The 72089-nt window shown below is 42.4% G+C and overlaps 1 protein-coding gene across 1 annotated transcript; it reads left to right on the forward strand.

Moving 5' to 3' along the window:
- The first annotated feature begins 14184 nt into the window (after positions 1-14184).
- On the forward strand, positions 14185-51000 carry LOC146964700 (interferon alpha/beta receptor 1b-like). Its single transcript, XM_085765386.1, has 8 exons — positions 14185-14341; positions 20063-20228; positions 20964-21154; positions 37591-37754; positions 47125-47269; positions 48248-48405; positions 49221-49393; positions 49522-51000. Exons 1-8 carry the CDS (start codon positions 14287-14289, stop codon positions 49748-49750), a joined length of 1281 nt encoding a protein of 426 aa, XP_085621512.1. The 5' UTR covers positions 14185-14286; the 3' UTR covers positions 49751-51000.
- The last annotated feature ends 21089 nt before the right edge of the window (positions 51001-72089 follow it).

Below are 72089 nucleotides of genomic sequence, written 5' to 3' on the forward strand. Positions count from 1 at the left end.
ATCGGCCGGGCAACAGCTGTCCTCCTCCCAGGGAAGAAAACGAGCCGAGTAACTTCCCCACAGGTTTTTAGAGGTTTTCTGCCGGCTGGTTGAATTGTTTTTAGGAGCTGGTCTCATTGATGAAATCTAACAGTGGCACTGTGGCAGTCGCATTAGTTAATTTGAATGAAAAGTGAAGCTTCAGGTGTGTGTGAGCAGCGCAGCCTTGGGGCTCTGTACGTACAAAAATCACCATATTTAGGCTACTTCAATAAATAAATAGTTTTACAATGAGCCGCTTGATTCATCCGCGGTCAGTTTATCCAAACAACGCCTGTAAGGAAATTCTCCGACGTGTTCGGAGGAGTGCAGAGCCACTAGAGCAGCCGAGCGGCAGCAGCGGACAGGCGGCGGCGGCGGCGGGTGTGCTGACCTGATGCCCGGGCGGTCAACCTCCCGGTGTCGCGGTAAATTGAGCACTGTACAATGAGCGCGGCACGGCGCATTTACTGTTTATTAACAGCCAGGCGCGGTGTGTGTGTGTGTGTGTGTGTGTGTCGTGAGAGAGACAGCAGGTAGAGGGGCTGACTGGCAGAGATGAGAGATAGTGAAAAATGTTCTTTTTTTAGATTAGATTAGATTAGATTATACTTTATTATCAGATCACTCTGAAATTTGTCTTGCGTCCCATGACGTCCAAAGTTTCACATAAATAATACAAAATACAAAAAAACATACATTTACAGTGTGAGAGACTGCTGCGGCGGACCCAAACGAAACTGTGGCGGCTGATTAATGGAAAACACTGGTATAGTAACGTTATGCCGTTTCCAATTCAGCCACAGTGTCACTGTCACAGCATCAGCTGCACTGCTGTGGAGAGTTGATGCGCGCTCCCGCACCAGCTTGGCTGATGGCTGCAGTAACCCTGACGGCCGCTACAGCCGTTGTATCGCTAACAAGTTTTATTCCTTGATCTTGCCTTAAGCACCTTTAACTGTGTTTTAATCACATGAAGGTGTGTGTGTGTGTGTTTGTGTGTGTGTGTGTGTGTGACTGTAATCACATGAAGCTGGCTCTAGAGTCTGTGTGTGTGTGTGTGTGTGTGTGTGTGTGTGTGTGTGTGTGTGTGTGTGTGTGTGTGTGTGTGTGTGTGTGTGTGTGTGACTGACTTGACACATAGTTAGTTAGTAGCTGCATCATGTGTCAGTCTGATTTAGCTGTGTCTCTGTTTATAAACATTTAAACGAGCGCCAGGTGGATTGTTTATGAAGTTAACGAGCTCTGGCCTGAGGATCACAGAGGTTACCACGGCGATAGGGGCCCCCGCAGGCTGAGACAGACAGAAACGTGGAGAAAAAGAGCCATTTTCTGCCTCTGCACCGGTCTCACATTTAGGCTTAGCATGACAAAACGGTAACTCCTATCAGAACAAAACACAGATCAACGTTGCTCTAAGGACTTACTGAAAATTTCGGTACGATTTGGTGTTTCTACAGTAAATATTTTGGCGACGCTGGCAGTTTTAAAACATGAGGCCGTTCTGCTTCTCTCAGAAAATATTTGTATTGGAGTCAATGAGGAGCAGAGACAGACGTGGCCGCACTTAGAGGCTCAGAGTTTAAATTCTGCAAGTCTCTCTGATATTTTGAGCAGATTAAGAGATCAAGGATGAGCTCGTCTACAACCGTGGCCGAAATTATGTGTGTAGAGTGTAAATTGTGGCCGTTTGGAGTTTGGATAGAGAAAAAATCTGGAGTTTTTCTGGCATCTCTCCCACTCTAACCGATGATGTCACCCACTCTGACACGAACATTCCGTGCAATACACACCCATTATAATCTCATAATTTCTCCAAAAATGATCATGGTCATTGATCATGGATTGATCAAAAACTATATGACCTATCAAAACGTGGAGTAATACGCCAATACACAAGACTTGTGTCTACTGTTTAAAGTTTAAATGGAGTCTCTAGGTGAAAGTATGCCTGAGCAGTAGACGTTTGTTAAACTCCAATGATTGGTCTTTTTCGCTCTTTGTTTTCCGCCCGTCCCATTGACTTACATGCAAAAATTTTGCGCAGTTTTTCGCGACTTACGTCGCGAAAAATTCGTAAACTGTTGAGAAAAGTAATAGCACACCGATCCCGATCAAGCCGCACGTTTTGATATATAATATGTTGTATTGACTAGTAGTGAATCGAAAGTCGGCCGGAAGTGGAAAAATAACTAGAAAAAACATTTCCAAGAATGGAAATGGTGTGAATGCTGAAAGCAATGCTGAATGAGCTGAAGAAATTGTTGAAACAATGCTGAATGAGCTAAAGAAAGAAAGAAAGAAAGAAAGAAAGAAAGAAAGAAAGAAAGAAAGAAAGAAAAGGACAGAAGGAAAGAAAGAAAATCCAAAGGGTAGATGGAGAAAGAAAGACAGAAAGAACAAAAGAACAAAAGGACAGAAAGAAAGAAAAAGACACAGAGAGAAGGGTAGATAGAGAAAGAAAAAGGTAAGAAAAACAGAATAATAGAAGATAAAGAGAATAGAGAATGAATGAAAGAGACAGAGGGGTAGTAAGAAAGAAGGAAAGAAATTGGGGTGGATAAATGAAAGAGAGAGATATACAGAGAGCGGTAGAAAGAAAGAAAGAAAGAAAGAGAAAGATTGGAACAAGAGAGAAAAAAGAAAAGGACAGAAGGAAAGAAAGAAAATGGGAAGGGTAGATGGAGAAAGAAAGAAAGAAAGAAAGAACAAAAGGACAGCAATAAAGAAAAAGACACAGAGAGAAGGGTAGATAGAGAAAGAAAAAGGTAAGAAAAACAGAAAGATAGAAGATAAAGAGAATAGAGAATGAATGAAAGAGACAGAGGGGTAGTAAGAAAGAAGGAAAGAAATTGGGGTGGATAAATGAAAGAGAGATATACAGAGAGCGGTAGAAATAAATAAATAAATGGGGTAGAAACAAAGAAAGAGAAAAGGAATAGAAAGAAAGAAGAAAAAGAGAGAGGGGGATGATAGATAGAACGAAGTAGATGGATGGATGGATGGATGGATAGAGAGGGAAAGATAGAAAGAAGTTATGTAAAATACAAATGAAGGAGTAAAAGAAAGAAAGAAAGAAAAAGAGAAAAAAGAGACAAAGGGTTTGAAAAAAGAAATAGATAGATAGATAGATAGATAGATAGATAGATAGATAGATAGATAGATAGATAGATAGATAGATAGATAGATAGATAGATAGATAGATTTGACACATGTTAAAAGCTGCGTCCTATGTCCTAGGCTCCACCTGTAATTGTACTACTATTTATAGAGGTGGAAAGATTAAACGTCTGAACTTAAATTCATGAGAAATGAATTTAAGAAATTCAAAAAAATGAATTCTTGGAGATGTTTACATCAAAAGTATAAAATCATTGAGAGCAGTACCGGTTCACCCAATACGCACACTACGCACGTTGCGTAGGGCCCCGCAAAATAGAGGCCCCGTGAAAAAAAAACAAAAAAAAAAACCTGACGACGCGACCATCCGTCGCACGTGCCTACCGGATTCCTAGCAAGACAGCGTTTAGCACGCCACAATGAAGCGGAGTTATCCCTCGGGGGAACAAAGGGGGAAGAAACAGCTGACAATGACCTGCGGGAACAGCAGTCAGGTAACTCTCCTCTCCGGGTGGGAGAGTGGGAGGGACTAGTCCGTGTTTGACCTGCATTAACAGAGCGCTGAGCCCTGGGTGAACCCCGGTCTCTGTGTGCGTCTTGCTGGCTTCTATGATTTTAGTGTAATTACAACTGCACTTATACAAAATGGAAAGTAATGGATAAATATTGACTAAGATTGAATTTGGTTGCTTGGATACAGGCAAATATAGATGCAGATATCTAAGTGAATTAAATCAAACTTGTGAAATATTGTGACAATGGTGCTAAAACAAAATATAATAAATAATAATATACATATACATTTGAAGTATATGAAAGTGTCAAGTGCAGGCAATTTGATGGAGCTGAATTAATAGTAGCCTTATTTAGCCTTATAGTAGCCTTGTTTTTGGGGTTCAGTTAGGAGGGCCCCTTAGCAGAATTTTGCCTAGGGCCCCATGGAGGTCTGAACCGGCTCTGATTGAGAGGCTGATGAATGTGAGCTGAAAACCTGTGTATGTCTGGGTGTGTGAGTCTGACGGTCTCTCTGTCTGCGTGTACATGTGCAGAAAGTAAAACTGTTGATAAGCGCCACAGAACTCCTCCCTCCCTAATGATCTGATTGATTACACCTGCGTGGCAGCATGCCCTCAGAAGTTACCATGGTGACTACCATGCTTACATTTTACTGTGTGGAACAGTGTTGTGTTTGTGTGTTTATCTGTTTGTGTATGTGTGCATGTGTGACTGTGTGTGAGTGTCTGTGTGTGTCTGTCTGTGTGAGTGTGATGCCTGTGTTTGTGCGTGGACATCCTCTGTCAGTCTGGTTTATCATGTGTCTGTGTGGGGCTGTGTTTAAAAACATCTTAACGAGCGGCCAGGCTGCACCTGCACAGTTCTATTTATAGACTTTGATAACGAGCTGGCCCCAACAGCTGGCCAACTGCACGCAGAGCAGAGCAGAGCAGAGCAGAGCAGAGCAGAGCAGAGAGATTTGAGCTCTGTGCAGCTTCCGAAAACAGCCCATAAAAAGAGAACCGTACCTCTTATCAGAATGTGGCCATGACTACTGGGGCAAGGAGACCTTCCTGAGCACATTGATGTGCATTAAATGTTTGTAGGGCAAAAACTTTTCTCAGGGTCGCAAGGTAGAAAAGGGGGGCATTTCTGCTTTTCTAAAAAAATCAGCTCCTACTTTTATATTGAAGTGGATGAGCCACTGGAGCGGGTCTAGCTGCACAATTAGGCTCACTGAGACAATTCTGTAAGTCTGTCTGCTGTTTTGAGCACATCAAATGAGACACGACAAGTGTGGCTACAAACCGGTGAGGAAATCATGTGTCTAGAGTTTAATTTGTGGCCGTGCTGGCAATTTATCCAGAAAAAATCCTGAATGTTTTTTCGATCCCTCACTCTGACCCAACCCCATACACACTCATTGAAAAGTGTGAAATTTGTCAGAAATCCTCATGTGCTTTTAAAGGATTTATCTCAAAAACGGTACAAGCTGAAAAAGTTGTACATACAGGATGAATACATTAGAAGTTTGTCTACAGCTCAGAATTTGAATGAAGTTTCTAGCTGAAAGTATGTGGACGCTTTAAAGGCTGAAAGAAGTAAGAAGATTTGAAGAGTTTCAAGACTGTTCCAATGCATTCTCTATGGGGGAAAAAAAATCAGAAATAGTTGAATATTGCAAAAAGTATGAATAGTTGAAAGAGAAAAGACATAGCACACCTGTCCCGAAAAGGCTGAACATTTTGATGTGAGAATTGTTGAAATAGCACAAAGTATGAAGGACTAGTTAAGTGTCAAAAGTATAAAGAAAATGGCCAAACAGAAGAACACTAACTAGAAAAAACATTTCCAAGAATGGAAATGGTGTGAATACTGAAAGCAATGCTGAATGAGCTGAAGAAATTGTTGAAACAATGCTGAATGAGCTGAAGAAAGAAAGAAAGAAGAAAAGGACAGAAGGAAAGAAAGAAAATGGGAAGGGTAGATGGAGAAAGAAAGAAAGAACAAAAGGACAGAAAGAAAGAAGACACAGAGAGAAGGGTAGATAGAGAAAGAAAAAGGTAAGAAAAACAGAATAATAGAACATAAAGAGAATAGAGAATGAATGAAAGAGACAGAGGAGTAGTAAGAAAGAAGGAAAGATATTGGGGTGGATAAATGAAAGAGAGATATACAGAGAGCAGTAGAAAGAAAGAAAGAAAGAAATGGGGTAGAAACATAGAAAGAGAAAAGGAGTAGAAAGAAAAACAGAAAGAAACAAAGAAGTAAAAAGAAATGGGGTGAAAGAAAGAAAGAAAGAAGAAAAAGAGAGAGGGGGATGATAGATAGAAAGAGGTAGATGGATGGATGGATAGGGAGGGAAAGATAGAAAGAAGTTATGTAAAATACAAATGAAGGAGTAAAAGAAAGAAAGAAAAAGAGAGAAAAAAAGAGACAAAGGGTTTATAGATAGATAGATAGATAGATAGATAGATAGATAGATAGATAGATAGATAGATAGATAGATAGATAGATAGATAGATAGATAGATAGATAGATAGATGTTAAAAGCTGTGTCCTATGTCCCAGGCTCCACCTGTAATTGTACTACTATTAATAGAGTTGGAAAGACTAAACGTCTGAACTTAAATTCATGAGAAAAATATAAATTGTTGGAGATGTTTACATCAAAAGTATAAAATAATTGAGAGGTTGATGAATGTGAGCTGAAAACCTGTGTGTGTGTGTGTGTCTGACGGTCTCTCTGTCTGCGTGTACATGTGCAGAAAGTAAAACTGTTAAGCGCCACAGAACTCCTCTCTCCCTAATGATCTGATTGATTGGCAGCCTGCCCTCAGAAGTTACCATGGTGACTCAACTAACTGCTTACATTTTACTGTGTGGAACAGTGTTGTGTTTGTGTGTTTGTGTATGTGTGCATGTGTGACTGTGTGTGAGTGTCTGTCTGTGTGAGTGTGATGCCTGTGTTTGTGCGTGGACATCCTCTGTCAGTCTGGTTTATCATGTGTCTGTGTGGGGCTGTGTTTAAAGGAGTCATCACCTGGTTTTTTATGTATCCAATCCCCCTTAAATTGCTTTGAATCAGTTCTTTAAACTTATTGGAAACATTTTTAAAAAAAAAATTCAAACATAGAGCTTGTTCTGACACTTTTTCATATGGCAACTTTCTCTCGTGAGAGTAGGCGCGAGGTTTTGACTAGTCCGGATGTTCATTGTATTAATATGTAATGAGGCGCGCGTTGATTGGACGCAGGGAGGACTGTAGGCTGTATTGGAAACCGCATACTATGCTGCTCTGTCGTGTACCGTTACCATGTTATAACTTCATCAAATAAAACAAAATTGTATCGGTTCATTGTAAAACATGTATTTATTGATGCAAATGTGGTGATTTCTGTACGTAGGCTACAGAGCCCCGGTGCAAAGCTGCTGTGTGAAGCTTCACTTTTCATTCAAACAAACTAATACGACTGCCACAATTGTTAGATTTCATCAATGAGACAAACATTTATCTCCTTAAAAGAATTGAACCAGTCGGCGGTAAACCTCTACAAACCTGCGGGTGAGTTAATTAACGACCGTTTCCTCCGCGGGCATGACAACATAGTTTGACCGGTTAACGAGCAGCTGCAGGCGGGTTGCTGACGAGTCACTCTCCGCTCCTCTGCCTCGCTGGAGCTGCACTTCTCCCAACGCGAAGCAAACTTCTAAGCCGTCATTTGGATAAACTAACCGCACATTGGGGATCTAAACCCTTACTTTCTCGCATGAACAAATATTAAAACTTAATAAATTAACGACCTTTTCCTCCGGCGGCACGACGACGTTGTTATCGGCCGACTAAACGAGCACTGCAGGCGGGTTGAGGAGGAGTACTCCTCCGCTCCTCTGGTGCTCACTGCAGCTGGCTGCACCTCACTTCTCCCAACGCGGAGCTAACTTCTAAACAGCCGTCATTCGGATAAACTAACCGCACATTGGGGATCTAAACCCTTACTTTCTCGCATGAAAAAATATTAAAACTTAATAAATTAACGATAGTTTCTTTCGGCGGCATGACGATGTCGTTCGGCCAGGTAAACGAGCGCTGCAGGCAGGTTGAGGAGTCACTCCTCCGCTCCTCTGGTGCTGGCTGCAGCTGGCTGCACCTCACTTCTCCCAACGCGGAGAAAACTTTAAACAGCCGTCATTTGGATAAACTAACCGCACATTGGGGATCTAAACCCTTACTTTCTCGCATGAAAAATTATTAAAACTTAATAAAGTGACGAAATAACAGCGCTACAGTGGGAAATAAAACAACCCGTAATGGCGGCGCGGCAGAAGGGCAGAAGTCGGGGTGGTGGAAGAGAGGTGTGTTTATGAAAGCAGGCGCCGCGGTGACGTCACCGTAGGCGCAGAATCGAAATCTCGTAATTTTGTGGTGCGCAGCCTCATGAGCTACTCTGGCTTAAACAAAGAGCCCAAACCAAAAAACTCAGCCACTTTCAAACCCCAGGTTTTCAGGCAAGTTTCCACTGAGGTCCAACACCAGTATACATGTTTTAACAAGGAAAAATGCGATTTCCGGGTGATGACTCCTTTAAAAACATCTTAACGAGCAGCCAGGCTGCACCTGCACTGTTCTATTTATAGACTTTGATAACGAGCTGGCCCCAACAGCTGGCCACTGCACTACACAGAGCAGAGCAGAGCAGAGCAGAGCAGAGAGATTTGTGCTCTGAGCAGCTTCCGAAAACAGGCCAGAAAAAGAGAACCGTACCTCTTATCAGAATGTGGCCATGACTACTGGGGCAAGGAGACCTTCCTGAGCACATTGATGTGCATTAAATGTTTGTAGGGCAAAAACTTTTCTCAGGGTCGCAAGGTAGAAAAGGGGGGCATTTCTGTTTTTCTAAAAAAAATCAGCTCCTACTTTTATATTGAAGTGGATGAGCCACTGAAGCGGGTCTAGCTGCACAATTAGGCTCATAGAGACAATTCTGTAAGTCTGTCTGCTGTTTTGAACACATCAAATGAGGCACGACAAGTGTGGCTACAAACCAGTGAGGAAATCATGTGTCTAGAGTTTAATTTGTGGCCGTGCTGGCAATTTATCCAGAAAAAATCCTGAATGTTTTTTCGATCCCTCTCACTCTAACGATGATGTCACTCACTCTGACCCAACCCCATACACACTCATTGAAAAGTGTGAAATTTGTCAGAAATCCTCATGTGCTTTTAAAGGATTTATCTCAAAAACGGTACAAGCTATGAAAAAGTTGTACATACAGGATGAATACATTAGAAGTTTGTCTACAGCTCAGGATTTGAATGAAGTCTCTAGCTGAAAGTATGTGGACGCTTTAAAGGCTGAAAGAAGTAAGAAGATTTGAAGAGTTTCAAGACTGTTCCAATGCATTCTCTATGGGGGAAAAAAAATCAGAAATAGTTGAATATTGCAAAAAGTATGAATAGTTGAAAAGAGAAAAGACATAGCACACCTGTCCCGAAAAGGCTGAACATTTTGATATTTGAATTGTTGAAATAGCACAAAGTATGAAGGACTAGTTACATGACGAAGAAAGGCAGAAAATGGCCGAACCGAATAACAATAGTGTGAATGCTTCCAGCATTCACACTAATAACATAAAAACAGCTGAATACGAAAGCATTTTAAGTGTGGGAGGAAAAACGTTTTGTTATTACCGTAAAACTTCAAATAATGGCCGAGTCCCAAATTGCCGCCGGTCCCAATTAACCGCCGGGTGTAGCAAAATATTTTTTATATTAAACGCCCATCCCAAATAAACGCCGGGTCAAACATTGTTTTTCTGGTTGCCAAAAAATATTCTATGCAAATATAGCGGGTGTCTCTAGACATTAAAGTCGGCCGAGGACCGACGAGACGTCAGCTGGTTGCTCCTGCCCGGTCTGTCCACTCCTCTCAGCCGCACTTCAACACCTGTCCTGGGCTGCACAGTGTCGGCTCGGCTCGCTCCTCGTTTTAAATGACTTTACTCCTTTTAAAAGTAGCGTAAACAGCCTACTGTTCTCTGATTACACATACGCGTATTTAGTTAGGCTATACGTTGCATTATTATTAGTTATAGGCCTACTTCATTCAATCAACAAAAAAAAAAAAAAAAAAGGATGGTGAGTGCGAGCCAACAGGTGCTTAAGTGTGGGAGAGGGGGAGAGGGGTGGAGAGACTGGGCGTCCGCAGGGTTTTTGCAACTTGCGGCGGATCAAGAAGGGTGAAGGACCGACATGACGGGGGGTCTCGGTCTCCTGGTACCTGTGCGGGCCAGGACCGCGGAGGTCAGCGAGACAGAGAACGAGTCCGCCCTGGCCGTATTTACAGTAATGCCTCGAGAAACGCACGTATCGTTCCACCGCCGCCTGCCGCCACAGAGTGAAGCCTCTTTCCCCAGAAGGAGGTCCAGGTTGAACACTATTAATAAACGCAGGTCCCAAATAAACGCAGGTCCCTAATAAACGCCGGTTGATTTGAGCGATTTAAGCAAATAAACGCCCGGGCCCTTATTTGGTGTTTTACGGTAGGTCTAATTAGTAGTGATGGGCAAATGAAGCTTTTGTGAAGCACTGAACCACTTGAGCTAATTGTTTCGAAAATTGGTTCATTACTCGAAGCTTCATTTAGAGTGACCTCTCCTGGCGAAGTGCGAGGCTGCAGTCAAAATTAGGCAGTGTAGTGGGTGGACTGGAGGGTTTTAATTGCGCACTCACACATGCGCACACACCTCAATGAGCAGAGTTGGTGAAATTACTTTAGTAGATAACACTTTTGTTCTAAAGTGCCTTCGCTTTGATCACCCTTGGATTTAAAGAGTCTTTTATTTAAAGCAGTACTAAAGAACTTTCAGTTTTGGTTGAGTTTGGCGGCGCCAGTGGCCCAAAGCGGTAGTGTTTTGCCTGAAGGAAGACTCCATTTCCCATGAGCACCAGCGTGTAGCGCCGTAAACATCCTGATCTCCCGGTGCATGGAAATTAACAGAAGACGTCCAAACTAAATTTCTGTTACCAGCGGATCATTTCTCAGTAAACACACATACACAATCTGACGGAAAGGTGCCGCATTGCCTGCTCCCTCCTCGTCGTGACTCGCGAAAGTGAAAGTGAAACTTAAGTGAGAGCAGGTTCCTACCATGCTCCTCGAAGTTGCTTAGTGCCAGTGAAGGCGATACAGACCATAATGATACAGACCCCCTCAGGCCATGACAGAGGTGTCATTCAACCTGTTGTAAGTCGATGTACCATCACAAAAGTTATGGAAATATTATATGAAGGTTGAAAAGTTCCTTAGTGTTTAAAAATGTACTGCTGCATTAGCCAGATTGTATTTAATGACCTGCATGGGTTTCAAACAGGGATATCCCACACCGCAGGCGGCGATACTAACCGCTTCGCCAAATCATTTCTCTGCTAACAGCCGCCACACGTTGTCAACTCTGGTACCTCGCGACTGTGGCTATATCCGCGGACCTTCGTTACATGCGCGCACACACTATTTACAAATGAAGATTTGATGAGTGTTTGTTTTTTGTTCACAATTTCTCCACAATTCTCGCTCGCAAGAAACAAATGATGCTTGTGCGCGTTTGAAACGGATGAGGGTACACGCTTTCAGAATCGAGACCAGTCAGTTGGTGAACCAGCTTTGGTCCAGCCAGGTGATTCATTCAGGCAGTGAAGCAGTTACTGCTTCGGACGTCATATGTCACGTGATTTTTTCCGCACCGAAACAAGCTTTGAAACAGTGGCTGTGTTCGAAACCACATACTCCATACTACATACTTCCATACTGCATACTTCCATACTCCATACTACATACTAATCGATCATACAGTATGCAGAGCGTTCACACTGCTGCGTACTATGATAACCCACAATGCATTTCGCTCCTGCCCGAGCCGAAATCAGCCGCCCTGAAGCTGATTTCACTTAAGCTCTAAACTGTGTAAATATATAACTTCAGCAACATTTGAAACATTTTCAGGCGAGAAAGTACTACTTCGTATCCCCATGGTGTTGAAAAAATGACAAAATAACACCTATTTACAATTTTAGTCGGACGAAGTCGGACTTCTCTGGCGTTAGTAAAACCAGCCGTAGTGAGCACTGTACTTCCGGTTTCTGTGTCAAAATAAAGCACCCGTTGCAATTGACCATAAAGAAAGCCGTTACAATGACGTCAGTGCTCTTACTTTATAAACAGGAAGTGAACCTGTCCCCACTGTGGCTAGCTTGGAAACGCCGCTTGGACCGACCTTGTGCCGTTAACGGAATTTGCCCGTTCAAAATGCCTTACCGGAGAGTTTTGCCTGCTCTGAGACGAAGATCCGCCCGCCGTCTTCGCTACATCATACTTGCTCTGGACTGGGGATTATTTCAAAATTTATAGATTTGGACAGCTCCTGTGTTTTCTGTGGCCATACTGAAGAAACTTTAAATCATCTGTTTTTTGAATGTAATGTAACAATGAAATTTTGGTCAGACTTGTGTTCTTATATTTTCTCCCATGTAAACATGTCATACTGCTTCTCCCTTAAAGATGTTATATGTTATTATGAAAATAAGAAGAACAGGAGTCTTCAGAATTTAGTTAATTTTTTCATTTTATTTGGTAAATACTTTATTCATAAGCAAAAGTTTGCAACCTCCAAACCAACCTTTTCTCATTTTTTAATTGAATTGAATTCTCTCTATAAATCCCTAGCCATTTAATGGAATTTGTTAACAGTGATTATTACACACCTATGTATTGACATGACAATATTTATTTATTTTTGTTTTGTTTCTGTTTGTCTAATTTTCTTCATTTTCTACTTATTTGAATGAGATCCTTGCTGTATTTATTTATTTTATCCATTGTCTGTCTGAATATGAAACAGCTCTCGTGTTGTGTTATGTGTCAGTGTTTGACACTTTTTGTACACTTTGAACACTTAAATAAAGAAGAAAAAAAAAAGCAAGGAAGAGGCGGTCCTTGACGTCACGTTGCGTTGCATCTTGGGTAGTTTGAGTATGAGTAGTGACCTCATGATGTATACTCAACAGGTGCGTTCGAGATGAGCCAGGCGTGCGCAGAATCGATCGCCGGTGACCAGCGCACAATGCATGCCGGTTAGATTTGTGTCCGACTTGATCCCGACTTGCTCTGACGTCATGCACGCGCCTGCAACGATAACCTCACGAGATCAAGGCGGCCGCAGTTTTTAGAGCCAGGCGCCGCAGTTGCTCTCCACCGACTGCTACCGCCTGCAAGCCTCAGGGCATGATGGGAAACGCACCGGATCATGAGCTGATTGGCTCTTAGTTAGGACTGCAAACACTACGTGTTGTTGTATAATGCTAGATTATATGAATTTCATGTTGTAGGCCTATACTGCTTAAAAAAATATTCACACTGAGTCAAACTTATATCCTGAGAAATATATTGGTTATTTATTGGACAATTGCAGTACAGCATAAGAAATATATACTTTGGTGACTTCCTGTTTGTATTGACGGCGGCTGGAAACTGTCCGACTTGACTGCAGCTTTCTGTCACCGCCCCCTGCTGCTGCCGCCTGCTCTCGCCGACCGTCCAGGCGAGGCGCAGTTCATCTCGAACGAGCCTAACATTTCGGCCGAATCTAGTATGCATCCGGGAACTTCTCGCCTACTGCAAATCGCATACTGCGCAGTGTGAACATACTGCATACTCAAATCGTTAGTATGAGTAGTACGAGTAGTAGGAGAAGTATGCGGTTTCGAACACAGCCAATCGGTGCGTTCGAGATGAGCCAGGCGTGCGCAGAATCGATCGCCGGTGACCAGCGCACAATGCATGCCGGTTAGATTTGTGTCCGACTTGATCCCGACTTGCTCTGACGTCATGCACGCGCCTCCAACGATAACCTCACGAGATCAAGGCGGCCGCAGCTTTTAGAGCCAGGCGCCGCAGTTGCTCTCCACCGACTGCAACCGCCTGCAAGCCTCAGGGCATGATGGGAAACGCACCGGATCATGAGCTGATTGGCTCTTAGTTAGGACTGCAAACACTACGTGTTGTTGTATAATGCTAGATTATATGAATCTCATGTTGTAGGCCTATACTGCTTAAAAAAATATTCACACTGAATCAAACTTATATCCTGAGAAATATATTGGTTATTTATTGGACAATTGCAGTACAGCATAAGAAATATATACTTTGGTGACTTCCTGTTTGTATTGACGGCGGCTGGAAACTGTCCGACTTGACTGCAGCTTTCTGTCACCGCCCCCTGCTGCTGCCGCCTGCTCTCGCCGACCGTCCAGGCCAGTAACATCAAAACACTAGGCTCTAGTGTTTTGATGTTACTGGTTTGAAGCACGTATCGAAGCTTCAGTGTCGGACTGCCATCACTACTAATTAGATGACTGTAATGGCTGCATTAAGTCAGGGGGAGGCAGTAATGCAGCAGAATGTACGGTCTGCCTAGTGAAGACATTACTTTGAAGCTGACAGGAAGAGGTGGGACGTGACGTCACAGTGCCACCGGATCATAGATCGATAGTGTTGTAGTCTTGTTGGTTGTGGACCGAGTGTGAGCAGAGACAGTATGAACACCTGCCGCTGGGAACGGTAACACCTGTCAGCGACCACCGGCCGAGACAACGACCATGTCCTCCGCTGTGACCGTCCTGCTGCTGCTCTGGAGCCTCCACAACGCTGTCGGTGAGTCCGCTACGGTGCTGGCCCGCCCGCCCGGGGTTCACACCGACCAATGCGCCGTGTGGGCTAATGTTAATGTTCTACCAGGGTGAAACTACTGTCATGTCTGAGTGTCGGTTGTACCGTGTGTTGTCCTCGTTGCGTCACACACATTTATCAGAATTCGCTAGCCGCTCTGCTACGTGCTAATACAGCTCGATAGCTTTATGTGTGACTAGACAACACAGGCTGCTGTCGGTGGGCCTTGGTAGCCCCGGTCCAACCGACACACCACAACACCAACTCATACAGAAACCGAAAGCCCCCCCCCCCCCCCCCCGGGGCTGCCCTTCACGCTCCCCAATGCCCGTGTGTGACTGTGTGTGGGTGTGTGGGTGGGGGGGTTCTCAGGTGCGGGGTGTGTGTCGGTGCCAGCGCTACACGCACACACACGTCGCGTGAGAGCAGTGAAGTGAAACACACAACCTGGCCTGAGCTGAGGTGAAGTCGTTATTCGAAGTGCGACCAGAGACGTTCTAATATGAGGGTTAGGGTTAGAAGGACTTTGGTGCGACATAAACCGTCACAAGTAAGAGACCAAGACTTCATCAACACTTCTCAACATGAGAACACATCAACACGTTGTGGTGAAAAATGATTTTTATTTATTTATTTATAACCTTTATTTAACCAGATTTGTCCCATTGAGATCCAAGATCTCTTTTGCAAGAGAGACCTGGCCAAGAACGGCAGCACATAAAGTTTCAACACATCATCACATTAGTCATAGACAAAGAAGAAACAAACAAATAGAATACAATAACAATTGAATTTTCAAAATTAGTTAAGAGAATTTACAAGATTAGTCAAACATTTGCACTCAAATAAAACATTTTCACTCCTGAAGCCTGGATGTCGGCTAATGGAATTTATCATGGACTTGAACATATGAGATACCAACCAGACTTTGGAGTTTGAGCTCTGACTGCAAACCGTTCCATGCACTCGGAGCAGAGAATCTAAAAGCTTTCTTCCCCATTTCTGTTCTCACCTTAGGAACAGTGAAATGACAAAAGTCCTGAGAACGAAAACTGTAGGCCCTGTTAGTCAAGATTAGAAGGGATGATAAATAAGATGGAATCATCTCAAGAATAGCCTTGTAAATCAGCACAATGACCGAGCCTGCGCATATACAGTAAAGTAAATTGGCCATCTTTATAAGACACAATGATGAGTTAGAGTGCCACAGTTTGTAATAAACCTCAGAGCACCATGATACACACTATCCAGCATGTGGAGGCATTGAACAGAGGCATTCATATATAACACACCACCGTAATCAATAATCGGAAGAAAGGTTGACTCCACCAGTTTCTGTAAGCAAGACTTATTTCTAAAATAAAATCCAAGTAAAAGCTTCAGCTTCTTTACAGCATACTGAATATGCCTTAAAAGACAAGTGGTCATCAATCAAGAACCCCAGATATTTAAAAGTAGATACAATGTGACTGCTTGTCTGTTCTGGACCAAAGTAAAACATTCCCATTGATTTAAAAAAAATATTATCTTGTATACATTTTAAAAATAATTTACTATGGTTCACAAATACTGGATCAAATGGTTCAGATCATGTCAGGGTTCTAGGTTCCATCAGTTTGGTTTTATTTTGTTTTTATAAGGACCCTTATAGAGTCACCCTAGAGTGTGAGGGTGCTGTTGGTTTTCAAATAATTTTCACTTGTGAAAAATGAATGGCTTTTTTCTCATAGCCTGAACATGCTCGAAAACTCACAACAAACAAAACTTTGCACACATGTTTAGCCTGGTGAAAAGGGTGGTATTGTAGGGTTATGTTATGTTCCTTTTCTATGATCTGTTGACTGCTGTGTCTCTGCAGCAGCTGTCTCCTGTCTCTATGCATCTGTCGGTTTTCCTGGGAACATGATTTTATAAATATATGTAAGTGATGAAATTGGGTGTGAACTGTTTAGCACTTCAGATTAGGTAGTGAAATACCCAGAGTGCAGCATGGTATGATTCATGAGCTCTGTGGGAATCCTGCTGAAGCAATAATATACATGTTCACCACGTGTCAACCCAGTCACAGCGGGCAGTCTTCTGAGGTTCCTGTATGTTCAAGGAACCCAGTCAAGCTTTGCCTCTGTTTAATCTAGCCCTAATCTGACCCTGCCTTCCCTCCCACTAGAAGCTGCCTTCATCAACTCTATAATTTCCATGTTTTACATATTCTATGCTATAAAACTGTTTTATTGTCTATGTCTAATTTTCCCTGTTAAAAGGGTTTTTTTCCTCAGTGGATGTGAGGGTCTAAGGACAGAGGATGTTGTTATGATGCTGTGTAAAGCTCTTTGAGACTGTTTGTAAAAATTGGCTATACAAATAAAATTGCCTCGCCTTGCCTTTTAATCCACACCCAGTTTGGGCAAATGACTCAGGCAGTTGGCTGTACTGCATTGTGATGGTCAGGAGGCTGAAGCTCGACTCCTCTTTTACTTTTGCTTTTAAAAGGCACATGCTGGAGCTTGTTGAGTTTCCTGTGACACTCCCATGACTCAGCCAGGACGTTCTCCCCCTTTCTGAATGAAGGGAGTTTTCATCTCTGGACACACTCTGTCCTTGAAATAAAAATGGGTAAAAAAAAAAAAAAAAAGTTGGGCTGACTCTTTGAAGAGAGGGTGGGAGGTGTGGTCCTGTGATAGACTGGCAGTATAAAAGATGGCAGTGTACCTTTTTGCTACATGGTCCCTGCAGAGCACATTAACTGTGCGTTCACACCAAAGGTGATGGAGGCGATGTCGATCATCACTTCAATAGTGCGACGACGCAACCCACCTCCCGCTATTTTCTTTCTCTCGTCAACCATGGCTGAGTTAACAACCTGCACTTTACCTGTTGTGAATGTGGACGTTTGATTTGGATTGGAAACTGACATGAAGCTGAAAATTGTTAACATTACACCAAATTTCTCCCAATTTTTAAGCCAAGGGGTTAAAGCTGTGGAGCTCTTTCATCTCAATAGCAGATAGTTTTCTTCAGGTCAGTCCTCTTGTCGCTCATACTTACTGTACCCTCTTCTTTGGGTCACTGTTGAAATCAAAATCAATTCACGATTGAAACTGATTCTAGATTTGAAATTGACAGGTTGTCAAGCTCTGGTCACATGTGTGGTTCAGACCACAATTCTGGTCTGAGCCCGCCACTGGATTTGGCCTGGTGTATTGTAGAATACACCAGCTCAGGTTACCTTCACTGAGGTGATATTCTTGCTGCTTTATTTTTTGATTAGCCAGTGTTTACTGCCACTGCCTCAGCAGCTAGCCTGCACTGTTAGCCACAGTGCTTGCTGCCTTCCACCTGTTGTAGCCCAAATGTGATTTACAGCTGTGTAACTGACAGCTACGGAGGCAGAAACAGCACCCGATAATCCAGTATACAGTACCAAGACCTTGACCAGGTGGCAAAAACAGTAGTAAAAACCTTTTTCTTTTTAAAATTTTTGAAACAATTTTGACTCCCAGGAAACAAGAATTTCAGATTCATATGTGAATCGTTTTTTGTCGGCCACCTCTAATGGGCCATTTATCAGCTGTTTGGGTCAGACTCGGTCAGTGTGTTAGGTTAGTTCCAGATAAACTACTCTTTTCCCCAAACAGGTGATGCACTGTAAAACATGTGTATTATATTGAGATGGGACTTCTTGTATAGGCAGTGAAAATACTCTGTTAGTTTGGGTCCATTGTGGATGTGCTGGTATGACTAACTGGGGGAGAGCAGAGAGCTGTCTACAGCAGATATTATACCTTATACAACTGAAAAATAACTGAACTTTCCCTTTAAAATGAAGCAGACTAAATATGTCAATCAGATTAAATCCCAAGGAGAAGATAATTTAAGTATAAAGTTCCCATGTTGCAAAAATTGTATATCAAAATCAAAATGGCTAAATAAAGTTGTTGACCATGGCTGCCAGAGGGGTGTGTGTGTCTTGACAGGTTCTATGGACCTGTTGATTTCCATCCACCTACTACAAAATAACCCCAATGCACAGGGGTTGTAGAATGGTCCAGGGGCCGATTGAGGCATTTTGCCTTACCCATGTGTAAGACACCTGAAATGTGAATATTGCCCAACAAGAGCGAGCAAGCTATTAAAAAGCAAATCATTTCTTCAAAGAAGAAGAAATGGAACAAATGCAGCAGGGTCCTGGCCCCCTCTGGTGCCCTGACCTCCTAACATTTTCAACTGTTGGGACTCTGCTGTGCTGTGCTTGGTGAGGTTATACTCAGCTACACTGTATCATTTTAAAGAGGGGCCATAAACATCACAGGACTGCTGTGCTGTGTGAGTCTTATCCAGAGTAATCTCACCTGCTGTCGAAACTGTGGCTCACACATTCCCTCGATGAGTCAACAACAGAGAGGAACTGCTGTTAGTTGACAACATGCTCTGACAGACATGAAGCCTCATGTGATGGTGGCTTTTAGGGCTGAAACGATTCATCGAGTTACTCGATTAACTCGATTACAAAAAATAGCTCGAGGCAAAAACTCTGCCTCAAAGCTTCGTTATATTCCTATGACGCGCAGGGATATTGTTCCACACGGACCGTTGTTAAGGAAACACACCACTAGCGCGCAATGGCGGAAAGTCGGGATGTCCGTAAACGGCAGAGATAATCTAAAGTTGGTTCTCGGCTGGACCACGGCAAAATAAATAAATAAATAATTAAAGAAGCCCGTGGTCCGGCCTGACCCAAATTTTAATCACAATTTTAATAGAAAACATAATTTGTTTTTTATGCCAAGTCTTGACTTATAATTGTATTATTTACATTTATTTTTTATATATATAAATTACATATTGTTAACCTGTTTGGCTTGATATTTTATATTCTTTGGTCTCAGGTAATTTTCAGAAGGAGCAAATGTGCAATCCTTATTTGTAATGTTGTATGTTTAAATTTACAGTAAGTTAACTGTGTTGTTAGCTACTTATTGCACTTGCAATAAATGGGCTTTTTGGAGCCAATAAAAAAAGCCAAATACTTGATAATTCAAAGCCACATCATTTCTGTTGTTTTGGTTGTTTAAAAACGCAAAAAAAAATTATATGATTAATCAATTAATTGATCGATAAAGTGCTAGATTAATCGATTACAAAAAGAATCGATAGCTGCAGCCCTAGTGGCTTTCATTGAAACAGTAGCACAGTGGTAGGTCTTACCCTGGCTAAAGCCTGGCCCTGCCTTCACACAACACACACAGAGTGTGTTTGGCTGGGCCATGTTCAGACCTCTGGCTCGCCTCGAGCAATGCATCGACATGGCTGATTGACTGATCTGATATATTGCTATTTAATAATATTAATATATTCCATACAGTTTCCACACTTAATTATATTGCATTACATCACAGTGCATTACATTGACTCTGCCCCCCCATATTACCCAGTGTGTGCATGCTGCAGTACATTAATTCAGTTGGGTATTTATAAGCTGTACGGTAATAGTGCACACTGTCAGGCTGTGTGATATTACTACAACTACGTTGTGAGCTGCATTTCAGAAATGTAACAACCCAGCTACTATCTCAGTGTATTGTGTAAACATCTTTGAAAGCATAAATCAGTTCTCACAGGTGTTGCTTTTTCACTTTCACTTACTGTTCTTTTTTTTATTAGAAATGATCAATAACTACTATTTTAATGTTAATATTTTTTTAACAGGACCCAACAGCGTTGCTGCAACAACCTCTGACGGAGTCTCAGCAGAGCTGCCCCCCCCTCACAATCTGACTATGATCACCCTGAACGACAACTACACACTGAGCTGGAAGTGGGACCAGAGTGATGCAGAGAGCCTGGCTGTCAACTTCACCACACAATATGTCAGGTGAGCCACACACACACACCAGCTTATAGCGTTGATCAACCAGCAGTTAGATTTTTTTGAAGCCCTTATTTCTTTTATAGCTTTTTTTGCTGTTGTGTGGTGAGAGCATTGTCTCACTTCCTGTTGTTGACATGCTGCTCAGATCTGCTGGTTTCTCTCTCTCTCTGTCTCAGTCTCTGTCTCTCTCTCCTGCTCTCTCTGCTTGATGTGTCTTATGTTTAGTTATTCACCTCCTTCCTTTAGGAATAATGGCACACTGCCAAAGTTTTTAGTTTGGTTATCTGGTGAACAGAGCTTATCTGTTATCTCTCTAAGAGAAGGAATGGGTCAAACAGGCTCTACTACCTCAAAGAGGTAAATATCACACAGTTGGCTTCATTGCTTTCAGAATATCATATAATCTAAAGCATAAACATGTCTGAATCATTTTCACATAAAAAAGGAAGTGTAGACATGTCTGAACCTTGGTCCTACTAAGTCCACAAAAGCAACACCACTCAGAGGAACTGCGGGCCTGTGCTCTGTGTGAGAGAAACAGGGTTTCACACAGTCTCCTCAAGAGGAAGTGTGATTAATTTGTCTGCAGTAACTACGGGAAACGACTTCAGAACACAAGTGCTGGATTTAGTTTCCCTCATAACAAGTACAGCTGGAGTTCCTGGTACTTCCCTCTAATTTGAAATGTCTACTTTTCAGTTACCACGACTTATGCCTCAATTTTTATTGTCTCCACAGGAAATATGAGTTGAGGTCTAAGAAGAGGAGTCCAAACTGGTTCACAGTGTGTGAGGAGACGTCACTCAGGTCATGTGACCTCACAGCGTTAGACCTCCACTACATGGGCATCTACATGCTTCGTGTTCGAGCCAGCGTGAACGGGCATCACTCGGACTGGGCAGAGCAGGAGTTCTGCCCTGACGAACATGGTGAGAGACAGCAGTGAAGTGAAGTTTGTTTTACTCACCAGTGTGGCAGCGTGTGATGTGAAGACCAGTGTTGTGCTAGTTACTGAAAAATAGTAACTAGTTACAGTTAATAGTTACTTCATTAAAAAAGTAACTCAGTTAGTAACTCAGTTACTTAAACCAAAAAGTAATGCGTTACTGAAAAAGTAACTTTTTCGTTGCTTTAAAACGTTTTTTTTTCCAGTGCTCCCAATAAATAAAGGTTGATTGAATTCCCTCAACTGTCATTTCAGTTCTGTACTGATGCCGATGAAAGAACGTGTTTTTATCTGTAAGATTTTACCATCATCATCATGCTGCATGATGTCAGCATTTACAGCAGCTTTGACCTAACAGAACTGCAAAAAAATATTGAGGATGTCTTACTTTGACTGAGTTAGGCTACATTCAAGAACCTTCAATGACGGAAATAAATTCACTCCAGCGGTATTTTTTTTATCGATCGATCAACTGTGTTTACCGTTTCAGGCGTCCGTCTGTCGGACTCCAACCGCTGCTGCTCGGTGGAGTGGGGGCTTGTGTGTGTCTCGCTGTGACTCTCGAGCTGTGCCCCAGTGCAGGGGCTGCAGCCTGAACTGGGACACAGCTTCGGTCTCGGATGCTGCGTTAGCTATAGACTAGACGGGATGTACCCAAAAAGTGAATGTAAGGAGCATTTATGGGTACAAGTCGGGAACTGGCCTACTTTACATATTTCAAGGGTGCTGAATCCAAAAAAAAACGGTACCCGAGCGAAATTTTGAGTTTTTGACCTTCTAATTTGCATATCAAAATGGCCGCCAAACTGCCTATCTTGCTCAGTCGTTGGACCATTTTCCCCAAGTTTTTTTGTAAGTAGGCAATCAAAGATGATGAATTAAGTGTCTAGATCTATAGTCTAGGGTCAGAGCAAGGATATAGTGGAGGCTCAGTGCCTTTTTTATGTATATGCAAAATACCAACTTTTAAGGTGAAATTAAGCATTATTTGTGTCATTTTTTAAGGCCGACATAAATATTCAGTCAATATCACTCTTAAATGTTCCCAGTGTATATATGATATGTGATGTATTCCATATTACATAATAACTAAGAAAAACACCATTGCAAGTTGTCTGAGAATTCATTTTTTTATGCAAACAAAGCATAATGCTCTTAATTCAAACATCGAAAAACCCAAGTGAATAGGGGAAAAAAAAACATGAAACTTCCCTTGAACAGTTCTACAGATCACATCTTGTTTCTGTATATTTTCTTTCATGTTTCTAGCTGAATTGCTTTGCTTTCATCTGTCTTCTTCTGTAAGTTCCATAGGTCACTTGTTTTGGTAAATTGTTTTTATACCTTTCTAGTTAGCTTGTGTGCCATTTGTCTTTGGAATTTCATTTTGATTAGTATTTCTTTCTGCAGTCCTTTTCCAAGTTCTTTGGTTACCCCTTGCCTTGGTATGCTTGAGGACTACAACTCCACATTTAAACAAGGACATTGGTCATCACTCTGACATGTACACATTGCAGTGCATAACAGCCCCGATTTTCGGCATTTGCACTGGCGTGTTGTGCATTGTTTTTTACAGGCACACCTGATCATTTCCAGGCAACTTTCAGGTATTGGGTTCTGTGACATAAGAATGGGATGTAGTCCGGAATCACCATCTTTCCATCCCATGTCCAAGGGTGAAGGAAGCTCAGGTGTGGCATAGTGAGCATTTCTCCAAACCATTGCCTGGTAGTGTACTCTCAGCAGATGGAAGTGGAGCGCATCGCTTGTCGGCGGCATTGCTTCTGGTTTACCTGTCCTGGAGAAAAGTATATGCCTTGCTGCATCAACAGAGTCTGTTTTATACACATCATATATTCTGCAGACAAAAGCCTCTGAAGATCTTTGAGTCTCCTCCGTGAGATCACCAATTCCGAGGTTGCTGAGCAATTGATGGTGCATTTTCCAGACTTTCCATGATGTACTTTTGGTGTGACTTGCAATGTATGATGTGGTATCACAACCAGTTAGTGCATGAAATGCTACAAGGCTTGGTGCTGAATCCTTTGGCAGTTTGTTAAAAACAGCATCAATTGGTAAATATTGTGGCTGCCTTGTGGTACCAGACAACAGCCAGAGTTTTTTGCATGCTACGTGTGGGAAATGGGAAACCAGAATCACAAGTACATCAGTGTCTCTAGATGACACGACTACTGTGTCTGACTGGCAGTGCACTGCATGTAATACCAATCGGGTATCTGCCTCTTCGTGTGTGGCTCTCAGATGAGTCAGGTTGGTTGTTGCTTTTGATGACCTAACCTCCGTCTCTTCGTCTCTGAACCCACCAGCAACTACTATCTCTTTATCATCCGGTGCCTGAGCACATAGTTCTTCAGAGAGTAGATTGGCAAGATCAGCTTTGTTGTCAGGGAGGGACAGGAAATTGGTCCAGTTTTTTGGAAGAGGCACATCACGACCCTCAACAAGTCGTCTGATTGGTTGAGCTGCTTTTGTGCGTCGTGTCCTGGTAGCACCCTTGATGGTCTCTTCTCTGTATCTGTCAAACACAACGTCTATCCTTTTATAGTAACATCCTGCTTTCAACACTGCTCTGACAAATGTGTCGGCCAAATCCCCAAATGTTACTGCTTTGTCTGGCTTTCCAAGGGCAACCACAAGTGCCTGTCCATCTATGATGAGACAAGATGACATGTCGGGAAGTTCAATAGCCTCAGGACAGACTATGTCTTCAGTTAACTTATTTACTAATACAGACTTGTTTCCAGTGCGAAGTGTCCCATTCATTTCAGCAAGGGATATGGGAACTGGCAGAAGCTCGTGTTTTAGGACAGCTGGTAAGTCAACTGGACGACCAGCCTCATAGGCCGTAACAAGGCGTTTGAGAATGTTTCGGTCAGCCTTTATGACAGTTCTGTTGTCTTTGATTTTAGGATTTTTGGCCACTTCATACAGAGATGCAAATGTTTTAGCTTTGCTCTTATGTAGGGTTGCATGGATTGGGACCTCTGGTTTATCTTTGTCCTCAGGAACAATCATCCTTTTCTCAATGAATGAATTCACTTTTTCTTGTCCTAGGTCTTTGGCAGAAAGTAATGAGCTTTGGATAGCCTCTGTGGCAACGTCTTTCGTGGCGAGATTTTGCAATGAGCCTGAGGAGACTGAATCAAACACCTTGAACCCTTTGAAGACTAAAACCAATGCCATTTTGTCTCTGTTGTCTCTCTTTTCACGGGATTTGGTAGCTTCATTGTGGACGTAGGTTTTCTCAGATGTGTTGCTGAACATCAAATGTGTCTCTTCTGCTACATGGGACTTCATGTTGTAGGAGAGTGTCCATCTGGAAAGGGCTGAAGGTGTCTTAGTAATGCCAATGATCCCCCCTCCTTTTTTCCCTGTTCCGTTGATCCACTCCATTGCTTGGTCTGGATCGACCTGGTTGAATCGTTGATCGGACCGCTTCACAACAAAGTTGCCTCTTTGGAACTCAGATAGTACAGGTTCTGGGAGTTGGTGCATCTCAGCAATATACACTGGCCCCCATCTTGCATAGTTCAGGTGGTCATATCGCATGAAGTACGGCAACATCCAGCTGAAGGAGTGAAGATGAAGCTCCCAGAGTCCATCACGCTGAGCTTGTGTAAACTGCAACAGTGTTGAGACCATATCCATGTAGTTCCACCAGAAGACAAAGTTGACATCTTCAGATTTACTTGCGATGAAATCTTTGAGGAGACTGTCAAACTGTTCCTGCTTCAGATATGTTATCAACTGAGGAATCATTTCAGGATTTTCATCAGCAGCCATAGCAGAGATCTCATCATGGCATTCCTTGTTTGATTCTGCAGCAAACGCGAGGAATGTTGGCAACAAAAGCTGCCATAGGGCCTGCAAGGTCAGTTTGTGAGCTCTCATACCCTTGTTGTATGCTTTCCCTGACATGACAAGCATGACAGCACCCTCCCCCAGCAATCCACTCTCCAGCCACACTTCAGCTAGACCAGACCCAGCCATGTGATCTCCGATAGTCTTTAGGAAGTTCATTGCAATATGAAGTCCACCAAGCCGAGGGATTAACTTGCCCTGATATTCCTCAACACACCACTTCAGTTCCATGAGCTTGCAGTAAAGAGCTTGGTCCACTGTTATGACTGTATGCTCCTGGCCAAAATGTGATGATATTGCCATGCACCTCTTCACAACTGTATTGAGCGTATCATACTCATGAGCTGGAGCAAGGACTATTGGCAAATATCCTACTGCTGTCTGCTCTGGTTCCTTTGACGAGATTGACTGATTGAAAACGGTCCAAGAAGGTTTGGGTTCAGAATCCTGACGTCGCAGGAAGAAAGCCATGTCTGTTGCTTGTGCTTGTTTCACACACTCACTGTCTCCTTTAGGTGTGGTAAACCAGGTCTTGTTAACATGTGATGTGAATACTGGCTTGCTTGTGGCAGAATGTACATTGACATGGTGCAGGTTCTCCAGGACATCTGGCACAACCAGTGTACGGCTAGTGGAGGGCTTCAGCGTGTCAAGTTCTATATCTTTTTTTCCCCGTTGCCAGGCTGCCATGCATGAAAGGTGTTCTTTCCATCTAAGGACTCATCAAGGATGTCAATGTTGTCAGCAGTGAAGTGGATGAATCGATTTGCTACCATGTTTGGTGGAATAATGGCACCGGTCGCTGGGTCCATAGATTTTAAGGTACTCTCAGCTAAGGCATTGTCTACCTTCATCACCTGCTCATAGTTCAAACGGTGGCCGGCCTTGTTGAATAACTCTACCAGCTGTTTTGATCGTGTAGCCTGATGTAGTGTAGTAGCCAGTCCGATATGTTTAGGTGTCCATTTTCTGCCGCGACTGACACAGTAGATCAGGTCCTGTGCTATGCTCAGCACTTTTCTATGGAGAAGGTCTTCATTCTTTTCAGAATTGTCATTTTCAAATGCCTCTTGACCACCAACGATTAGTCTCAGTAGCATATATAAACTATCTGGGACACATGCAATAGCGTCATCCTCACTTACAGAGAAACCTTTATGGCCTGGGGTTTCTATCAACTCTTGACGAATTTTCAGCGCTACATGTACAAGTGATAAGAAACTGTCATCTGTAGGCACATACTGAGGCAATGTTTTCTCACTCTCATCCTCATCCATCATTTCCAACACTGCTGTATTTGCCACCGTATTTGCGTACTTTGTCGGAATTAGTATGGTTTTTCGCTCGGATGGACACCTATCAAGAGGTTGAAAAAAGTTGAAGATGTCACCCAGCTGTGACTGCAACTTTTCACGAAATGTTGCCCTTCTACTGCAGTAAGAGAGTGGAATTGTGGTTGATGATTTTTCACTGAGTACCTTATACCGTTCCCAGACATCATCGAGAAGAAGTACATGTCCTTTATCTGCCGCCCCTTGCAGCTCTTTGCATAGCCATGTCATCGCAAGATCTGGGTAGTCTGAGTTTCCAGAGTGTTCTTGTATTGCCTGCTTTGTCTTGTCCGTAGATCTGATGAATGCTCTTAAACATGGTAAGTGATATTTTGCCTCAGCTGCAATTAGATCAATCACTCCAGCCAGCCGAACATAAATGTTATGGTCTAAAGAAGAAGCTTGAATAATTTGATCACTCAGTTTTGTTGTCATTACTGATCTCAATGGTTTCTTCAAAACATCAACAGGCATAAACTCCAATCTACTGGATCCATTTGCATTCGCAGTGAACGCCTGCTACTGCAAGGCTGTGCTTCTGCAGTTTGTCTGCTGCTACCTGCACGTTCAGAGTCATGTGCTTGTGCTGTTTGTCTGCTACTACCTGCATGTTCAGAGTCATATGCTTGTGCAGTTTGTCTGCTGTTACCTGCAAGTTCAGAGGCATGTTCTTGTGCAGTTTGTCTGCTGCTACCTGCATGTTCAGAACCCACTGTCTTTTGCAAACGTTCTAATTTGCTTTTATCAGTGAAGTGGGAATAGCACATTTTATGCCATACAACACTCTGGGCTGCAGTGGAGTCCAATACATCTTCAACACGAGCAATCAAAGCACTGTTCTTTGAGTCATTTAGATTTCTCCTGGTTCTGGCAGCATGCCTAGCTTTTGCCAATCCTTGGTCAGATGCATTACTAAGACTCCCCTTGTTGCTTAAAGGGACAATATGTGACATTTACCCCCATCTAGCGGTGCGGTTGCATGTCGGCACGTATTCTTGCTGTTGCGTTTACGTAAACTCGGGCAGAAGTCAGAAAAACAACACACGCTGCATGTATCAGGATAAACAAGCCTCTATGTAAACAAACGGTCCGCCAGCACGAGGCAAAACAATACAGGCGTGACAATATGTTGTCATGGCGATGTCGTATTGTTTACCTGACCCACGTTTTACCGGCTTTCTCTCGTCGAGTAAAATAACATCCAGTCGGTTTGCCGACGGCGTCACTCACGGCGTCATTCAGGTGTCTGACTGCACCTGAAGGCAACACCAGTGCCTCCGTCCTTCCTCACACTAGCTACACGGTGGTGACAGTTTTAACAGGCGCTGTCTGGAAAACTTTCTCCCCGAGCCGCGAAGCTCCGGCGGCCCGAGTTTGTGGTTACTTACAGCCACGGTGACACTGAACGTAAAACATGGCGATTCAACATGGCAGAGAAGGTTCGGTGAACCCCCCCCTGTATGTTTGTAACGACTTGTAACATCTCATTCTAAGGTACGAGAAAGCGCTCGTTTGTATGCGGGCGCGATTCCACTTCAGTGAAATACGTATTTATGAAAGCGATATTTGATTTTTGTCAATAAAAAGCCAATAAAGTCCCATACTGTCCCTTTAAACAAAAAAGGCAGACATCTTCTGTTCCCAGGTTTGTTATTGGATCCATTTGAAGCTGAAAAGCAAAATCAAAGAAAAATAACATTAAATTTACTTTAGAAGATCTAAATTACAATGTTAAAGAAAATGTGTTCTCTTAAAGAAAATAAAAGTCACAGCTTACACTCCCAATGCTTCAGACATGTGAAAGCCTCCTTTTGAATGGCTCCATCCCAGCTGTAGATTGGAAAATGAAGGAATGTTACATAGGGCTGGGACGATATGCTTTTCTCCCGATTCGATTCTTCTACGATTTTTTGGATGGCGATTTGATTTAAATTGCGATTTTACGATATTGCCGATTCTCTCGATTTTTAGTCTGCATTTTTAACATTTATCTGCACACAAATACTGTAGGAGCCTATAAATTAACATACTCCATTATAAAGTGAACTTAAACCCTTTTCAAAACCTGTACTCTCTGTATGTAAAAAAGGCGAACAAATGCACATTGCACAATATAAAAAAATAAAAAAAATCGATTTTTGAAAAAAAAAATCGATTTAAAAATCGTCAAAAAAGATATCGCGATATATATGTGAATCGATTTTTTCTCCCACCCCTAATGTTACATGAATGTTTCATAACTGGTATGGCCCTTTGAGGATATACCACCTCTGTTGACACATGTATTTTTGATCATTCCTCCCCCCAAATCTAGCCCTGTCACAGCAGTCACTCCCCAGCATCCATTGCCCTATGATAGCTTGTTAGCTAGCTAGCTAGCTAGAAAGTAGGGGGATTTATGCTGCCACAGGGCTATGTTTGGGTTGGAATTATAAGAAATAAACTTGTATCAACAGAGGTGGTCATCTTTAGGGCACAACTGGAAGAAAAAAAACTAGCTAGCTGTTTTTTTTCCCCTCCAAAACTGTTAGCTAACTGTTAGCTAGTTTTCCCCCAGTTGCTAGCCATCTCAATATCATTGAAATACACAATTTTGACCCACTATGGTTGAAAAAGTATCATTTTGGATAAATAGGGTTAACAAGCTCAATCAATAACTAAGGAATATTGACATTTTTTGTCTAAAAAAATCAAAAAACAGGAAACCAAAGCGTGTGAAAACTGTTAATTCACCTCAGGCAAAGGGTCCTCAGAGATGGGACTGACCATGCTATGTACTGATCTAAATATTCAACTTGGTACGTTTCATGGTGGTCTCTTTTTGAATATTTTCCCCTACTCACCTGGGTTTTCCCCTTAGAATTTAGAGAACAAATGCTTAATTTGCAAAAAAAAAACAAAAAAAACATGAAATCTCAGACAACTTGCAATGGATTTTTTTCTTTGTTATCATATAATATGGTGTACATCATATGTCATATCAACAGGGAAAATTTCAGAGTAACTTTTATTTAATATTTATGTCGGCCTTAAAAAATGACACAAATAATGCTTAATTTCACCTTAAAAGTTGGTATTTTGCATATATATATACATAAAAAAGGCACTGAGCCTCCACTATATCCTTGTTTGACCCTTGACTATCGATCTAGAAACTTAATTTCCTCATCTTGATTGCCTACTTACAAAAAAAACTAGGAGGAAATGGTCCAATGACTGTGCAAGATGGGCAATTTGGCGGCCATTTTAATATGCAAATTAGAAGGTCAAAAACTCAAAATTTCACTCGGGTACCGTTTTTTTTGGACTCAGCACCCTTGAAATATGTAAAGTAGGCCGGTTCCCGACTTGTACCCATAAATGCTCCTTACTTCTTATAGAAGGCCTTTTTTCTGAAATCCGTCTAGACTACTACGTTACCTTAGCTCGCCGTCATGCCCTGCTCTGACCTGTCCAGTCCCCTTCATGGAGCGTGTTTGATTACGTGTGGGACGCTAGACGGCGGCCGCAAAGTGCTTTGTTTTTCACAGTGTTGCAGTGTGCTCTGTCTTTCTTTCAATTCAATAAAACTTTATTGATCGCTAGAATGTTATGGGAAGTGTGTGCCGCTGTAAAACCTCACCCAAAGGAACGGAAAGGAACGGAGTAACGCAGCGTCTGTTAACGGAAACGGAGTTACTGATTTAAAAAAGACAACGCGTTACGTTATTAGTTACTGAAAAAAGTAACGGCGTTACTAATAACGCGTTACTACCCAACACTGGTGAAGACCCACCACAAGTCATCTCAAATCAGACAAACAGATTTGAAAAGCAACTAGTGGCTTTCTGAACTGTCAGTCAACTTCCCACAGAGCATCGTAGAGACATAGTTACATTAAGCTGGAAGAACAGATGCACCAGTGTCCACAGTCATTTTCCTGTGCTCAGGCAGAATGGAGATGCTAATACACATTTCCATATTACAGTGCAGAGAAGTTCCCACTTCTATCTTTTTTCTATGTTGGTTGTCTGTCTTTTAGGTTGAATTGACATATTAGATCTTCATAAGACATGAATTGTCCGTTCTTGTACAAATCTCCTATAGTATTATGAATCCAACTGGAACGCCACTGCTTCTGATACACAGATGTTATGCCAACACATGTGGCAGGATTAAATCTGAATATAAGTGTTTCTGTACATGGTGTGACAGACAGTCCCTTCATTCAGCCTACCCCGGCCCAATCCCCCCTAAAATGAACAAGAACAGGTTTTGTAGTTTTTGTTGTACTGCCCTGTTGAGAGGTTTTCTCTATTGGACTGACTGGCTGAAATGGTCAGTATTCATCCAGTCCAGTTACTATCATTTTAATAATACTCACTTTCCTTCAGTGTCAGTTTTATTTTTTCTTACTTGTCTAGATTTGTTGGTTTTTCTTTCTCATTTTAAACGGTTAAAATTTACCCATGGCATCCCTCCCAGATCTTGTCTGAGTTTCATTCCTACATAAGGTGTTTCATGCCTTTTAGAATCTGTCGTTCTCAGCCTGCTCACCAAGAACCAGTACTCAACTCAACTCAACTCAACCCAACCGTTGACAACAGGCTGAGAATGACAGATTCTAAAGGCATGAAACACCTTATGTAAGAATGGGTTCCACCCACAGTGCTGTCAGTAAGTGTGGAATCGTGTGACAACCATAAACTTCACATAAATCTGTAAGACTGTGGAGATGCTGTTGGCCATTCACAGTATGCAGTACACCATTAAGCAGGTGACCTCATACAGATACATTGGTGCACATAGACCGTGATTTGGGCTGACAAACACAGGTTGCCACTGTCTGTGCCAGGATCCATCAGCGTCTTCACTTCTTGCGTAGACTCTATCAAGTCTGTGTTTGCAAAAACCTAATGCTCATTTTCTACAGAGCAACAGTAGAGTCCATTCTTCGGTACCACATTACCAGCTGGTGTTTAGGGAGTTAATGGTCAAATCCAAATAGCAGATTCACGATTTAATAAGAACACAGGCACGATCATGGGTCACACTCCTCTCAACCTCCAGCAGCTTTTTGACCAGGCAGCAGTCATTTCACAGGCAAATAGTCTCATGTCCTGCAGACAGAATACACATCGGTGAAGTCAAGGAGGATCCATTGGGCTTATTAAAGGACAATTCCAGGCGAATTCAACTCAGGGGTGTATTTTCATATCATTTTAGGTCTAAAAGAATGAATCTGAAGATTTTCAGTTTAATCGCTCCTGTTTTGCGGTACTTGCGTCTGTCCGCGCATCGCCACGGCAGCAATGAATGGGAGTGGATGTAAGTTCCGCTGTTTAGGCTGTTTCCAGCCCTCAAAGCCGCAATTTTTTTCCACAGACAGCATCAGATGGCTACTCAAACATGCACCGAGAAGTTTATTTACTTCAAGCAAGCCGACATGTTTGTAAAACTAGATCTAATTCAAAGTCTCCCGGAGTCTCGCGCGAGCCCGAAGTTGCAGTGCTGGTGTATTCAGGCGCAGTCGGAGCTACCGCTTGTGTCATAAACACAGGAATATCAACTCTTTACTTGCTTGAAGTGTACATTTTTTTCCACAGACAGCGTCAGATGGCTACTCAAACATGCGCCGAGAAGTTTTTTTTACTTGACGCAAGTAAAGAGTTGATATTCCTGTGTTTATGACACAAACGGTAGCTTTTCCCACTGCACCTGAACACACCGAGCACGGCAACTGGGTCTCGCGCGAGACTGCGGGAGACTTTGAATTAGATCTAGTTTTACAAACATGTCGGCTTGCTTGAAGTAAATAAACTTCTCGGTGCATGTTTGAGTAGCCATCTGACGCTGTCTGTGGAAAGAAATTGTGGCTTTGAGGGCTGGAAACAGCCTAAACAGCGGAACTTACATCCACTCCCATTCATTGCTGCCGTGGCGATGCGTGGACAGACGCAACTACCGCAAAACAGGAGCGATTAAACTGAAAATCTTCAGATTCATTCTTTGAGACCTAAAATGATATGAAAATTACACCCCTGAGTTGAATTCGCCTGGAATTGTCCTTTAAAGGGGACCTATTATGCTCCTTTTTGCACAAACTAAAATAGTTCCTGGGTGTCTTAAAGACATGTCTGTGACGTGCTTCGGTCAAAATACCCTAAAGATCAAACATCACAGCACTCTCAAAAACAGGGCTGTGCAAAACGGTCTGTTTCAGTGGCCCCTCCCTTTAAATGCAAATGAACCACTCCCTCAGCATTGCGTTAAATGGTAAATGGTAAATGGACTTGCACTTATATAGCGCTTTTCTAGTCTCTTGGACCACTCAAAGCGCTTTTACACTGTCGGTCACATTCACCCTTTCACACACATTCACACAGCGCTTGGCAGCGCAGAAATCTAACCATTCACACACATTTGTACACCCAATGGACACATCGGGGGGCAAGTGTGGGTTCAGTGTCTTGCCCAAGGACACTTCGACATGTTGCCAGGAGGAGCCTGGAATCGAACCACCGACCTTCCGGTTAGTGGACAACCCGCTCTACCTCCTGAGCCACAGCTGCCCACAGCCGCGTTACCATGACGATGTCTACTACTAGTACTAAAAGCGATAGATAAAACACCTACCGTATACTGATTTGGCCAAAATGTAGTATGCAAACAAAAGCTAAATCTGCAGTAGGCAAATTGCCAGTATCTCCAGTATGCATCCAGTCTACATTGCGTAATGAAATGTGCCCATGACCTATAGGGCTCTAATTTCGTGAACTAGGTGCAGGCGGAGCGGATCAGGCCTGCGCCTCGCCTTCGCTTCGCCAACGGGGAGTGGTCAGGAGCAGATTGCAATTTTCCTTCGAAACGCAGCGGAGCGCATCCTGCCTACTTCCCTCCCACCGGCGCAAATGGCATAGAGGGAGGAGAGAAGGCGTGGAGTGGGTTTGACACAGCCGAGTCAGCTCTTCACCAATCAAATGAGCTCCTCTCCTCGCCTTTAAATCCGCCGCGCGCGCAAGGCGGACGTTTGATTTCACCGTGGAAGAGAAGATTTGAATCAGCACCTACAGATTACAGCATAGACATTCAGCACATCTATATCGATTGTCCCGTCACACTGATGACAGATCAAAGGCTGCACAGATGAAAGATGAGGATGGATTACTGCTGTGTTGACACTACACGATTATCTGCTATATTTATGTATTTACTTATTGATTTATTGAGCCGCATCGTCACGCGACCATAACAAATAAAACTGAAAACAAATAAACTATCATCTCTCACAGCAAACCACAATCATCATAGTCCGCGATGCCTCCGTTACGCACAGCTGTTTGTTTATGTTGTGATCTGTGCACACGTGTTTTTTTTTTTGTTTTGTTTTTTTAAAGGTACTTTATTTGTCACATATACAGCTAGTACAGTGAAATTCTTTCTCTGCATTTAACCCATCCCTGAGGAGCAGTGGGCAGCCACGGTGCAGCGCCCGGGGACCAACTCCAGATTATGAGCCAGTGCCTTTGGTCAGGGGCACTGACTGGAGGATCAGGCTAGCTGGCATGTGGTGGGGGAAACCGGAGCACCCGGAGGAAACCCACGCAGACACGGGGAGAACATGCAAACTCCACACAGAAAGGACCTGGGCGGCCAGGGATTCGAACCCAGGACCTTCTTGCTGTGAGGCAACAGTGCTAACCACTGTGCCACCGTGCCGCCATTTAAATATAGGTTACTAAATATGAGTGTCTTTATTAATGGAAAAGGGGTATGTGTGTTTTGTTTTTTGTTTTTTTTTACTGGGCAACAGCTCTCAATCTGTCAGAGCAAGTGAGACGGGAGGAAACTGATGTTCTGGTCCGGTCCAAGCTGGCAGTGTCCGGTCGCGCGAACAGACCTCACGGGCTGATGATGCAAAAGTAGTCTGGGAGGGAGGAGGTTATGATGTTATCCAGGTCTATCTATCTATCTAACCTATATTTAAACACGTGTGCACAGATCACAACATAAACAAACAGCTGTGCGTAACGGAGGCATCGCGGACTATGATGCCAGGCTGATTGTGGTTTGCTGTGAGAGATGATAGTTTATTTGTTTTCAGTTTTATTTGTTATGGTCGCGTGACGATGCGGCGCTGGCCATCATCAATGAGACCAACATTTATCTCCTAAAAAGACTAACCACACGGCGGTAAACGTCTAAAAAACCTGCGGGTATGTTTATTAGCGATGGTTTTCTCTACCGCGATGAGCACGGACGTCTGCCCGGCCAAGGAGGCCTGCAGACGGGCTCTGCCTGTGTGAGGAGCCGCTGCAGCTCCGGAGCTCCGGCGCTCCGTCGGTCCAGCGTTACGTCGGTCCGGCGAACAACGTCGCCCCGGCGGTACGTCGCTGCTCACACAGGTACAGCTTCTCTTACATGAAACTTCGGCGTAAACTTCTAAATAAAACTCAGTAAAGTGACGCTACAGCCCTACAACAGGCAGGGGAAAAGCAGGAAGTAGACCTCTCCGCTCTCCGTTGTCACCCCAGCCACAACAGAACAGCATGGGAGGAGGCGGGGCCGGCTGGAGCAGAGACCTCGGCATGACCATGTAGGGGAGTCCGGCACGCCATGACGTCAATGCGAGCTCATGTCAAAAAAAAGTCAGTGCAACCGAATGTAAAAAAAAAAGTCAGTAGAAATCCCAATCATCTAGCAGGGTTTACCTCTAAATGCATTAACCTCATGATATGACACTTCCACGGCCTCTAGAACCATTATCCAACATTTTAAACATATATAAAAGTCTGAAAAGCTGGAAAAGCATAATAGGTCCCCTTTAACAAGTAAACATGAAAAGCATAAGCACTTTATTTGAATTACTATATGGCTAATTTTTGCACAGCCTTATAAGCTAGCAGTCTTTTTGCATGTTTTTTTTTTTTTTAATCTATTTTGGTTTAGTTTACACTGTTTCTTATTGTCTCAATATTTTACTGTCTCAGGTGTTTCTGTTGTCTTTTTACTGCCTTTTGTTCAGTCCCACTCATAGACTGTAAAAAGAATGGACGTAGGCGTAGCACCGTGACGTCACCCATTGGTTTGGGGGAGTCTGTTTTGTGCCGCTACTACGGGGTTTGAACTGCGCCATGTTGGATTTCACTTTCCATATTTGGAGAGGTGCGGCCGTTGGCCGGCCGAGAGCCCGCCCACTGGCCTCGAAGCAGTGGTCTCCGGACCTGTCACTCAACGTTACCGCGCCCTAATTGGCCAGAACTTTAAACCTAATTATAGTAAAACGGTAGAGTTTAAAAAAAATTCACCCCCCTCAGAGTGTGTGCGGGGGTAGAAACTATCCAGACCAAAAAAATAAAATGTACCAGGCTGTAAATATGTTTTTTTTAAGCTGTAAAATCGGCTATTTTAACATGGGGCTCAATTGGAGTTGCTCCCTTCTGGAGCCAGCCCCCAGCGACAGCCGAGGGGATTGCAGTTTTTTGAACGCGGAAGTGAGCTTCACTTCTCAGACCGACAACTGCCCCCTTGGTCCCACTGTGCTTCTTAGAGTTCTGTGGTCTCATAGTTTCTGTATGTGTCTTGTCCATGCAGCAGTTCCCTTTTTAACCAAGCAAAATCTCTCCCATGAGAGACACATGTGGACCCCAGGAAGACAAGCGGCGTTCTAGAACACAGCTAATGGGGATCCTAACAAATAAAACAAAAAAACACATGAAAGAACATTGAACTTCAGTTTAAATTTTCCCAGCATGTAAGAGTGGCATGTAGAAATTGATTCTGATGAATAGCCTAAAACTTAAGAGTAGGAGCCAACTGACAGAGATGCCTCAGGGCTGTCCCTACAGCTAAACTGTTATCTGCAATAGCAGCATTTTATGTTCCTGGTTCCTCTTCTTTAAATAGACAGCTTAAAGAGTAGGGAGACAAAGCTCCACTGGTTACCAATGCTGCTTTTGGTTCTTTGTAAACTTGAGCTTATAGAGTTCTTGGTACGTATTGTGGTTGTAAAAATGTTAAGCTGCATTCTTTTCCTTCAGTATAATTTTAGTGTCTAATTCTTTCTTTGTTAAAGTATCAGGGCTCCACAAGACTCCAGTATTTAGCCTCTGAAACAGAGGCTTCTAGAAAATCTGTCTGAAAACTCAGTCATGATGGACAAAGCAGACTCCTTTGGAACAGTTAAAAGGATAGTTCAACATTTTGGCAAATTTGCCTATTGCCATAATCCCTATAGTCTTAGTAGTAGGTTCGTTACCTTTAATTGTCGGTGCAAGCTATTTTTAGATCGGCGGGGCAGAGACACAAGCTGCTCAGAGCTACGCTACGGAGGCGTACAGTATTTCTGTTTCCCTCATCAAACTCATCAAATACACAATACAACAACGCCAAAACACTCAAGTTGTGACCTGCACATTTACCACGCTATGAAATAATGACGAATAAATATGTAACAATAGGACACGTGAAGCAAATACTCGCAACTACTTGCGCTTTTGAAATCACTCCACCCAGCAGCCATGTCTGAGATGTAGGTCTGGTTACGCATTTCCCTCAAAAACAACTCTGTCTGGTAACGTTCTGTTATTACCTCATAGTGTGGTGAATGTGCAGGTCACAACTTGTCCAACGTGCACTATGCAGAGCTCACATCTCTGCCCCGCCGATCTAAAAACAGCTTGCACTGACAATTTAAGGTAATGAACCTACTGCTATGACTATAGGGATTATGGTAATAGGCCAATTTACAAAATGTTGAACTATCCCTTTGAGTAGAAATCCAGAGTGGCCTCTCATCAGTCGTAACCATCGGTGATGAAAGCAACCTAGCAATGAAATTCCACTTCCCGTGTTACTGATGTGTGTGTGCTAGCTGAATTCTGCATGTAAACAGGGTCTTTGTGGTGCAGAGTGTTCTCTTCAGTAGAAAGCTGCTTCCTGTTGAAAACACTCACAGACTCAGTGTTGATGAATCCTCACGTGTTCTGTATCAGGTGTGACACCACAACAGACCTACATTTTATTGTGGAATCACAAGGGCCAACTCCCTTGTGTGTTTTAGACCATGGCGTCCAGAGACTTGATGTGCGTTCTGACAGGTTCTATGGACATACTCATTGATTTGGGAAACCAGATTATATAATGGTTCTGTGCTTTGATGAAATAACTCTGTGTGAGAGCTCCAAAACTAACCCGCACCTCTCCACACCCCGTCTGCCTCCTCCAGCTAATGTGGGTCCTCCATCCAACGTCAGCCTTGCTCCTGCAGGAAAGGACCTGGACGTGTTGATCTCCGACCCGCAGCAGACCATCACCAAGGCCTCCATGAGGGAGAAGGCTAAAGACTTAACCTATCACATCGTCTACTGGGAGCGCTTTGCAGAAACAGAGGTAGGAACTGAAGCTCACTGAAAAAGTCCAGATGCAAAAAATTCCCAGAACCTTTATATTGAATTCCCCTGTTGTTAGACATGTAATTCCGAGACAGATCTCAGTGAGACGTAGCTAGCAGAAACCCACTTCCCAGTTTCTCTTGGGTCCCTAAAGACACCTGGCGAAACTGGTGAGACTGTAGCAGCCACATGAACAAGCCATACTCACACAGGCAGAGCTGTCTGCAGAGCACCTGTTGTCTGTTTCTGTTTCCTGTACAGCAGAGGTTTGGTTTGGTTTCTGGGTATTGTCTTGTGCTGGTATGTTTAGCAGAGGCATGCAACCGCCTCAGAATCAGCAGGGCATCATTTCCTGCTGAGAGTGGCTGGCAGGTCTGATGAGGGAGGAGCAGTTTATCACAATGTGTCCTAAAACAACCCAGAGACAGACTGACCCAACCAGTCAGATGCATCTTTTGCATCAAAGCCACATCACATGCAAAAGAAAACAAAATATAATAACAAACCTTTCCTCGTGCTACAGGAACACACTGGAGTCTGGGAGGGGTCTCTCTCTTCAATCTCTTGTCTCTTTAGAAATCTTTACATTTACCTTCTGTTCTAGTCATTCAATAGATATTATTATTATGTTGGGTCATGTGACCTGACCTGCTGTGTTCCTTTGAGGTGTGACTGATATTAATAACAGTACAGTGTTCAGTTCAGTGTAATGTAATGCAGGGTTTCCCCCAGCGCTTTCCTGTTAACCCCCCCGGACGATCGATCGATTCGCTCGCACCCCCCCCCCCCCCGACAGGACAGACACCACCTTAACTAACAAAATTTCTGGGGGAAACACTGTAACGTAAGTTCCATTAAAAACTGGCACCTCTGATTTACCGTCAGGTAACAGTCATGAAACTGCTCCTTCTCCATCAGTCTGTTATCTGCTGCTTCTTCTTTTTTCTTTTTCTTTTTTTTTTAGAACTTTTTATTTAAAGCAGAAGTAAGTGATATATTTGTGTTAATATAAGTCTTAAATAGTTATATCTTCCGACAGCAATCACTTACATAGAGTGTTTGGACCGAAACACGGGTCTGTCAGTCACTCTGCTCTGCTCTGAGCCGAGGAGAAAACATTTATCGTATCCTACAGTTTTTATCCAATGAGGAGAGAGAACGGCATGCAGGGCTGTGTGTGCAGCCAAGGGACGCCGTGAATGTGGTGACGTAGGGACGAGGACTGTTATGGTGCGTTCAAGGAAACTCGTAACTCGTGTTTTTCCAACCTATGAAGTCATACCAGTTCAATCTGGTACGAGTTCACGGGTCGGAAGTTACGAGTGGCCGTTATAGTGCACTTTCACAGGTAAAACAGGTCGGAAAAACACGAGTGGGTTGCCTGAAACGCTACAAAGTCGTAAGTTGTGACTTGAAGCTGTAATTTACGGTTTCAAAAGCCTGCCTGAAACGCAGCATTAGCCAAAACGACCGGATCGCTTACTTCTGCTTTAAACATTTTAAAAAACATTTCCTGACATATGACTTTGAAAATGTCTGTACACTACTGTACTGTAGAATGAGTTAAAATAAGAGTAAATAAGTAAATAAATTATAAAATGAATAGATAAATTAAAAGGGGAGAGAAGGAGGGGGAATTAAAATAAGAATAAATATAATATAATAAATAAAATTAATGAATTAATAAAATGATTAACTTGATAAATACAAATAAGTAATAAAACACACATACATCTATACATCATCCTACACATTCATGTATACACATACCTTCAAACATGGATATACATTAGGGATGTGGAGATTCACCGATTCATATCGGTGGTCCGATACAAACGTTTGCGATGCGACTGCACCGGTAGATTCAACGTGCGTCGGATATAATTTACGGGTGAATCTGCGGTGCATCTCTTTAGCTTGTCTGCACCGATAGATACCATTGTTAAATCGATTATTTCATGTTCCCTGCCCTATCCTATTTTCCGAGGCAACCTGAATGCACCACCGCGTCCCCAGGCACTGACGCAAGCAGGTGTTGTACACACAACAGATATGGAGGCCAACGGAGAGCGACGGTAGCAGCGACGAGATCTTTAGTGCACCAAAAAAGACACATAAATCAAACGTGTGGCAATATTTCGGGTTTTTTAAGCGAGGAGGTCAACTTGACAAGACGCACGCAATTTGCAAACAATGCCGTGCGGCTATCAAGTACGTCAGCAGCACGACGAACCTGGCGACGCACATGAAAAGACGGCACGGCGTGGACACCTCTGCGGCTGCTCCCCCCTCCTCTCCCTCGGATGCTTCCGAAGCACGGGCCACACCGAGCGGTAGCAAAGCTGGTGACACGAACAGTAGGTCTATCGCTAGTTTCTTCGGACAAAACACACCTCTGGCAGCTAACTCTGCCCGCTCCCAGGCCATAACTGATGCCATATCCTACTTTATCTGCAAGGATATTCAGCCCTACAGCGTCGTAGACAATGAGGGATTCAAACAACTGGTCCACGTTTTAGACCCAAGGTATAAAATACCACAAAGGGCGCTCTTTACCGACACACAAATCCCTGCTCTGTACAACAAAGTGAAGACAGAGGTAGTGGAATCCCTGAGTAATGCCCAACGAGTTGCTGTCACTATGGATGGCTGGACGTCCTGTGCCACTCAGTCATACATCACAGTCACAGCACATCATATTGACAACGAGGCCCATACTGGACAAAATCTGTCAGCTTTTCTGCGTGAAGTTTGCTGTGAATGGAAACTTAGTGATAAGAAACCTGCTTTGGTCACTGACAATGCAAGGAACATGCTACTCGCTGGGGCAAATGCAGAGATGGAGCCTCACGTCAGATGCATAGCGCACACTCTAAATCTATCCTCCCAAAAAGCTCTCAAGGTTGAAACTGTTACTGCACTCCTGGTTAAAATAAGAAAACTTGTAACATTTTTTCACAAAAGCCCCAAAGCTTGTGAGGCGCTGCGTGAGGTGCAATCCCAGTTGAACCTAAAACACCATAAGTTGGTTCATGACGTCTCCACGAGGTGGAACAGTTCACAGGAAGATGAAGTCAAGGGGTCGAGGAGAGAGCCTGCCCAGCCTCACTGAGGAGGACATTACCCTGATGCCAGAGGTCATCAAGCTGCTGTCACCACTGAAAACAGCAACCAAGTGTCTCAGTGAAGAAAAAACCCCCACTATTTCCATCATCGCGCCCACACTGGCAAAACTACAGGAGCATTTTGACCCTGATGACAGTGACCTACTAGTCATCTCTGAGATGAAGGATAGGTTTAGGCAGGACTTCAGCACCCGTTACACATACATTCAAGACTTCCTCTGGAAAGCCTCAGCGCTCGATCCTCGCTTCAAGGCACTTGAATTCCTGAATGATGACCATAGTAGGGACACTGTATACCTGTGGATAACAGCCGAAGTGGAGAATATGGTAATTATGTTCATTAAGTATATTCTTACTCCTATATTTATTCTGTCTTAAACTGATGTTTTTTATCTGATTTAGTTCAAAGAAATTATCTGCTCATTATTCTCAGGCAGACGAGGATGGCAGGATGAATGAGAGACAGGCAACCAACTCAGAGGATGAACAGAGGTCCTACAGAGAGGAGGAGGAAGAAGAAGAGGAAAAAGGTTTGATTGAAACCTAGGACTACAATCTGTAATAGTTTGTTGTTTTGAAAATTGATGTTATATTATTCTTCTTTTATTCTATTCTCAGAATTGTCTAACATTGTTCTTCTCTTCTCTTCTCTTCTCTTCTCTTCTCTTCTCTTCTCTTCTCTTCTCTTCTGTAGATGATGACCCAGAGCCTCCCATGAAGAAGTCAGCATTGGACCTGATGTTTGGAGGCTTCTCCACTCCAAGAGTACAGAAGAAGAGTTCAAGAGAAAGAGCTAAGGAGGAAACTGCCAAGTACAGGGGGAGGGATTGTTTGGATCTGCATGGTGATGTGTTGCAGTGGTGGAAAGAGCAGGTGGATCTCCCTCTTCTGTCCAAATTGGCCCGAACCTACCTTTCCATCCCGGCAACAAGCGTTCCCTCTGAACGAGTGTTCAGTACCGCTGGTGACATAGTGACTGCTCAGCGCAGTCTGCTACTCCCAGAACATGTAGACCAGTTAATATTTCTGAAGAAAAACCTGAAACTAAGCCATATGAGATAAATCATGCAGTGAAGTGAGGTGTTTGCAGTAAATGGCATTGTTTGATTGCCAGTAGTTGATGTTTTTGCTTACATTGTGAGCAGTTAAGAAAGACTTGTTAGGAAATGTTATTTTATTTACATGTTCAATTTCTCATAGAAATTACACCAACACTTTTTCCTCCTAGTACACAGGAGTATGGACATTGCACTTTGGAAAGAAATACCTCTATTTGAGCCCCTTGGTGAGAGTATCGTTTACAGCAGCTGTTACTGGCTGCCAGTTATAGTTTTATTTTTACACTTGAGTCTGTAAAACATTGTTATTTGATTTTCATTCTTTGTAAGAATTCAATTCATCAACTTACTGAAACATCGTCAAGCACATCAGTCTGGCAGACAGTAGTATGTGTTGCTGGTCATATTTGCACTATGCACATTGTTAATACTGTGCTCTCTGAAACTGTTTAACTGTGAAGTTTTATACAGTTTGTATAATTATAGAGACAGAGAACATAATTGGAAGTAAGGAGTGCTAATTATAAATAAAATTGAATGCTCTGTCTACTGAATTATGTCTTTTTTTAAATATGATTTATTGGTTTGCTCCATTAAAAAAAACAAACCAAATATTAAATACATCCCTCAAATTGATACAGAGAGTAAAGTAGAATTGTGCTATTGAGGTAAGAAACCTGATGTGGGCTATTACTCTCTCATACCGCAACTAACTGTATTGAATGATCACATCATATTGAACAATTGAACCTTTTATAATTAAGTTGTATCGTTATCAAATCATTCTTGAATCGCATCGTATCGTGAGCAGGAGTGAATCGTATCGCATCGTATCGACGGGAGTTTCAGTGTATCGTAAATGTATCGTATCGGTGGCAGCGTATCGAGATGCGTATCGAATCGGCCTCAGTGGTGGAGATATACAACCCTAATATACATATGTATAATTAGATTAAGGTAAAGATGTATATTAATGCTAAAAAAATAATATATTAAAACAGGATAAGTAAATATTGCTTCTTCTTTTTTTTTTCACATCCCTGTCCTCCCTGTCTCCGACCCAGCCTGCCCACCACAACCATCAGCTCTTCCCCACTCATTCCATATTCCATGTTAGAAACTGTTTTCTTGTCTGTGTACAACTTGTCTGGGTGATGATCCCTCCTCTGTCTCTCACTCTGAGCTTTCTCCTGTTTCTTCCTGGGAGTTTCTCCTCAGTGGATGTGAGGGTCTAAGGACAGAGGATGTTATCATGATGCCATGTAAAGACCTTTGAGACAAACTGTTTGTAAAAGATTAGTGGGGACACTGAGCTGTCCACTATTCGTTGAATCAATTCAAAGTCTGGTTCAACTGCCACCTTCGTCGAATCGTTGCAAAATGTGATTATTCTTCTTGGGCTCGATGCGAAGTGGAGGGATGGAAACCCCCTTAGCTGTTGTATAATGAGCATATATCATGGACTGGAGTGAACAGTTACCAATGATGGCAATATGAAAGAGGATTACACAATCAATTTCATGTGGTTTTTATTCAGTCAGAAATATTATCTAATAAAATAGCCCCACTGTAAAAAATAGGAATGGTAAAAATAAATAGTCCCACCTCTCCTGACGTTAGCTCTGCATTAGGGTTGTGCCGATTGGCGATCCAATCGTCTATCGGCGATTGGAAGGACGATCGGCGATGTTTTGTTTTCTTGCCGATTTTACACACACACATACTCGCTACTTTTTTATTGATCTAATGCGCAATCTGTTTGTTTTGTTTTAATGAAGCCGCTTGGCTTGCTGCTTCCAACTATACTCTGTCAAATGACAGTGTTTCACCAATCAAATGCAGCCACTGGCGACGTCCAATCAGACGGAGCCAGGTAGTCATATGACCGCACACAACATCTCTGTGGTAAACAGGGTGGCCACTCCGCCTCAAATTTGAGGAAACACGTTTAGCTGGTGTTGTGGCTGTGACTAGGCTTCTTTTTACAGTCTATGCTAGGCTGCCGACGCCAGCCCTGTAACTGTATGTCACAGCCCGACGAGGTGTTCACTGATATGCCACAAATAAATTACGTCCGCCATGAATAGATTTTTCGGCTTTCGGCAACGCAATAGCGTTCCGTTCATTGATCATAGCGCTCTTTCTCCGTTATTAGCCCTCACACACACACACACACACACACAGAGAGAAGCGCGCATGCATGACAGCAGGGCACGGTAAAAGCGGTACTCATACGCCGCCCCCCCCCCCGGTCGAACGAACACGTGGAACGGCCTCCGCCGCCAACACCCCCCCCCCCGGACCCCGGCGATAGATAGGTCTATCGGCGATCTCAGGGAGGGCGATTGGGACGATCTGAGAATGTCAAAATCGCCCAACACTACTCTGCATGCCGTCTTTTCCTCAGCTTTGTTTTTTTTGCTCAACCAGAGCCAGTCTATTGACGAGCCTTGCCACTCTCCATAGAGAGTGGCAAGGCGGAAGCAGGAAGTAACGGTCACCATGGGACCTCAACTCTGAAAAACTCGCCATTCAAATGAACGGGACTGAAAATTTTATTTCGTGATCCGTTTGAATTGTGCCATGAGAAAAAAATATGTCCTCTACCTGTTTAAAACATCACGTTTCATCCCGAGAAATCAGCCGTTTGTTGTAAAACTATTGTAGAATAAAATTCAGAAGAATCTGTAAGCAGAAAGACTACAAGTTGCGTAGGTGACGTCACACACCAAATGCCGCCCTTTCCCGTGTCAGTTGGTGACGTATTTTCTGTGGGACACAGATCTGTAGTCCGTAGAGCGGTCTTTACACAAAACACATTCTTCTGTTGCCGTTTTATGACAGACGGCTGATTTCTCGGCATGAAACGTGATGTTTTAAACAGGTAGAGGACATATTTTTTTCTCATGGCGCAATTCAATCGGATCACGAAATAAAATTTTCGGTCTCATTCATTTGAATGGCGAGTTTTTCAGAGTTGAGGTCCCATGGCGCCGTTACTTCCTGCTTCCGCTTAGGCTCTCTATTAGCCCCATTGTATCGAACTTGGTTGCAGTTCCACCAGAATTCCACTAGGAGTGCTCGCGGGCGAGTGCAGAATGAATGGGGCCCTATGGAGCTAGAAGGCTAAATTTGTCCCTTTCACCTGGTAATAGTCAAAAAATCGCAAATATTGTTGTATTTTCTGCAAGATCAATATGGATTATAGGTTAAAAGTGAAATTGTTGAGACGTTTTGTCCTTTCGATTTCCTACAGGTTGGGCTGTTGTTGCCCATAAAACGCTAGCATTCTGCTAATGAATGCTGATTGGTCAGTGACGGACTTGCGACTATTTGCGACCAGAGATCCCACCTGATGACACAATAGCTGTAAAACGGGCGAAACGCTGTTTTATTTCCTTCTGTAACGCTGTTATTATGCACTTTTATTAACTTTTAATATTTTTTCAAGCGAGAAAATAACTGTTTAGTCCCCCAATATGCGGTCAGTTTATCCAAATGACGGCTGTTTAGAAGTCTGCTCCGATGTTTTCGGAGAAGCTCCACCATGAGCTCTACCTGTGGAGCAATGACCGGAACATCACAGCGGCAGCAGCCGGTCTGCTGACGTGCTCGGTCGGCCTACCTCTGTCGTCGATCCCGGCGGAGAAAACGTTACCCGTAGGTTTTTAGAGGTTTACCACCGGCTGGTTAAATTCCTTTTAGGAGATAAATGTTGGTCTCATTGATGAAATCTAACAATTGTAGCAGTAGCATTAGTTTATTGTTTGAATGAAAAGTGAAGCTTCATGTGTGTATTGGACAGAGAGCAGTGCTGCCTGGGGGCTCTGTAGCCTACGTTCAATAAATAAATGTTTTACAATGAACCGATCGTCTGCATTAAATGTTTTTTTTATGTTATATTATTAGGGCTGTCAAACGATTAATTTTTCTAATCGCGATTAATCGCATTTTTTCCATAGTTAACTCGCAATTAATCTCTATTAAAAATATTATATATGGCGCTTTGTACATTCAACACTCCAAAGTGTTATAATCTCTAGACAAACAACTTTTAGACCAGACCTAGCAGGCCTACCTAATCATAACACATGATGCATGAAACTCACACAGAATTGAAACGAATTGCATCCAGTGGACTGTGTATATTTGTGTAGCAACCAACTTGAAGGTGCCTTACCGCCACCTACTGGACTGGAGGTCCCACCCTCCAGTCCTCCAGTCCAGCAGACAGAGGACAAAATGGGCCGCGATTAACCGCGATTAAAAAATTTAATTGTGTTAATTTTTTTAATTAATCTCATCGCGATTAACGCGTTAACTCTGACAGCCCTATATATTATATAACATGGTTACGGTCCGCGGTTCCGTAGACGGGCTGGACGGGCTGTCATCGTGCTCTGAGGTGACTCAGAAATTACCGTAAAGCAGCACCTCTTGTCTGTGACGTCATCATGTTTTTTTGAACAGCTTTTTAGAACAGAAAAGTGAACTTAAAAAATCCAATATTCAGCCAAGTGCATTTTATTGCTTCCCCCTTTTGATAATAATATTCAAATTACTTGACAAAAAATTATTTCCAAAGAAAGGTGGATTTTTAGGGGTGTATCCCCATTGACTCCCATTCATTCTGCACTCGCCTGCGAGCGCCCCCACATGGACAGAGACGTGTTCTAAAAACCCGGAAGTAGGACGAGAGTGGCACTTCTCCTCAATATTAGAAATTCTCTGGCTCAACCCACTCTACCATGGTTCACCCTCCCCGGAGGTGAAAGTTCACCTTGAACATGTGAAATCACTTTAGTCTATCTGTTAATGTCGTCAAAACACCGGCTACCTTTTGCTACCTACTGTAACAGTTTGTTGCCATGGATACATCTCCCTCGTAAAAGAAAGTTGTATTTACTGGATTAAACTTAAGTTGACTAAAGGCAAAATCTGACCAATCAGATTTGACTATGACAATTCCTAGTGGAGGAAACTCCTCTTACCAATTAACTTGCCCTGACCTCATCTGCAGACTGAGACGGCTCCATCACTGAAATATGAATAGATACTTCTCAGTATTGATCTTGAATCTCCATCTCATCCTTTCAGACCAGCCAGAGACCCAGATTGAACTCTCTTGGTTCATAAATCCAGTACTGAGTGGTGAGGTTAACATCTTGTCCCTTGTGTCCTTCAGACCCAGACGTTGGACAGCGATGCCAACATGGTGACTCTGCCCGACCTGAAGGCCTGGACCTGGTACTGTGTCACTGTCCAGTCCCACCGTGACTACTACGGCCAGAGGAGCAGCTTCACCCCGCCGCACTGTATGATGACTGCAGGTAAACCACAGAGGAGCCACAACAACAACAACAACAAATAACTCACTGGAAGGATCAGTTTTAGCTCAATGTTACAGAAAAAATGGCTTTCATCATTTTCAATAGGTCAGTGTGGAAGAGGATTAGGACCACTGTGATAAAAGGTCCTAATCCTCTTCCTCAGGTCAGGTGTGGTTCCACAAGGACAGAAAAAGATGTCCACCATTATGTCCTCAGTAGAAGGGCTCCAGATGCCTGTGATTTTCTTTCATTCATTCTGTTGCATCACAAGAGGAAACTTTGTGACAGTATCGTCTTTGCAAAACATCTTGAGTTAGTAAAACCATGTCCAGGACTCTGGAGCATTGAAGGCCTCTGGAGTAGGCTTGGGCGGTATCCAAATTTTGATACCTTCAATCTTCCTCCATATTTTACCGCGGTATACGGTATTACCGTGACTAATTAAAAATGATGATGTAAGCCTCAGGTGGCATTACCAAACTGTTGGCTTGTGTCTTCACCGTTTAGAAACGGAATACTAGGGCTTCCCCCAAATAGTCAAACAGACCAAAATCTCATTGGTCAATTGGTCTTGTCAAAATTAAGTCAAAATCAATGACTGAACTGTATATGAAAGTCTATAGGGCTTTTAATTTGAAGGGCCAGATACAGGGGGGTAAAAGTCGGCTAACACATATTAAACTGACTGAAAATTCAGCCACACATAAGTGCTACTGGACATATAATCAATTTTAGGCATTAAATGACTTTTATTTAATGTTTAATCCTCCTATATAAGTGCATTGCATTTTTTCATGACGGTATTGAAACTGATACCGTTGCTATTTTTAAACACCTGCAGTATACGCTATTACCGTAATACCGCCCAAGCCTACTCTGGAGTTTCATTTTTGAAAGAAAGTGCCTGTGATTCTCTCAGACTAATATATAATGTTGTGGTTGTATTGTTGTAGTTGACTGTGTCTGTGGTTGTTGCAGGTAATTCTCCGTGGTGGCTCATCTTTGTCTGCTTCCTGGCCTCTCTGCTGGTCTGCTTCCTGCTGGTGCTGGTCTTATTCTACAGTCCCTATTGGTGCTATAAGACCCTCAAGACAACACTGTACCCATCCAACCAGATGCCGGCACACTTCATGGAGGTACATACTTTACTTTACTTTATTTGGTTATTTGGTCGGGACAATGCATATTAATGGACAGTGAGTACCAGAGTACCCACAGTAAATACACCGGATTTAGCACATGTGCTAAATTACATCCGTAGTCCCCAAAACAATACAACAAATTAACATAAAAAGTCCAAAAAGACAGAGGACCAATAGATAACAGGAAAAGTACATTTACATAGTTACAGGGTTGGGCATGATTCTTTGGATTGTAAAAAATATATGTAATCTACATAGCTGGAATTAACGTGATTCCTTGAAATATAAAAATATATATCTATACAGTTGTGCTTGACATGATTCGTTGAATTATAAAAATATATATATATACAGTAAGTTGCAATTGACATGATTCATTGAAATATAAAAATATATATCTATACAGATGTGGCTGACATGGTTCTTCGAATTATAAAAAATATATATTTATGTAGCTGTGACTTACATGATTAATAGAAAAAAAACATAATTACACATGCTCGGGCTAGATTTACTTTCACCCGACCGAGCATGCTTACATGATTGCACCCTGACTGATTATTCATTCATTCAATTTATATAGCGCTTTTCAAATTATTGCACACGAACCGGCCATAAACATTCACACATAGTAACTATACCTCCATTATTGCACACATACCGGTCATAAACATTCCCACATAATAACTACCTATGCTAGACTATTGCATGTCCTGTCTCCGCTGTGTCTCCGCTGTGAGCAGACAGATCCATTCACACTGACTCAGTCACCAAGTTGACTTCTTGTGTTATCTCTCCTCTCCCTCCAGCATCTGTGTGACTCTCCGAGCTCTGACCTCCCTCGCCTCCTCACCCCAGACTCCCAGTCTGAGCTGCTGTGTGACAAGGTGGTGGTGTGTCCAGAGCCAGAGGACCTGGAGGTCTCTGTCCCTCCTCCTGAGGCCATCCACCAGGCTGCACCAGGCCTGGAGCTGGACAGCAGGTAGGACCACATCTCACATGGAAACACACGTTTGCATCCGCTTACAAAGTGAATGACACATCAAACATTTCACATACAGCTAATAATGTTGAGGAATGAGTCAGATGGATGTCCTGTGTTGTCCCCAGTGGCAGACATAGCCGTCAGGACAGCAGCAGCAGTGGAGACTCAGGAGTTTACTCCAGCGGAGGCAGCTCCAACCTGAGGCAGCCCAGCAGCAGCCAGACCTCCAGCGGGACCTCACACCTCCTCCAGGACCCCAGCCACCAGGACCAGCTCAAGATGCACAAGATGACCCCGGGGCTCAAGACTCGACTTCTGGCTGCAGATGAAGACATTAGAGACATGTGTGTCTGAGGCCATGCAGGAGGAAGTCCTTCTGTTGAGGGGCAGCCAGACTACATGCTACAGACGGAACCCCAGCTGGCCAGACCTGCATGTTGATCCCCAGCTCTCTCCCCACACAGACATCACATCAGGATGGTTTTAGGGAAGGGTTGTGCCTTTTTCCACCTGTCATTGTGAACTCATGAAAGTTCAGAGACTGTCAATGACAGACACACAAAACACAACTCCACACCAACCCTGGTGTGACTGTGACCTTTACATATGTTACTCTGTCTGAACACTAGCTTTGTGCTCTGTCAGTCTGCAGCAGTAACGATCAGGAAACGATAATCAAATAATCAATAACTGTGAAGAGAAAAGGGACCAGAGGAGCCAGAGCCAATCAGAGTCCTCCAACAGGAACAGACTGGCATCAGAGTGGCAGCGCCAGCGAGGCCTGAAGGGTTCTGCTGGAAGTGCAGGTCACTTAACAAACTGAGAGCAGGAAACACTCTGGTGCCACACAGAGTCAGGAGTCATGACAGGACTGTAGAACAGTCAAATGAAAACTTTTCTTCTGTCATGAAAAGATCGACCCCTGCTGGTGTCATATCTTTATCTGCAGGACTTGTGATCATGTGATTGAAGACTTTGATGTCGTCATACAAATGTGCTGAATGCCTCAGATAGTGCGGGTCACTGGAAACAAAGAGGGATTTGTAAAATGTCTGTTAATGTAATGCTGAAGTGTCTCTGTGGAACAACAGGGTAGTGTAACCTAAATGTTTCTGTTCTACATCTATCAGTCCATCTCACACAGCAGCATGTCTGTGGGGTTCACAACTCAAACACTTGCATTATTTTTACAAAAGCTTTTGAATTGTAATTTTTCCATTTTCATGTGTGTCTGTTTCGGTTTTGGGAAACCAAGCCTCTTTAAATCCCATGTACAGTTAATCTTGTATGTGCCTCACTCACTTATTCCATGACTTCATATGAACAAAAAAAAAAGAAGCTCAGCAAAGTCTGTGATGTAAGATCATTGTTGTGACAGAATGTCTGCTCAGTGTCAACATGTCTCCCATCGCTCTCTGATGTAATGATCTTCAAGTTGTATATAAGCATCATGTGAAGCTGTGTCAATGTACCACAGCCGTTTTATCATGTTAATACTCAGTCATAACAATGAACCTGAGGGTAGGGCATTCATTATATAGCATAGGCACACATCCAACTGGAAACCAACCAGAAACATCAAATACACACCACTGTTAAAAAAAAAAAAAAACCCTCAGTCACTGGGACTGATTGACAGGACAGGCAGGGGTCCACTCACTGCTGCACTTATGGCTGTTAAGGTGAAAAATATTCTGGCATCATTTGGCTCGATTGGCTGTCAGATCAATGTCAGACTGGACTTTTGTCATCTTGTTACACTCCATATAATTACTGCTTACTAAAACAATGAAAAAGGGAGTTTTGCATAATATGTCCCATTTAACTTCTGTCCAGTGCTGTCTCCCTCCAATACCACTAATACTAACAATTACTATTAATAGGTACTAATATTACTATCTAACCCTAAACCTGTCTAATGTCACTGACAAGAGTACTCAGAATAACAAGATGATAAATAATAGGAACAATAAGAAACAGTAAAATTAATTTAAGAAGGTAATGTTAGAACAACACATCTGGATGAAATGCACAATACAGTCCTACTGTAAGATGACAAAAGTCCACGCAGGCAGTCGCTCAAAACACTTTTGTCACAACTTCATCTCAAAACAGACCAAAGTTCAGTCAGTACGGAGTGGCAACATATTTACGGCCCAAATGGAACGCCGTCCTATCCCATCAGGCTTCTGTCTGGAAGAGTGCTGCTCTGGGCTGCAGTCATCAGGAAGCTCCCATTAATCAAACATGTGACTGAGCTGGAGCTAGTGGAAGGTATGGATTTAAATATGTTACAGGTGTCAGCCAAGTGAATCACTGACCACTGGTCACTCACTGGTTTTACAGTGATAAATCTATTCTTCCATGTCTGGGCTGTGTGTGGGGGGGTATTATTGCTGTATGTAAGTAGTAGTGTTGTAAGTTTCTAATACGACAAACCTGTTGGTGAAAGACTGCTCATTTGATTGGGAGTTTCTTAACAGTAAAGTCACATGTGAATAAAAATTCCATACACCCCAGTGTCTTGAATACCGCTCCAGGAGTATGGTTTCAGAATTTGTTGTTATTCAGAAAAGATTTAAACTAGTTGATTTTAAGGGTTCCATTCATAAAATAAAAAATAATGGCTGAATTCATTGGTCAGCTCTTATCTCTTAATATCATATTTTTTCCAACAGTTACAGAAATGGACTTGATTTCTTAATTAGCTTTGTTGAGAATAACAAACTATCTAGCGTAGTTATGAAAACAAGACCGTATTCTTGGGCAATGGCGTACTAGGGAAAAAAACTGAAGCATGTACTTGTTAACCAGAAGAAAATGGAAAAATGAAAGGACAGGGACAGTGGACACTTAAGGGTAGGAAAGGGACAAGGCAGAAAGATGCTCAGTGGGATCCTTCGAGAGGCTGGTGAGAAGTCTGAGTAGATGCTGAGAGGGGTGTACTATATGGGTTGTGTACAGAAAGAAAACAGTTTACAACATGGAATATGGGATAATATGGAAAATAGGATGTTAAGCTTCAGGCTGGTTTACAGGAACAGCAGGGGAGAGGAGGAGATGCGGTGGCTGGTGCAGTGGGATGGAGCTCTGGAGAGAGAGACACCAAGGTCAAACTACACAGTACAACAGATAAAGACAGTTTGAAATGTCAAGTCAAGTCAAGGTATTTATTACTGTAAAACAATTACAATTTATTTATTTATTAAAACAATTACAATTAGCCTACAGTTACAGTAAATACATCAGATAAAAGCACAATAAAATAGGAAAAATTAAGAACTGTAATGATAAAACAATCAGTCGGGGGTGTTACTGTAAAAAAACCCACTTCTTCTGGTGGGTTTTGAAGCTGTTCTAATGCAGAATGGCAAGTTGTTCCAAAGTTTAGGAGCGGTGACTGCGATGGCTCGATCACTTCTTGTTTTTAGCCTATTTTGGTATGCTGAGGAGGAATTGGTCGGCTGACCGTGATGTTCTACACGGAGTGTGGGCAACAACCAGGTCACTTAGATAAGGGGGAGCCAAGCCATTCATGGCCTTGGAAGTCAATAATAACATTTAACTGTAAAACATATCCTCTGGTAAACAGGAAGCCCCTCAACACTGGGGTTATGTGCTCAGTTTAAAAGTTGAGCGGCCGCATTTTGGACCAGCTGGAGACGTTGGATAGAGGACTGGTCTAGGCCCACATACAGAGCATTGCAGTAGTCCCTGGTAGTCCAGCCGGTTTGTAATATAAAAGCATGTACCACTTTCTGTAAGTTAATGTTGGAGAGGAGATCAGAGGGGAGGAGAGGGGAGAGGAGAGGAGAGGAGAGGAGAGGAGAGGAGAGGAGAGGAGAGGGCATCATGTCAGTGGTTGGAAACCTTTCAGGAGATAGATTGTTGGTTAGCTTGAATAATAGAGGAGACATACGGATCAATAGATCAGGTAATGTGACCACAAGCTTAGACCGGGATATTAGCTTTTTTTTTTAAAGTGGGGTTGTATGATCTACAAATAGCCCCTAAGTACTTTAATTGCAGTAGAAGACTCTCTGCACTCCTCCCGTTAGCAACGCCAGCCCATAGCCCCGCCCAGAGATTTACAACATAAAGTGTTGTGAACAGACCCAAAGAAACAGCCTATTTTTGTGGCCTAAAAGAGGTTTTACCTGAGAAAAAAAAAACACAATTCCATTGTTCACTATAATATAATTTTTTCCAGCCCTTCAAAGTGCAGGAAAAACGCAGTTTTTATTTGGACCGATGCAGGACAGGATTGGATTTTGAAATCATTGTTGAGCAGTTTGGTAGACAGGATCTTCCTTCCTCTTCTGCTTGTATCCATCTGGTGAATTCTTACGACTGTAATTTGAATTTGAAACTAATCAGTGTGTGTTTTGTGATGATATTGAGACTCGTGATCATTTGTTTTTTTCCAATGGAAGTTCTCTGACGCCCTGTGGACTGACTGATTGCCTTTATACAGTACATCGATCCACCTATAGCTCTTCTCTTGTGAAGACTTCATATATGAATTTACCACAGACAATAGGCCTACTGAAGATGATTTTCATTCTCATCATTGGTACATAGGCTACATAAGTGCTCATTTCTAAAAATGACCCCTAAGTTTATGTTTCATAATTTCATAAAGTCCCCAAAGCTAAAGAGAAAAATGCAACTCAATTGTTTAGTAGGCCTATTATTGATAAATATGATTTACAAAAAAAAGCCCCAGCCATTGTTTATTTGACTTATTTCTATGTTCTGTTTGAATTGGCACTTATTCCTTTATTGAGCTGCTATTTAATCAATAAAAAAGACTTTGGTTGTGGTTAAGAATGGCGTTATGGCGTAGCTATACAGGGTAGGACTGTGTGTGTGTGTGTGTGTGTGTGTGTGTGTGTGTGTGTGTGTGTGTGTGTGTGTGTGTGTGTGTGTGTGTGTGTGTGTGTCTGTGTGTGTGTGTGTGTGTGTGTGTGTGTGTGTGTGTGCTAGAATTCAAACCCCCATCTGGGGGTGAGGTAATGTATGGTATCCATTTGCATTGTCTTTGCTATAACCTCTTTATGGCCTGTTTGTCCATGTTCTGCATCAGTTGCTGCCGAACACATCCAGCTCACTGAGAACATTCAAAGACTGCATGGAAAAGATGCAGGGGAAGGCCGAGAAACTGAAAGCTGCGCTGGAGTCTCCAGACTTCTTAAAGAGATTATAAGACTGGAGCAAAAGATATAATAAAAATAATAATAATAAAATGAACTGAAAATTGCTAATTTTGTGTCCTTTCTTATGATATTGAACTTTAAATTGTGAAGAAAAACAGAAGGGAGGGGGAGAAGAAGGAGTCTGAGAAGTCTTGATCACCTTACGTCAGGTTTGGTATGAATAAGAATGGTTATTTGAATTTTCATATTTTAAACTTTTTTCTTTTTCTTTTTTTTCTACATAAAGAAAATAAGTTACATGATCTATTGCTTTATCTTTATGAAACAAAACAGCTATATGCACACTTATTAGAATCATTGAATTGAAAATATTACATGTCTTGTTTATAGACTGGATATACAGTAGGCCTACTAAGAGTGTACAACATTTTTATACTTTTTTATGGTGTTAAAAGTATTTTCAAATTGAGTTTAAAGATGATTATCTTTTGCACAGATAAACAATAACCATTTAAATAAATAAATATTTCAAATAGAGTTTGAAGATGAATTATATTTTGCACAGATAAATACGAATTTCAAATTGAGTTTGAAGATAAATTATATTTTGCACAGATTTCCTAATACCAAAGACGGTTTATAAACCATATAATCCATAATTATTATCTTTGCTAATACGTACCAACCATTAAAGTAAGCGTAGGCTTTTATTTTGAAGGCTAAGGAACGAGGGGGCGTGTCGTGAGCAAAGGGGGCGTTCCCTGAGCAAAGACAGTGGGGGCGTTCCGTGAGCGGCTTCGGGCTGCAGCATAGACTGTAAAAAGAAGGGAGCTGCAGCCGGACCCTCCAGAAAAGAGAGTAGCGACACGCATTGGTCAAGTGGAAACGCCCCCTGATGGCGGGATATGGGTATTGCAAATGCGCCCAAGAGCTGGCATCTCTGCAGTGTTGGTGAATGAGTAAGTGCGGTATTTTCAATAATTTAAGGACATTTATAGATCACCCACGTTAATAGCATCATCGTGGACCCTTTTACAGATAAATATTAACATAGTGGCCATTAATTGTTGTGTCACGAATGCTTGCTGTATGATAAAGATAAGTCCACTAAAGTGTTGGCGCGCTAAATTCAACTGTGTTAGCTAACTGTTCGCCACTTAAGCCTGTGTTTTCTTTTGTTTGTTTGTTTGGTCAAGCAAGTTATTGTGCTGCTGGCTTTTATTTTATTTCCATGCGAGGCTTTTTATGTTATTTATTTTGACAGCTGGTGGTTGCTTAGCAACGGTAAAGCGTTCGCTCGTCCCCTTCTGTGTTTGTCCGCTGTGTGACCGGTAGTACTGTAAACAGCTCCGTGTGTTTTTATTAATTATCATTTTTTTAATCAAAATTGGAGGAAAAGTGTTTCAAGTGTTGTCATCTTTTATTTTGTGTTATATCTATGTTTATAAAAACAAAAAACAAAAAAAAACAGTTGTTCAACACAATACAATTTAAATTTTGAAATAAATAAATTATAAGCATAACTTAACTCATTGAGTGCTGCGCTCCTTTCCAAAGTTTTAGTCAAGTGTACCGACAATTTAGACCATTTTTGACTTTTTATGTAGAGCCATAGTGTATTCTATATTATTGCCACCAACACATAGGCTACTGTAGCTCAATTGAAAGGTTTAACTTTATGCTTCAAATGGCCACAAACCGTTTGTTTCTACGTGCCTCCGTTCCTGAGAAAAGTCAAGCTAAACATGGCTGTGTTTGCGCCACTAAACAACAATAACACAGACGCACCGCGCCGTGTCACAGCCTCTCGCCGCGGAACGTGAGGGTCTGCCGGCCACAGCGGCTCGCGAACACCGGTGGTCGCGGTCCTTCTGTGGTACGGGTCGGTGATGCCGGTCTGCTTTGGCCCAGAGACCATCAGATTTTACCGCGGGAGGACTTTGGGGAGGACACGGTGTTGCTCCAGATGAAGACCGGGCCGGACAGTCGGCTGAGAGCTTCCTGTTTCTGCTCCGAGCTGCTCGAGCAGCTGGAGCAGCAGCGCAGGTGAGAGCAGAGCAGCTGCTGCATCTGCATGCAGAACTCCGTTTGCAGAAGCTGAGTTATGATAAAAAAAACTTCCAGATCATGAGCTGTCATGTGACTTTGATCGTCATCTATTTCAGTTCTACTCGTCGTAGAGTCCCCAAATTTACATATAATGTGTATTAAAGTGTCTATTTTCATAATTTAAAAAAAAAGCAAAAAACGAAAAATTTCGTTTTTGGCACTCAACGCATGGGAACGAAAAACGAGAAATTACGTGGTTGGCACTCAATGAGTTAATATGACCAAGGCACCTAAAAGCAAAAACACAGCAGTTTTCATCAATTTACAAGCAAGTTGGCAACACACATACATTGGAGTGACTGGGTTTCTTGGGCGGATTTGCAATACCCATATCCTGCCACTAGGGGGAGAATAAAGTTACCACGGGAGTCTATGGTGGTGTCGCTACTCTCTTTTCCAGTGCTCTAGGTAGGACCAAAGACGGTTATATATGACTGTAAAAAGAATGGACGTAGCGTCCGTGACGTCACCCATTGGTTTTGGGGAGTCGTTTTTGTGACTCAAATATGGCGGCCTGAACAGCGCCATGTTGGATTGGCCGGCCGAGAACCCGCCCACTGGCCTCGAAGTAGCTGTCCACGGAGCTGCTCGGACCTGTCACTCAACGTTTCCGCGCCCTAATTGGCCAGAGTTTTAACCTAATAACAGTAAAACGGTAGAGTTTTTAAAAAAAAATCACCCCCCTCAGAGTGTGTACGGGGGTAGAAACTATCGATTGAGACGAAAAAACGTTCTGACACCAGGTCTATTGAGGATGTAAAATCGGCGATTTTAACATGGGGGTCTATGGGGAATGCTCCCTTCTGACACCAGCCCCCAGAGGAAGCCGGGGGGATTGCAGTTTTTTGAACGTGGAAGTGAGCTTCACTTCTCAGACCGACAACCTTTTTTTTTTTCTTTTTTTTTTTTTTTCTCAGACCGACAACCATATATATATAAGAACTAGATGACTCACCCGCAGCTGTTTCCCAATGACAAAGCGTAGCCAGTACGGCGGCCATCTTGGGACGGGCAACTCTCTCCCTCAGAGCATTAAGCCTATGGTGCATATTCTGCTATAATGACCATAACTTGCTCAGTTTTTGTCCGATTTCAAAACGGTTTGATTTTTATGAACGTTTATGCAGTTATGATGCAGCATATTTAGAATCACGGATCATTTTAATAATGTAGTTTTTTTGTAAAAGTAATATGCAAATACCGGTAGTTAAAGTAATAGGCTAGTATACTGATTTATTTTTCACAGAGTTATGAATCGTTTTTTTAGTGCAGATGACTGGATCATCTACTGCACTGTAACTGCAGCCAGAGTCAGAGCAAGTTGCCCGTCCTCATATGGCCGACTGTGAGCTACGCCTGCGTGTAGTCCGATCCACCCCCTTGCCGACAACTGCCCCCTTGTTATATACGTATATTGAATATCTTTGGTTGGACTCGGACTAAATGAAAATGCGCGTGTATGTCCACACTCCAGAGCAGAAGGGGGCGGTAATGCACCTATAGCTGGATGCCAACCGCCCTAAAAGAAAAAGAAGAAGATCAGTCGGGGGCAGCTCAAGGGGGCAGTTGTCGGTCTGAGAAGTGAAGCTCACTTCCGCGTTCAAAAAGCTGCAATCCCCTCGGCTGTCGCTGGGGGCTGGCTCCAGAAGGGAGCAACTCCAATTGAGCCCCATGTTAAAATAGCCGATTTTACAGCATAAAAAAACATATTTACAGCCTGGTACATTTCATTTTTTTGGTCTCAACCGATAGTTTCTACCCCCGCACACACTCTGAGGGGGGTGAATTTTTTTAAAACTCTACCGTTTTACTGTTATTAGGTTTAAAGTTCTGGCCAATTAGGGCGCAGAACCGTTGAGTGACAGGTCTGGAGACCGCTGCTACGAGGCCAGTGGGCGGGCCCTCGGCCGGCCAACGGCCGCACCGCTCCAAATATGGCAAGTAGAATCCAACATGGCGCGGCTCAAACCCCCGTAGTAGCGGCACAAAACCAGCCCCCCTGTAATCCTCTCAGCAGGCACGCCGATTTTTCCCAGTGGCCACCCGTGGTACTGCAACAAAAAATCCCATGGGGCCCAAAAAGGATTTTTCCCATAGACCGCAATAGTAAAAGAGAAGCCTGTAAAACTGTTCACAGGACACCTCCAGCTGTAACCTCCGTTAATTACTAATCTTTGTATTCTATATTTTTAAGTCATGGACTTTTTATCCGTCAAAATGTTTTCTAACGGCCAGAAAAGCCACAGAAAAGTCTCATTTCTGGCCGTGACGTCACGGCTGTGTCCGTGCACCAGCAGTGCGCGGTCGTGTGTGTCTCGGGACCGAGGATGCCTGAAACTAATGAGACTCTGTCCGGTGCTAAAATCACTCAGAAAAGTGGAAAACACGGCTCAAAGGTGAGTTTTTGTTTGGTCACATCAACTTTATTTTTTTTTTATGATCAATTTTTTATTGTTCTTTTCCATGTTAGTATAAATAGACAGATATGAATAGAGAAAACAATGGCAGCTGTATCCGGCCCAACCCTTACCACAACCCTCCCCCCAACCCAGGTGGTATGCCCAAGGCAAGGCCTGCACAAATCTCTTCAAGGCAATAACCGCCATTACAGCAACAGATGTAATAATAGTAAACAAAGCAAAATGACAACAGCAACAACAACAACAAAAAAACTAAAACAAACAGAAAAATTACTACAAACAAAACAAAAATATATAGGAAAATCTTACACACACACACACATTCATTCACTCACACCCCTTGCCCCTCCCCTCCCAGGGATCCCAGCAGATGATCTCAGCATGAACATCATACCAAGTACACAATACTACAACAAATCACATATCCTTTGCAGAAGCCTTGACCAGCAGGAGACATTTTGTGCTTTGGCATGGCGAAGTTGTGCAGTGGATTGCTCCATCTGAGCAATCTCCTTGTAGCTCAAAAGCCATTCCCTCACTGACAGCATATGTGGCAATTTCCAGCGACAGGCTATGATTCTTTTTGCAGATGTCAGTCCAGCTAACAGAAGTCGTTTTGTGTTTACAGTGAGCTTTAATGAAGAAGTATCATTAAGCAGGAGCAAATGCTGTGAGTGAGGGACAGATATATCCAGAAGATTGGACAAGGTGCTAGTAACATTTAACCAAAATCTATCAACCTCCGGGCACTGCCAAACCATATGAATATAGGTACCCATTTTATTGTTTGAACAAAACCCACAATAGGGATCATCTCTAAGCTTCATTTTATGCAATCTCTGCGGAGTGAAATAAGATCGATGGATAAAGTTGTAATGTATCATCTGGTGGTTAGCATTTCTAGATGACAAAGTTACATTAAGCCAAATGGTATGCCAATCTATAGCTAAGGAACAATTTATGTCTTTTCTCCAGACATTATCAAGTGGGAGAGATTTGTAGGAGGCCACTGCCAAGTACTTGTAGAGGGCCGAGATAATTCCACCTTTTTCCCTATTTTTGCTCAGCAATACATGCAGGGGATGATTTTCCAGAGGTGCGCCCCATGGTACGCCCTGAGTCCGCATAGCTGCACGTAACTGCAAATAAAAAAAGAATGACGTGCCCGGGAGGTTATAAGACTTTTGTAAATCATGGAACTCACGAAGACCTTGTTGTCCCACAATATCTTGGATTTTGTGAACCCCTTTCTCAGACCATTGTGGAAAAACAATTGGTTTACCATCTATTAAAAGGAAATGGTTATGAAAAATAGGGGACTGAAAAAAAAAGGTATTACAAATGTTTGCTAGTTTCTGCACTTTGTGCCATACGGTAAACATATATGCAATAATTGGACCAAAGACCCGTTTTACTATCTTCTGTGGTGTGTTTGAATAAATAAGAGTTGCTAGATTGTATGGATGTATTAATTGCTCCTCAATAGGGCGCCAGGACACTTGAGATGCTGAATTTAGCCAAACGGTCACTAGGTGCGTTTCCATTACCCCTTGAAATGCGCAAAACCTAAATATCGAAATTAAAAACTGGTAATGGAAACACCTACATTTCGAAAAAACTCTCAAATATCGCAAAAAAGTTTTTGCGCTCTCATGAGGTGGTTTTTGAGACGTATCGATACAAACGTGTATCGCAAAAGTGTAATGGAAACACTTTTTTCGCTTTTCTACACGTCACCGGCGTCACCGGAGTTGTGTGTGTCCACGCTGTGTAGGTTTATGTAACTTGAGGGGACAAATGAACCACATGTTTATTGTCATGCATTGCTGACCTGGGCATCGTTTCTCATTAAATTAGAAAAACCTTTCCTATCATTCTCCTTTTCCGTGCATGGTTGAAGGAGATTGGCTCGCATCCACGTTCCCACTCCCTCCTGCGCCGACATGTCACCTTAAGTCACATAAACCAGTACGGGTGTGTGGACACACACACAACCATCAGCGCCTCATCACCGCTGGTGTTTAAAAAGCCGTTCTTTCTGCAGTAAAGCGCACATCCGCCGTGTTGGTAAACAAATAGTCCCTCTACATCAACGGAGGCGACCGTGCTTGAGCAGCTTGGGTTGGAGGTGGTGTGAGTGCGGGCCAGCGGGGGACAGGGGAGGGGGCATTAGAGCTTCAGCACGGTACGGAACAACTGGCCCGTGTGAGTGCGTCCTTATTTGTGGCCGCTGCAGCGCCACACGGGCTTTGCCTTTCAGCAATCAAGCGCTGTTTTTGTCTTTGTTAAAAACAATAACAGCAACAGCTGTAGGCAGCTGAGATCGCTGTGCCGTCACCATAGAAACGCAAGACGCATCACGGCTCATTCGCAAAATACCTTTCAATGGAAACACCCGCAAATAGCAATTGCACTTTTTCGAAGTTTCAGAAATATCGCTTTTATTTTGCGAAAATCTGTAATGGAAACGCAGCTACTGGCCGCAAGGCAAAACACCATGCATACCATTCAAAATTAGGAAGGTTAACACCACCTGCCGATTTCTGTCTCTGCAGAGTAGAGGCCTTAATTTTGGGTTTTTTCTTATTCCACAAATAACTGCTAGTGAAGGAATTTAACTTCCTCCAGAAGCCGGTTGGTGGGTCAAGGGGTAACATTGCACTAATAAAATTAATACGAGGTAATATGTTCATCTTTACAATAGAGAGTCTCGACTGAAAAGAGGTAGGAAGTTTGCTCCATCTCTTCAAATCATTATGAATATCATTAAGTACTTTATTATAATTTTTATTAATTACAGCTTCCAGAGAAGAAGAAATATAAACCCCTAGATATTTGAAGTGGTTAACAACAGGAATGCTAGAGGGAAGTATATTATCATTAGAGTCCCCCAGAGGCAGTAATGAAGATTTCGTCCAATTAATTCTGTATCCCGACAGATTGCCAAAATCTTGAAAGATCTTAAGCAAATGAGGCAATGATTTAGATGAATTTTTTGTAAAAATCAAAATGTCATCCGCATACAAAGAAATGGCATGTGGTGTATCACAAATCATCACTGGCTCCAATGCCTCTGACTGTCGAATAGCCTGTGCTACGGGCTCTAAGGAGAGAGCAAACAAAAGGGGGGATAAGGGGCAGCCCTGCCGAGAAGATCTGGAGACTGGAAATCTGGATGAGCACATGTTACCAGTTAATACCACCGCACTCGGATTATTATATAATAATTTGACCAAAGAAATAAAACCTTCACCAAGCCCCATATGTCTAAGCACTGCCCATAAATAATTCCACTCTAGCCGATCAAATGCCTTCTCTGCATCTAAAGAGAGGATGGCTGTATCATCTGATCTTGAGGCTGAATGAATAAGATGGAGAAGGCGACGGACATTATCAGATGCATATCTAGACTTCATGAAGCCAGTTTGGTCATGGTGAATCAAGTGAGGCAAGTAATTCTCCAAGCGACTTGCCAAAATCTTGGCGAACAATTTAATTTCACAATTTAGAAGACTCAGTGGCCTATAGGAGGAACAGTCAGTGGGCGATTTATCCTTCTTCAACAAAAGAGTTATCACCGCCACATTTGAGCTGGTCGAAAAGGAACCCTTTGAAATGGAAAAATTGATCATGTTTAGCAGCAGTGGGCCTAGTCGAGACCAAAAATGAATGAAAAGCTCTGGGGGTAATCCATCCAGCCCAGGTGATCGATCTTTATTCATTTGTCTTATAGCCTTTTCCAGCTCTACCAAAGTAAAGGGTGCCTCCAGAATATTCGTTGCCTCTGAGGTCAATTTTGGTAACTTTAAGGACTCTAAAAAAACATTACAGGCTTGTTCATCATGGCTAATCTCTGAGTTGTAAAGATCTTGATAAAATAATTTGAAAGTACTATTAATTTCTATGGGGTCAGAGGTTAAGATATCGTCATTGGTCCTGATTGCAGCGATGTTTGCTCTGTCCTCATTTGTTCTTAATTTGAGAGCCAGGAGGCGGCTGGGGCGTGCACTATTCATATAGTGATTCTGTCTAGTACGATGGATTATGAATTCTGCATTCTGTCTCAATAGGCCACTGAGTTCGTCCAGTAACTTTCGGCGCTTATCTATATTTTCAGCTGAGTTGTTATTCAATAATGCTTGCTCAGCAGCTACAATTGCAATCTCCAAAGATTCAATGCGATGTTTCCTAGTTTTGTTCAGATTTGAAGCAAAGGAGATAGTTTTATTTCTGATGCAGCCCTTGACTGCATCCCACAATACTCTGGGATCATCAACTGAACTGCCGTTAATTTTTATGAATTCATCCAATTCAGCCTCAAGTTCTTGTTTGAAGGTCTCGTTTTGAAGTAAGGTGGTATTAAATCGCCAGCGTGGAGCTTTTGATTTGACAGCTCTCAAAGAAAAAGTGCACAAAACAGCTCTATGATCAGACAATGATATTGGGATCATATCAGTGTTACAAATATCACAAAAAAGAGTTTTAGAAGCAAAAATATAGTCAATTCTTGAAAAAGTCTTATGTCGGGCAGAAAAGAAAGAAAATTCCTTAGTGGAAGGATTCATCATTCGCCAGACATCAATTACTCCATGATCATTAGCTAATTTCTGCATCGCAATTGATGCTCGCTGCTGCTCTGCACTTCCTCTTAGGCCTGTACGGTCAATATCATGGAGCCATACTGAATTAAAATCCCCACCTATCAAGAGTTGGTATTCTGGGAGATCTAGCAATATAGAGGCCAGCGAGTCGTAAAAATTCTGGTCAAAAGAGTTAGGGGCATAAACACATATTAAAGCTATTTTAATGCCATCTAACACTACTTTGCAAAATGTAATACGACCATCATCGCTTCCACCTGAACCTAAGATGGAAAAATTTAAATTGCATTTTGCAGCGATGAGGACACCTTTGCTTTTGGTTGTATGACATGAGGAGGCAATCACATGATAATGTTTGTTTTGCAATCTACATACATCAGCCTCCAAAAAATGTGACTCTTGGATAAAAGCAAAATGGACATTTTTCCTGTGAAGCATCTCGAGGGTGCTTATGCGCTTCTGAGGAGAATTAAGGCCCCGTGAGTTCCAAGACAGCACTGTAATCTTATTTATAGCCATTATTATTCATATGTAGAAAAACTGACACCAAGGAAACCTGTACCCCATCCACCCCCCTCCCTTCCACACGCACACACATCCACACACAAAAACGCAGATAAAAAAGAAAAGAATCAACAACAAAAAAAAACAAAAATACTAATACATTTTCCCATCCTGCCTTAAGCAAACCCTGCCCCCACTCTTCATTCAGAGGGAGAGCAGTCCCATGACCCCAAAACAAAAAAAGTACACCAATGTCCATGAAGGAGCAGACTTATTCGCCCCCCCCACCCTCCATACGAGTTTCATTCAGACTACATGGCAGCAGTAAGTAAACTTTTCTTTTCTTTTTTTTTTTTTTTTTTATTTAATTTGTTTTGTTTTTTTATTTTAGCAATAAGCCCACTGGCCCACAGGGAACCCCCATTATGACGACATGTCAGATTCAAAGTATCAAATAAACGATTAAATCCACAGGCCAAAAAGAGAAAAAAAAAAAAAAGGGGGGGGGGGGGGGAAACGTAAATACAAACAGTTGGCCATATACATAAAAAGGTAAGTGAAAAAATAAAGGGGAAGACAAAAAATAAAATAGAACAGGCCTAAATAATAAGGGGAAAAAACTGCTTAAGGTAGTCCACTCCTAGAGGCAAACAAAAAAAGGAAAAAAAAAAAAGAGGGAGAGAGAAAAAAAAAAAAAAAAAAAAAAGGCAGGAAAAAAGAAGAAGATCCAGCCTGAAATGGCCCCGACAAGGCTCAGTCTTACCATTTCTGGAATGCATTGTCCTCCTCAAGGGAGTTTTTACTCCTTGTCCAGTGAAGCTAGAAACTGTTCAGCCTCGCCCGGCTCAGCAAAGGTGTAGATGTCGCGTCCCCGAGAGAGCTTGATTGTAGCCGGGTACAGCAGGAAAGCCTGGAAGCCTTTAATGCGAGCCTCATGCATCACTGTATAGCAGGGTTTGCGGCGTCTAGTGGTCGCCTCGCTATAATCTGCGGCAAACTTCAGCAGGGTACCTGCCACCTCCGGGGGATTCTTCCTTGCTTCGTTGAGTAAACGATCTCTATCCGTGTAGCGGAGGCATTTAACAATGAGCGGCCGTGTGCGCTGTGTGTTCCGCGAGGAGCCCGCTTTAGTTAAATGGCCAAGACGGTGGGCTCTCATCAACTCCGGTGGCGCAGACCCGAAGACTGGGAACCACTTTGGGATATTCTCAACCAAGTACGCGCGTAGATTCGGGCCCTCGCTGTCCTCTTTCAGATTGAAGATGAGCAGGTTGTCTCGGCGTGCCCTGTCCTCCATGTCCGTGAGCTTGGCCTGGTAAGCTTGCAGGTTCCTCTGACACAGGGCTGCAAACTTTTCCGTATTAGCGACGCGCTCTTGGAGGCTCGCCGTTTCAGAGCGAATGGCTTTGATTTCTTCGGTGTGTCTTGATAAGACAGCATTCATACCGTCAATGCGCTTTTCGAGTCTATTGGCACGCTCTTCTGATTTCTCCTCGGCCTCCTTGAAATGTTTTGTCAGGAGGTCCTCCATGAGTTTTGCCAGAGCCGAATTCTCCTGGCCGAGCTCTCTGCAGAAATTAGCCATTCTCTCTTGTTTAGCGGCGGTTTTTTGTCTGGTATCCGGCATTTACTTGGACTGAGTTTGAGCGTTAATCTGGTTCTTCCAGTGTTACAAAAATAGACGTGTAGCCGTATATTTCTTAAAAAGATTAAGGAGGGTGGACGCCGAGGTTAACTACGCCGCCGCCATGACACCGGAAATCATCATTTAGCATCAACTTTATGATATTTAATGTCTGTTATTAGTCTCTTGTCAACTCGTATTCTTAAACGTAACGTTTTAATTGATGAGATCGCCTCGTAGTGACTGCTTTTACTGACGTGAAACCGGACTGTTTTACATTACTGCTCCTGTAAAACTCATATTTTTCAGTAATTTTAGCTTGATAAGTTATTTATGATGTCTGTATGTGTCTGTGTGTGTGTGTGTCAACAGTGTCTCATCGCGGCTGATGTTCAACACCTGTTGCTCCGTTCACAACGTCCACGTTAATTTATTTTACGGCTTAATTAATGCCACGGTGGTAAAATGTAAACCGAGACTTGTCCAGACTCCTCCATGGTCGGTGTGTGTCGTGTGTGTGTCCTGACGGTGCAGCTGCTCCCCGTCTTCACCGGGGCCGGAGGAAGATCCATGGACGTCCTCCTCATCCTCCAATCTCCTCCTCACCGTCGTCAGTGTGTGTTTGTTCAGTGTCAGTATGCTAAATGATCACTTAAACTCATAATCATATTATTAAATTGTTCGGAAAAAAACAAACATGCTTGTGACCTTTTTCTGCTTCTACCAAATCCAACATCAACTGTGTCTGAGGCATCGTGTTTAATTAAAATGTCTGGTTCTGTAGCTGTATTTAGTGGACACTGATATTCTGCGTGTTGTGGAAATTGTTGAATTACAAAGAGTCTCATCCACCTGAAGGCTTAATGATGATGATGAAACTATGTACAGACAATTATTAAAAGGAAGATGCATTTGCCAAAGAGCTCTAACTTTCTTTAATCACAGTGTGGTTGATAAAAACAAAACACGTGTGACTAATACCTCCACCAACATCCTGTAAATACAACTGGTGAACTGTGCAGCAAGTTAAATATATAAAAAAGGTCAGATAAAGCCCTCATTACATTATTTGAGGTGTTCTGGGGTCATCCGTCATGTTTAACAAAAATACAGTTAATTATGATTTATTTTCCATTGTGATTTAAGCTTACAGGTTCGGACTAACTTGTTTTCAGTGTAACATCGTATATTAATTAACTGTCAAAACGATTTAACGATCATATAAACGATCGTAGTAAACCTACGATCGGCCGTCTTACTTTTTAAATCATTATCTTTGTTTTAAAGTCCGTGTGAGTCCTGTAAAAGTCTTAATACTCATTCCTTAAATCCACAAGTAACACATACATGAACGCGCAGCGCCAAAACTAGAACGGCGGTTGCTCGTTCTCATTGCCCCGGGGCATGATGGGAGACCGCAGAGCATCATGGGGGGTGACTCAACTGCGCATGCTCTATGGGCCCGATAACGCGGAAGTAAACCCGGAAGTCAGAAACTTTTTCGGCGTATGCGCCAGGCGAGGCTACTGAGTGGTATGCGCCAGGCGAGAGCTGCACCTGATGGCGTCTCAGTGAGGTGACTGCACCTATAAGCTCTACAACATGAGCCAAAACTAAACCATGCTCTGAAAAGCAACTACAGATGAAAAGTTGCCTGAACTGTGAGTAGATATTGTCAAGGAGAAGTTTTTTGGAGTTTCCTAACCCTGACGAGCAACCGGCCTGAAACACGACCAAACTTTTTCCTTTGTCTCTGATGGCCTCTCACCCTGCCATTGCGATGCATTCATATGCTCGTAGTGCTCTAGAAAACCAACTTGAAATTATGGATGGTTTACTTAACACTGAGAGCCCATCTACAATATCTGATGAAAACACTGCAGATCGACGGCCAGGAAAGAAATCAAAAAAACTGGCCAGTGAATTAGAAGACGACGAACAAACTGTATCAAACGCTGCTTTAATGACAGTGATAGAGAGAATCGAAAAAATGCAGGAGGAATCCCTCAGAAAACTGCATTCTCTTGAAACCACTGTTAAAGATAACACGCAAACAATTAAAAGCGTTACAGACTCCCTGGAGTTCCTGGGGAAACAGATGGAGGACGTGACTCTCCAGGTGGACTCCCTGCAGAGTCATGTTGAAACGCTGGAGAAAGAAAACGCGGAGCTCCGCGATAAATGGAATACCCTGGAAGCCTACCAAAGAAGATGGAATCTCCGAGTGGCCGGAATCCCAGAGCGGACCGGTGAAGACATCAAGAAAACCATCATCGACATCCTCGCCCAAGTCTCTCCTGACATCGCTCAGGAACTGCACTTTTCTGTGGACATTGTCCACAGGCTTGGTCCCCGCTCTGCTGACCTCCACTCCAGCCGCCGCGTCATTGTGCAGTTCCTGTCTCGCACTCACCGGGATAAGATCTGGAGAGATGCGAGAACCTCTAAGCTTCTTAAGGAGAGAAAGATCAAAATCTTCGAGGATTTGACCCAAGACACGAAAGAAGCACGGAACAAGCTATGGCCGCTGGTGGAGCAAGCGAGGAAAGAGGGAAAGAAGGCCGGATTCAGAGGCTCCCATGCCCTCATTGACGGTAAAAGGATCACTGTGAATGATATGAAGAATGACACTTAGTCCATAGACTGGACACTGGTTGCACAACTGCCACAAGAAGACTTTTTCCCTTCACCCCTCACCCCCACCCCCACCCCCCCCCCCCTTTTTTTTTTTTCTTTTAATCATTTCATTATTATTACTATTAAGTTTACTATTTTTCTCTTTTATTTAATTCATATACTTCTCCTCTACCTTATTTACTTAAACCTTACCTTCCCTCCCTGAACTTAGCAATTGTTTTTCTAATCTTATGTATTCCCTGAACACCCACTTATTTATTTTCCTCTTCATTAATAATATTACTTATTTTATTTACCTACTATTTTGTCCCTTCTTCATCACTACGCCCTAGTTTTTCCTGTTTTGTTTTTTCTTTTACTCAGAATGGACAACTTTTTTGCTCCTATTCTCTCTAGTAATGAATTTATGTTATTTAATATCTGATTCAAATCATTGCCTTATATATAATTTACCTCTGTACACAATACTGCTATAAATACTTAAGATGAATTTATGTTATCTCATATATGAATTAAATTATTGCCTTTTTGGGCAATTGATGAACTTAGTTTCTCCTAAAAATTTTCCCTAATTAAACTCCCACAGTTCAGGTGCCCTGGCTCCCGGAGCAAGAATTATTCTTCTTTTCTTATAGAAATGAATGTTGTAGAAGCCTGGTGTTTATGTTCTGCACTCATCCTAAGAGAGGTGTGTGAGTGCCTTGTTTTTAACCTTAAGATGAGGGGGTTCATGAATTATTGCCTTATTTTTATGTTTTTGATATCTGTTGACTGCAGGAGACTCAGAATTAAAAACCTTAATTATGAAGAGAAACATTAGGCCTAAGGCTATTTTTGGCTTTCTTAGATATTTGCATACATTTCTGTTATGTCCTTATCAGTGATGTCACTTAATACCAGAGGCTTGCGAGATAACTTAAAACGTAAAGCCCTGTTTTTATTTATTAAACAACAAAAGACTGATTTCTGTTTTTTACAAGAATCACACTCAATTATAGATGATATTAAATTCTGGAAAAATCAGTGGGGAAATGACATATGGTTCTCACACGGCTCAGAACGATCAGCAGGAGTAACCTCCCTGAAAAACAAATTTGAAGGAGCTATACTACACTCAGAGAGTGACCCAAACGGTAGATTTCTTATATTAATTATTAAATTTGATGACATTATAGTCCTTCTGGCCAATGTATATGGTTATAACACAAAAACTGGGAATGACTTCTTATTTGACACCTTGGAATCATGTTTTCTATCTTGGTTATCAAAATATCCAAACTTGCTGTTTATTGTTGGTGGTGATTTCAATGTTACGGTTGATGACTCTGTAGATAGATGGCCTCCGAAAAACAGAACAAATTCTCCAACTAATGTAACGTTATTTATGCAGAAATTCCAACTGGTAGATATTTGGAGGAAAAAGAATCCAAATACTAAGTCATATACATGGGCTAACAAAACTGGCACTTGTAGATCGAGAATTGACTACTGGTTAATCTCAAGTAGTCTAGATGAAAATAATATTTGTGCTAACATCTTGCCCACTCCACTCACAGATCACAAAACTATAAATCTTCAAATTAATTTTAGACCAAATGCCAGCACTACCCACCGGAATTCATATTGGAAACTCAACAACTCAGTCTTAAAACACAAAGTTGTTGTAGAAAAAATTCATTCCATAATAAAATTTCACTGGCACAGAGCTTTAATTGATAAATGTTTTCTTAACAACTGGGAACTATTGAAATTCGAGATAGCAAAATACCTAAGAGAATATGGATCCTCTCTGGCCAAATTAAGAAAAGAGGAAGAAACAAAAGTGATTACCAAAATTGCTACTCTCACTCAGTGTATGCCTGAAGATCTGACAGAAAATGACAAACAAGAATTAATTGAACACCAGATCAAACTAGATGAAATGTACAGAGTCAGAGCAGAGGGAGCATATGTAAGATCCAGAAAACAATGGTTGGAGGAAGGAGAACAAAATACAGCATATTTTTTTAGACTGGAAAAGTCACGCAGTAAAGCGAACTGCATCCGAAAACTTAACATTGATGGCATTGTCACAGATGATCCACAAAAGGTATCCAATCACTGTTTAATGTTCTATAAGAATTTATATAAATCACAATATGATAAAACCGCTACAGATTATTTTTTTGGATATCTTTCTCAATTAAAATGTATTAATAATGACCAGAGAGACATCTGTGACAGGCAAATCACTTTGGAAGAAGTCAGTTCTGCTATCCAGCAACTTAAATTAAATAAGTCTCCTGGTACTGATGGCTTAACATCTGAATTTTATAAAATATTTGCTGAAAAACTTGCCCCCTTCCTCTATGGTGTATTCACCGAATCCATTCATAAACAAACTCTTCCTCCTACCTTAAACCAAGGGCTCTTAACACTTATCCCAAAGCCCAATAAGGACCCACTCCGTATAGATAACTGGAGACCTATTTGTCTCCTCAATAATGATTATAAAATTTTAGCTGGAATCTTTGCCAAAAGACTTAGAGCAGTACTGGATTACATTATTGATGAAACGCAAACAGGATTTATGAAGGGCAGACACATATCCAACAACATAAGACTTGTCCTGGATCTTATTGATTATGCTGACTACTGCCCTGACGATAGTTTTATTTTATTTCTGGATTTTCGCAAAGCATTTGATACCATTGAACACAAATTTATGTTTCAGGCGTTACAGAAACTTGGTTTTGGTAAGTACTTTTGTTCAGCAATCGAAACTATGTATAAGAAAGCAAACTGTTCAATTAAAATGCAGACAGGTACTTCCCCACGTTTTGATTTGAGCTGTGGAATCAGGCAGGGATGTCCTGTGTCACCATATTTATTTTTGATATGTGCTCAGTTGCTCTCTGACTTCATCAAGCAGAGCCCCATCAAAGGGATATCCATAGCAGGCAAAGAAATCATCATTAGTCAACTAGCAGATGACACTTCCTTATTTTTAAAAAATGCCTCACAAATTTCTGTTGCTGTTAACCGAATTTCAATTTTTTCCAGTGCATCCGGACTTCACCTGAATTTAAGTAAGTGTGAACTGTTACCACTTAAAAACTATCCTCTTTCATCTATCTCCAACATACCTGTAAAAGAGTCTGTCACCTATTTGGGAATCACCATCAACAAAAACACAAACAACAGATGCTCTCTGAATTTTACCCACATTATAGAAAGAACACAGAAAAAATTCAACTCCTGGTTTCAGAGAGATCTGTCCCTTCAGGGCAGAATTCTTTTATCTAAAGCAGAGGGCTTATCCCGGCTTACATACACAGCAATATCTCTGGAAGTAAATAAACAGACCACCACTGCCATTGACAAAATTCTTTATAACTTTGTGTGGAAAAACAAAATCCATTACATTAAAAAATCAAGTTTAATGAACTCATATGAGAATGGAGGTTTTAATTTTTTAGATTTCTCCACTCTTAATAACACATTCAAAATCAACTGGATCAAACAATTCATCAGAAACCCAACTTCAATCTGGAACTTCATTCCCAACTATATATTTTCCAAAGTCGGTGGCCTTAATTTTCTGTTACTTTGTACCTACAATATTGAAAAACTTCCCATAAAACTAGCCAACTTTCATAAACA

This window comes from Trachurus japonicus, chromosome 21, assembly GCF_045865225.1.
Source record: "Trachurus japonicus isolate A0001 chromosome 21, Traja_1.0".
In the NCBI taxonomy this organism is placed as follows: Eukaryota; Metazoa; Chordata; class Actinopteri; order Carangiformes; family Carangidae; genus Trachurus; species Trachurus japonicus.

Bases quoted from the DNA above. Each gene is read 5' to 3' on its own strand.
- LOC146964700 (XM_085765386.1), top strand. From the start codon at position 14,287: ATGTCCTCCGCTGTGACCGTCCTGCTGCTGCTCTGGAGCCTCCACAAC. The intron at 14,342-20,062 runs GTGAGTCCGCTA...TTTTTTTAACAG, and splicing joins GAGCCTCCACAACGCTGTCG to GACCCAACAGCGTTGCTGCA. The intron at 47,270-48,247 runs GTAAACCACAGA...TGGTTGTTGCAG, and splicing joins GCACTGTATGATGACTGCAG to GTAATTCTCCGTGGTGGCTC.